Below are 72,089 nucleotides of genomic sequence, written 5' to 3'. Positions count from 1 at the left end.
CTTTTTTTTCCCCAAAGCCTCCGTAGATAGTTGTATGTCATAGTTGCACATCCGTCTAGTTGCTGTATGTGGGACGCAGCCTCAGCATGGCCAGACAAGTGGTGCGTCGGTGCGCACCGGGGATCCGAACCCGGGCCACCAGTAGCGGAGCGAGGGCACTTAACCGCTAAGCCACGGTGCTGGCCCCATGACCCTTTCTTTTCTTGGATTTTTTGACCTGCTTGGGCAGATTTCATGCCTCAACTTCATAGCTCCCCTCTCTAGAGACATCTCTGGTTAAAGTAGGCAGTACCCAATTGAAAACCTCTTCATTTTTATATATTTGTTTATTTATTTAACTATGAATCAGATTTATTAAATTTGAGATCTTTAAAGCCATCTTGATCCACAAGGACAGATTTAGTACCATGATATTGAGAGACTTTTTCAGCATGTATCTTATTTGTGAGCACTGATTCCCATTTATTTTGAGAAAAATCAACAACAACCAATCAGACAAGCTGTGAAAGAAGCAAAGAGTAATTATCGCAACCTCAGTTAAAATACATTAGCGAGTGTAGTAGTTACGGTAAAGACTCAGCTTCTTAAGAAATAGGAGATAAGGAATACTGTGGGTCAAATAAGCAATTTCTCTCTCAAATAACTAGGTTAACAGGAAGCATAAGAAAAAGGCATGCATGAAGTGAAGCAGCTAGGCACAGGCAGGGAGCAGGTAAAGGGAAACTTGTCAGAAGCCAAGGTTGAGGCTGTCATTAAAAGGGAATCTCTGTTCCATGACTTCATCTAAGGACTTATGTTGCCTTTGTCTTGTTGCTCTGCCTTCATTAGAGTGTTGCTCTTACCTGCATAGGCAATGCTGGCTTTCATTCCGGCCCCACATTTCTCCAGATGAAAAACGCAGAGTAAGCAGTTTTCTGGTATAAAAGTGACTCAGAAGTGTTATACATCATTTCTGCCCATATCCCATTGGCAAAATCTTAGTCACATGGTCGCTCCTAACCGTAAGAGAGGCTGGGAAATGTAATCCTACAGGATGGCTATGTGGTATACTTTTATCAAAAGTTCTATTACTATAAGAAGAAGTGGAGAATGGATATAGGGGACATACGCAGTCTCTCCTACAGACATATGTCATGGTCTAATATTTCTAAAGATTCCTCCAGCAATAGGCAAAACATTTTTCAATAATTCCATATGAGCAATTCAGTCGTCACAAAATCTTAGTGATAATGATAGTTTCAAACACAAGTTTTTTACTTTCAGTTAATGAAAAGGCCAGCTAGGGACAAATACTTACCTTGAGATGTTTCTTACCAACATGAAACACTACAAACTAAAAAGAGGTTTGCTTTTGGGACAGTGTCTCTAATCTTCTCACTGTTGCCAAATCTCTAATTCTTCTTGAACGCATTTCCAAGCTCAGACATAAATATTAGTATATTTGTGAATTGAGATTATACACTACACCCTAACTAGGCAGACGTTAGACATATCTTAAAGATTAGAGACTTATTGGTCCTTAGAACCGGAAAGAATCTAGCCCTAGAGATAAATTACTCTCATAGCCTTTCTTTCTCATAGAATCCGTGTTCCTCTCTGTGCACCTGCTCCATTCCCCTTTGTTCTCTGAGCAATCTTTACATTCTATAATCCAAGTTGTAGAAGGAGCTAGTCAAGTTTATACAAAGAGTTAACATTCAGCAGAGCTCTTTCCTGATGGCCATATCATGGTAACCAGCCAAGTTACACAGTGACTGGCTCTGGGTCAGGTGTAACTTCCAGAATAAGTCAGAGCCACTTCTGTACAAATAACAGCCAATAACAGAATCCCTGAACAGGTGGCAGTTTTTCTAGAAAGGGAAGTTGAACATTGCAAGTACTGTGGTGAATAAAACTGATACCACATTTTATCCAATATACCATTGATTTTAAGACACATAATTATTTATGTATTTTTAAGATAGAAAACAAATGCTGCTGTTTAAGACAACTCAATTTGACAGAACATGCAATTGGAAAAAGGAGTGCATCATATGATTGATAAGACTCAGTAAACACATTATTGATAATAATAGCGATGGTAACTAGCAGTTGTTAAGCACTTACTATGTGCCAGAGATTATTTTATATGATTTGCATGAACTAAATACTTTAATTATTGTTAACAGTCATATGAAGAACACAAGATATTTAGTATAACAAATTCAGAAATCTCACTTATTGCATCTCTGGTAGACTATTATTCATAATTTACAAAAAAAGTAGGGAAGTATACTACCTCACAGAGTAGACCATTCATTATTTTTAACACTGAATCCATTTCCTTATTCTTTTTTTCCAATTTTATTGAGATATAATTGACATAAAACATTGTATTAGTTTAAGATGTACAACATAATGTTGTGATATATGTGTATATTTGCAAATGATTACCACAATAACTTAACATCTATCACCTCACAGTTACAATTTTTTGTGTGTGTGATGAGAACTTTCAAGATTTACTCTCTTAGCAACTTTCAAATATACAACACAGTTTGTTAATTATAGTTATAGGGTGCACATTACATCCCCAGAACTTATCTTATAAATGGGCATTTAGATCTTTTGACCACCTTCAACCATTTCCCCCAACCTCCAACCCCCTGGTTCTGGGAACCACCAATCAGTTCTCTGTCTCTATGAGTTTTTTTTTAAGATTCCACATAAAAGTGAGATCATATGGTACTTGTCTTTCTCTGTCTGACTTATTTAACTTACCATAATGCCCTCAGGGTCCATTCATGTTGCAAATGGGAGAATTTCCTTCTTTTTATGGCTGAATAATATTCCATTGTGTGTATGTGTATGTAGTCACACGTTTTTTTAATCCACTCATGAGTTGATGGACACTTAGGTTGTTTCTATGTCTTGGCTATTGTAAACAATGCTGCAGTGAACCTGGCGGTATGGATACTTTTTCAAGAAAGTGATTTTATTTCCTTTGGATATATACCCAGAAGTGGGATTATTGGATGACATGGTAGTACTATTTTTAATTTTTTGAGGAACTTCTATACTGTTTTCCATAGTAGTTGTCCCAATTTACATTCCCACCAACAGTGCACAATGGTCCCTTTTCTCCACATCATTTCCAATACTTGTTATCTTTTGTCTCTTTTTTTTTTTTGTGAGGAAGATCAGCCCTGAGCTAACATCCCTGCTAATCCTCCTCTTTTTGCTGAGGAAGACCGGCTCTGAGCTAACATCTATTGCCAGTCCTCCTCCTTTTCTCCCCCAAAGCCCCAGTAGATAGTTGTATGTCATAGTTGCACATCCTTCTAGTTGCTGTATGTGGGACGTCGCCTCAGCATGGCCAGAGAAGCGGTGGGTGGGTGCACACCCGGGATCCAAACGCGGGCCGCCAGTAGCGGAGCGCACGCACTTAACCGCTAAGCCAGGGGCTGGCCCCTCTTTTGTCTCTTTGATGATAGCCATTCTGACAGGTGTGAGATGCTATTGTGGTTTTGATTTGCATTTTTCTGATGATTAGTGATGTAGAGTATCTTTTCATGTACCTCTTGGCTATTTGGATGTGTTCTTTGGAAAAATGTCTATTCAGTTCCTCTGTCCATATTTAAACTGAATTTTTTTTTTTTTTTTGCTACTGAGTTTTGTGAGTTCTTTGTATATTTTTGATATTAACTGCTTATCAGAGATATTATTTGCAAATACTTTCTCCCATTCAGTAGGTTGCATTTTTATTTTATTCTTGGTTTCCTTTCCTATGCAGAGGCTTTTTAGTTTGATCTAGTCCCACTCATTTATTTCTGCTTTTGTTGTCTTTGCTTTTGGTGTCAAATCCAAAAAATCATTGCCAAGACCCATGTCAAGGAGCTTACCCTCTATGTTTTCTTCTAAGACCATTCATTTTTGAAGCTTTTATTTCTTGGACAGTTTTCCCTCAAGCAGAATAATGATCCTCACCAATACTCTTTCAGTAGTCCCAATTTTATTTCCCTTTCTTATAAGTGAAGTCTCTCTGGCAAGATATTTAAAATCTGCCATCATGCCACTCTTCAAACCCTCTCTATGATAATCCTCCTTAGGCCCTGCAAACATTTCTCAAACAACCTGGCAACCTGACTGATTGATTGTGATTCTTCTTACCCTCCTCTAGTCAGAAGCCATTACAGCCTCCAGCTGGTTTCTGAGGCTAGGTTTATGAGCCTTGTTACAAGGCTAGCTGACTACCTGGCAGACTAGTCGTATCTCAGGAGTTCTCCTACAGCTCTACTACTCAACTGTGTGCCACAAGGTCACAAGCTGGATCCCTCATGCCTCCTGAGAATTTATCTTTCAGTAACTCAAGTTGCTTGAGTTGTAGAGGTTACAACAGTATCTACATTACATCAACCATCCTGATAAATATATAAATATATTTCTAACTTCCATAAATTAGAGGAGATAAAAACAGGAAAGTGGCTATTACCTGTGGTCCTCCATCTACAGGGCAATAAAAGGCAAAAAACTGCAACATAATTTTGAAACTAGGCAATTATAAGGCAAGATGACTTTTGAATTAATTAGAACAAACTTATATATGAAGATCCAAAGGTACCAGGATGCTTGGAAATGTTCTCCTTAAATCATTCTTACATGAGGTATCTCATGAAAAAAGGGAAGATAATCTACCCATGTTTCAGAGGATTTGAAATTGAGAAAATAAAAAACCCAGAGTTAGAATATATGTTTCATTTGCCCTACTAAATACCATTCAAAATATTACATATTTTTCTTAGCCTCAACTTCATAAAAGAATGATCAGCAAAATAACTCTACTCTGTGCCTAACAATTCCACAGCTAGTTAATGACTCATTAAGATTTTATCATTTTGGTGACAAGTTATTGAACCTGGTCTCCTCAGGAGGCTGGTTCAGTGATTACAGGAGTAACTGGCAAATGCTTAATCACCCAATTATTATCTTCCTATTAATAATAAATATCAGAAGGTAGATATATATATATAATCGCATTGCTAGTTTAAGAGTGGCATGAGAACTTAAAGTCTGCAGTATTGGAATACTAATTTAGTCTGAACAGCATCACATTGGTATCTGGGACAACAGGTGTGTAAAAGCATAAGAGACTATAAATCCCTGTATTTCAAACCAGGAAAACTCATTGATAAATTTCCTAAATGAATCAAAGCTCCTCTTCACATAATCAGGAATCCTTCTAAATAGTAGTATTTCCTTAAATAAATTGTTGTACAATACTGTCTCTCAGATAATTCACGACCTTCAGTATTTGAGAAGTTCTTATTAAGATGGCTGGCTCATTTATGTCAGACATATAGGGGCTCCAAACAAAGATTATCCCTCTAAAAATATCAATTTGCCTGCATAGTTATCTCAGTTTTCTGATTATTAAGTGTAGACAGTGATGAGACTGAATTTTGAGTAAATATTCATGGTTCTTTCTACTGTCTCTGACAAAACAAGGCATTATCATGTTTAATTTTCTTCTAATAAAATGTGTTACCACTAATAATCTGTTTAAGCATGAAGGATTTCTGTAATCGAGTCCCATCCTACCTATTGGTCAAGTATCCTTTTGGTCACACAGCAAGTATTTTCTTGAGTACCTACTACGTGTCAGGCACTAGTCTTTGGTACAGAGATTCTCAGCTATTTATACTGCTATGGCATACATAAGAGATGATATTCACCTATCAGACATGCCTCCAATATGCAATATCATGAAATACCAGCTGTTGCTCCATTTTTTTGACATTTATGAAAGAATATTTAAATGTAACTGAGTATTGGTATTGTTACTATACAAATAATATCGAATATTGACCTTACTCTAATTTATATGACACTAATGTTGGATACTTAAAATCATATTAGTGACAAATCACATGTAATACACCAAGACTTACCAGCATGACAAACACTGCTGCTCAGAGCCAAACTTTTCTAAGTCCTATAAGTCCAAATGAACTCCTCTTGGTCTCTCTATGTGTACCATTTTCATTCCTGCTTCTGTGACTTTGATCAGTGTCACTCTTCCATCCTAAATCTCCTTCCTCTTTGTGCCAAGAATTTAGTATCTACCTATCCTTCAAATCCAAGTTCAAATCTTCTATTTTCCTTAAACCTACCCCAATTATTTCTGCAAGTAATAATCTGCTCATTCATTGAATTCCTATTTTAAGAATTTATTGTACCTTTACAATGTATACAGCATGCTGTAACTGCCCATTTGATTTGTATCAGGCAGCACCATTTAAATGGGCTTAATAGGATTTTCTTTATTCTTCTATTGAAAAGCTAATCTCACTTTTTAATTACTATGATGGGAAGGATACACACGTCTTACATTTCTTTCTTTCATAGTAGATAGTATAACTTAAAAATATATAGTGCTCAAATTGGTGTGGATAGATTAACTTATGGTGACGATAGTATTCTCTATCTATCCATTCTCTATCTATCCATGCTGATATGTCTAAAAGGTAAATTAAAAGTGAGAATCCCAGGGGCCAGCCCAGTGGCATAGCGGTTAAGTGTGTACGCTCTGCTGCGGCGTCCCGGGGTTCGGATCCCGGGTGTGCACCGATGCACGGCTTGTCAAGCCATGCTGTGGTGGCATCCCATATAAAGTGGAGGAAGATGGGCATGGATGTTAGCACAGGGCCAATCTTCCTCAGCAAAAAGAGGAGGATTGGCGACAGATGTTAGCTCAGAGTTAGTCTTCCTCACAAAAAAAAGAAAAGAAAAAAAAACTGGGAATCCTAGCATCACCTGAGAACTTGTTAGAAATCTTGAATTTTGTAAATCATCTCGGACCTACTGCATAAGTTTTTACATTTTTAAAAGACCCCCAGGTGATTCTTATGTACATTAAGTTTATGGAACACTGACAAAAACAAAGCATGCAATTTTTAAATTATACGGTATTCAAAATAAACAGAATATTTAGTATTTAGGATACAGAATATTTACAATATTTGGTTAATGGTATTATTCAAAAACAACTCTGTCTAGAAACAGAAGTCAAAAGGGAAAAGGAGTATTTCATATGATTAATTTCATATTTTAAACATTAATAAGCAGTTCATATCAGCATAATACCTACACTGTATAACATATACAATCCAACATATTCTTTTACTAGCGTGGAAATTAATGTCTAAAAATGGTCAGTGACTTGTCAAAGGGCATAAAGCCTGTGATTTACATGTTGGATTTGAGCAAGTTATTCTGTTTCATTTTATTTAGTACACTTGGGAAACTAGTTAGATAAATATTACTACTAAATCCATTTTAGTGATGAAGAAACTAAAGCTTAAAAGTGATAAGAAACTTCCTTTAAATCATAGAACAAATAAATAAATCAGAGATTCACACATACTTCTCTGTTCTTTGATACCATGCTCTCAATTGTGCTGTTTTGTGATCACAACCACCATGGCATAGATTTCCAGAAATGTGAAATAGAGAGGAAACATGGCAGATTCAAGAAAGTCAAAGAAGGTTAATTTGGAAAAAGAAAGCAAAATGGAATGTAGTATATGTTGATGCTGAAAAGGAGACAGGCTTCATTTCACAGACCAAGTTATAGATTTTTACTTTTCTCAAAATATACAGAATCATTTTAAACAAGAATGTGATATAGATCATTTTGCATTTGAACAGACTCCTCTAAAAGCATTATGGAGAAAGTATTGGAAAGGAAAGTAGAATGGAGACAAGAAGACGTATTTTATTGCTGAACTCTAGCAAAGATTAATGGCAGCTTGGACTAGGGCATTTGGCATTAAGAAGACAGAGACAAGCAATTGAATTTGAAGACTAGAATTAAATCAATAGGAATTGGAGATAGATTTGAATATATTGAGTAAAGGTAAAAAGAAGTCTCAAAGAGGAGTTTTAGGTCTCCAGTTTGCTATTTAAATGAATGAAGTTTTCGTTCACTGACTGAGATAAGAAGCCCTAAAAGAATCGTAGGTGATAAACCCTGAAATGACAATATTGATTTTGAGGTACTTTTGAACCTTTAAAGTTCAGAAAAGACTTGAAAATATGGGTCAAGGACTCAGAGGAGGCTTTGAGCTAAAGACATTAGATAGTGAATTATCAAGCTATCAATTAGATAGCTACTTTTCAATGGAAAAGTAGCTCTTTTAAAAGACCTGTGTAAAGTAAGCACTGAAATATGTCCTTCAGATTAAACAATATGGAGGTCTTTGGAAATTGTGATGAGAGCTGTTTTGGTGGAACACTGGGAGCAAAAGCCAGAATCAAATGGGTTTAAAAGTTAATAAGTGGGCCGGCCCCGTGGCTTAGCGGTTAAGTGCACGCGCTCCGCTGCTCACGGCCTGGGTTCGGATCCCAGCCGCGCACCGACGCACCGCTTCTCCGGCCATGCTGAGGTCGTGTCCCACATACAGCAACTAGAAGGATGTGCAGCTATGACGTACAACTATCTACTGGGGCTTTGGGGGGAAAAATAAATAAATAAAATTAAAAAAAAAAGTTAATAAGTGAGTAGACTGAGATATTAAATACAGAAAATTCCTCCCAGAAGTTTGTTTGATGAAAAAGATAAAAGGTATAGAAGTTAGTAGAAGACTTGAAATAAAAATGAGACTGGTTCGTTTGATTGTATATGTAAGATGGGAGACATTTGGGAGTTTCTAAATGTCTATAACGAAGGATTCAGTTAAAAAAAGAATATTGGAATATATATAAGATAGAAAAAATTGATTTTGAATGATTCCTGAAAAATAGGGAAGGAAGGGGAAAATAGGCGTAGGTTTTTTGGATTCTTCATTCTACCTGAGATGCTACATGCTGCCACAGCAATGGTTGCTTGATATTGCTTGTAAAATAATTTGGTTGATCCTTAATTGCCTCTGTAGCTGTTGGTGTGTCTGATTTATGAATAGTAGCTATTCAGTACAACTTTTAAATGTGCTAGGCTACACACACACATACACACATACATAAACACACACACACCCCACATACAACTTTTTAGATTTTTAGAATAAGTCCAAATTTAGTACAGAGAATTCCCATATACAATTCTTCCAGCTTCTTGTAATGTTAACATATTACATACTGATGTTGTATTTAGAAAAACTAAGAAATTTGCAAATATGTTACCACTTACAACTCAAAAAACATTGTGTGACATTTTAGAGGTGAAAATATTGATCCAGAGTTATACAATTGAAAGTTTGTTTAACTAAAAGGCTTGAAATTCCAACCCCTATATCAGTGTTTCCCCAATGTCAGCGTATAGACTGGAGTTAGTTTTTGGTGATGTTTCCATAAAACTAAATTTATTCTATTAAAGTATTGATCTTTACTCTGAAAGTTATTTTTATTCCCTCTTTTTGGTACACACATACATACATACCCATACACACATAAACACACACTCAAATGAAATAGTACTGAAAATAGATGGTAGTTTTTCTTCACGTTATTTAATTGATAAAATAAATCACTGGCAATAATATGCTGGACATATTCACATTTTTTTTTACAGCTTTGAAAATTCCCATAATTTGGATGCCATTTGCTACAATTTATCTTCTGATTCAGCATAATTTCAGAGTACATGATGACTCTAAAATGTAGCTCTAGGGTGTTATTGTGTGTTTTTGTGCATGTGTTTGTGAATAGAAAACATATTATATAAAAACATATTTGAATGATATTCCAGAGGACTTTTAAGTATGATGTCAACTTATTGACTCTCCTAAAACTATAGGCTATAAAAATCAGAATTGTGCCTGTACACAGTAAAAACTCAGCAAATATTTATTTAATAGATGAATAAATAAAAGCATAATTTTCAGATTTTTTATGTACTGGAAGGGAGAATGGCACATGGTGATTAAACAAGTCTTTGTTTTTAATGGATCAGGAAAGTTTGTCCAAATTACCTCTCTGGAAATGTCACTTACAATACTCTCCAGGAGGAAATAGGGAATGAGGACCATTCGTCTATTAACATATTGTACAATACATTTTAATTTTTTGCATATGGAATCCTACTGAAGGTAACATGAATATAGTAAGCTTCAAAAAGAAAAGGGTGAGTTTCCCAGTAATGATGCATTCTGCAGGGCGAACAGATACACACGCTGGTGAGTTTCCCTTCGTCCATCAAATGAAGCAGTATTACAAAGTTAGCTTTTTGGAGTTTAAGAGAGGAAAGCTAAAATACTCTTGCTTATGTACAATTTTTTGCACATTTCTTGGAAGTTATCAGCAATATATCATTCTTTCTATCCTATCAAAATTATACTGCTTTACTTACTTCTGAAGCACTGCCAATAGCCTGAAAAGATGGTGGTTTACTATAGTGAGAACTGATTGTTCATTTTATTACATCTAGGGCCTTTGGGAAGCTAAATTATCAATTTCCTCTTCTTTTTATATCATATGATCATTAGACTGCCTTTCATAGTGTGCTTTCATTTTCCATTAAACTTTCTTGTAATTGATGATTACCAGATAATTTGTGTCTGGACAAGGAGCCATTTGTTCCACAATCATCTTTTCCCTCCAGCCTGATTTAGTTAGTGTCTGTAATATCACAGTTTATCACCATGGCAATAACTATAATGTGACAGATATTGGAACAAATCAAATGGGAAAAGTGTGGTTAGAAAGCAGAAGTTATTTTATTTTTTGAGTGAACAGCCTCACAGTAATCAACAGTATGTACATATTTTTAAAATATATTTATATCTATATTTACTTCAATAAATATTTCTTACTCTTTCAACTCTTTCTCACTAACAGAGATTTTTGATCATATGGCATTAGTATGTACCCAAGTATACATTCCTCTTTAGAATCTCTTTTATATTTTATTTTTTTCAAATAGTGGCACAACTCTACTTGTTTAGTAAAGATAATCTTTTCTTAAAGATCTTCCTTTATAATTCTAAACAGAAAGTTGACATGTAAGAGTATATTTGGATTTACTTCTTACCTTGCCAAGGCAATGTGATATATTGAAAAGAGAATATAAGAGAAGAGAGAAGACTTGGGTTTCAGTGTTGGTTCCACCATTTGCTAGTTTTGTAACTTTCAGAAAATCTTCTTGTATATGAAAATGAGATTCAGTTACCCGATTTTATTTATATATATACATATATATCTCACAGAGACTATAATTCTCATAAATACTGCATCCTGTATGTTGTACTTCTGGAATGAGAGAGTAAAAAGATTGCAATTACGGTCCAATTATGGTCTCTCTCTGTTACCTGCCACAGAGATGGTAAATGCCTATCAGCGTGAGTCATTGAGTGACCATGTGGATCATACCACCACTGGACAAATAGGGTGAGTACTTGTCAAACCAACACTGGACGTATAGGGTGAGTAAGAAACAAACCTTATTATATTGTTGTTGAGATTTTGGATTAAATTTGTTATTTTTTATTACATTATTAGTAGCTACTACCTATGGTATTACATATTCCACAGAATATGCTTGGTAAAAAATAAATATCAATATAAAAATTACACACAGGAGCCAGCCTGGTGGCGTAGCGGTTGAGTGCACGCTCTCTGCTTGCATGGCCTGGGGTTCGCAGGTTCAGATCCCGGGCGCGGACCTATGCACTGCTTGTCAAGCCATGCTGTGGCGGCGTCCCGTATAAAGTAGAGGAAGGTGGGCAGGGATGTTAGCCCAGGTCCAATCCTCCTCAGCAAAACAGAGGAGGATGGGCATCAGATGTTAGCTCAGGGCTGATATTTCTCACACACACAAAAAAAATCAAAAATACAAAAAGTACATTAAATATATAATTAATTATATATTTATGCATGTTCTTGGCTCACCTCATTTCTTATCTCTTAAGAGCTTTTCCTTTTTCCACGTCAGTCTATGCTATGCATTCTTATGAGGGAGGCTTCCACTTACTACAGGAAAATGCAACAAACATTATTAGTCTTTCACTTGTCGCATATAGCTATAAAATAAAGCTTTGTTATATTTGCCTTTGTCTAGTTACCAGTCATTAAAATTTATTTGACTTGCATCTATTTATTAAAAAAGAGAAATAGTTTAGTCATATATTTTACATCATCCTATTAATCCAAATGCATCATCAAATTATACTCCTTCAACATAAAATTTTCACTTGATAAATTGGCTCATACTGTGGAAAATATTACTGGTAAAACTGAAGTCTTTACTATGAAATACTATAAGCATTAATTCTCATATCTAAAGGTTTGACAAAATAAACTTTTTTCATAATTATCCTTTAAATAATATTAGTAAGTTAATCTTTAGGTCAATGGATTAGCAATACCAGATAAAGGCAAATGTTATCAATAAAGTTTAATATCCCTAAGCATTTTATTTTATTTATTTATTTTTTTTTTTAATTTTTTGTTTATTGCAGTAACATTGGTTTATAACATTGTAAAAATTTCAGGTGTACATCATTGTACTTCTATTTCTGCATAGATTACATCATGTTCACCACCAAAATACTAATTACAACCCCCTAAGCATTTTAATATACCTCCATATATTTGTTTTTGTTTAATGATGTGTCTAATATGGCATAAGTAAGCATTAACTAAAATAACATGTACTGGAATCACTCTATACTGTAAACAATGAATGTTATTGGTATTATTAATAGAGTTTAAACATTAAAGAGTTCATTTAAATATTTGGGAGTGAAGAAGGCAGCCATGGTTTAAGCCCAATGCAATCTATAATAAAGAAATTCCCTTTGTTTTTGCAACAATGTTTGCAATAATAAGACTGTTACACTTATCAAGAATCATAGACAACTTGGTCTTTGCTGTCCAGGAATATCTAGTCAGAAAAAAAGAAAAAGTTCAGAAAACAGGTCTCCTCAAATATCTAGTCTTAGTGACTGTTTAACAAACTTCTGTTTTGGTTCTCTCTTATGGAACAGAATTAATACTTTTGTTTACTTCTGCTTAATAAATCTTAATAAATCTTAATAAATAATTTGTAAACACTCTCTGTCTCCCACTAAGTTTCTTTATTTACTCTTAATTCTTGAAAATATTTCAAGTGGATTTGGTTGCACATAATTTGCGCAGAGGAACATAGTACTTGAGGAAGGGAGCAAGAACTGTTCCTTTATTTCATTCTCATGGTCACATGGCTGTAAACAGTATGTGCTATCAGTGACAGGAGGACTGTGAGAATGTATGTCCAGTTCACCCAGAATAGTCTTCATGTATACCTGCTGTCACAAGGTCCTTCCGGTGTAGCATTTGTCCTAGATTTTTCATTTATTTAAGACACAATTATATTCAAGATTTTGTACAATGCAACAGGAAACCAAGATAAATAAGAATGATTTGTAAATTCAATGAGTCTATTCTTGCAAAAAAGGTTTTATGTATATGTGATAATGTCTGAATTTATCCTTATCCCCGACTCAAAGAAACTAGGTGGACTTGAATGGAGAAACTGGCAAAACAGTTTCGATTCTAAAGAACAAAAAAATCCAGAATATTCTATCTGGGATATTGGTGGGATTGACTTTTGCCATGTCTTTTAAAAGAACTTGAGTGTTCTCTATGCCAAATCTAGAAGGAAAGGAGGAAGGTGATAAACATCAAGTGGATTCAGACTATGTATGGAACGCAGTAAGCAGGACTATCGTTCTGCATAACTATGGAGCATCAGTGTCTGAAATTTATGGCTTAGGATCTATAGTCTGGCTTAAAGGGCAAGAGACAGAAAAGTAGTATGTGGAAGGAGTGCGATGGGTACAGAATCACAGAGTGTTTAAATCTTGGGTTCTAGAATTAGATGGAACTGTTTAGATAAGGGAAGTGGTTATCAGCTACATGATTTAGGATAAGTTATTTAATGTCTCTCAGACTTAGTTTCCTCATGTGAAAAATGAGTATAATAATAATCCTTATGTGAGGTTCAAGTTAGATAAAATACTTATAACATGCTAGGCACTGTGTCTGGCACTACCAATTAATGTTAGTATTATTATAGAGGAAAGAATAACATGAAATGGGACAATATATAAAACCAGTCATTTTCATGAAAGATTGGCCTATCTATGACCTGATAAGTTCTCAACAAACTCATCTTTATAAGAGTAATAACTTTGAACAAAGAAATATTTGAAAGATGAGGCACAGTGATTCTGGTAATTAATAGAATAAATTCAAACAGAATTTAGCAGTAATTGTATTTGGTATTTAAATGTAGATCATCTTTCAATTACTTTTCCTTCTCACTAGTTGCCCTCTGGTATGTGTAAAGTATTGTAAATCTCAAGAGTTCCAATGACTCGTATTATAGAAAGAAACTTAGGATTTAATTTGGTTTTAAACGGTTTCTGAAATATGTATCTGAGCAGAGGCATAAGTCAAACTTCTGTTTATCTAGACTGGTCAGGGAATATAATGATCTAATTGATTGAATATTTAGGTTAATAATTCATTAGAATACATACATTCTATGAACTAATTTCTTATTTCAACAGTTCACACTAAAACTAAAGTGAAAAAATTAATTTTTTGAATATTTACAGGCCACTTGAAGATCTTACTGTCTTATGTTCTTCCAGGAACGTCATTTATTCCTTACCTTACTTAGATCTTTTCCAAACTGAGCTAACATAAGCTCAATTGATTTCTTTTTTTTTTTGGTTTATTGTGGTAACATTGGTTTATAACACTGTATAAATTTCAGGTGTACATCATTATACTTCTATCTCTGCATGGATTACATCATGTTCTCATGTTCACCACCCAAATACTGATTACAATCCATCACCACACACATGTGCCCCATTATCCCTTTCACCCTCCTCCCTACCTCCTCCCCCTCTGGTAACCACCAATCCAATCTCTGTCTCTATGTGTTTGTTTGTTGTTGTTGTTAGCTACTACTTAATGAGTGTGGTCATACGGTATTTGACCTTCTCCCTCTGACTTATTTCACTTTGCATAATACCCTCAATGTCCATCCATGTTGTCACAAATGACTTCTTACCTCTAACTTCAGACTCTGCTTGTTGAGAAATTCTCTCACCACCACCACTGCAGCATCAATGTAACAAAGCATATCCTCTGTGCTAAACAGTGGTTGCTCAGGGCTCTTGCAGAAAGAAACTATCAGAAAGAATACCTTTCAGGATACATTTATGGTATCTAATCATTAATGTACCCTCAATATTGCTGGTTATTTTTATTTTAATAATAATTATTATTTTATTATTAATAAATGAATAAATAATAGTGATAATAAGTATTATTATTTTACAAGGGACAGTTTCTTCTCCATTCTTCTCAACAGTTATTCCCAATGTTCACCATTTCCTCAAGTCCTCTGCAGCTCCCTCTATTAATCTCTCTCAAATGGTCAAATGGCATTGCTTCATCTTTGTATAGAGGAAGCAGAGGTGATGTGACATGAACACATATCATCTCCTAAACCCACCTGCACATTTACCTGCATCTGCCCCAGTTCTTAAGGCCTTCACAGCTGTCTTACAGGGAGGGCTAACCTTCCTATTTATGCACATAAATCATTTTCAGGCAGTATAATGCTCCATACTTGTCTGTATGGACAAGTCAACCAGGCAAGTCAGCAACGTACAGGTTCAGTACCAAAATATCTCAGGCATTGTTGACTAGATTTTGTTCTAATAGATGCACACTCAATCTTTTATATTATTCTAGGTTTCCAACCTCATTTTCCTATTCTCCATTATATTTAGTAAAAGATAAAAAAATATTTTTTTAATCATTCTCCTAGTATATGTAAAGTTTTATATTGACTTAATCCAATAATGTTTATTGTGAATGTATAAATTATCATTGCACTCACACTAGTTAATTAGTATGAACTTTTTGAGCTATGTATTTTTGTATCCTGTATGTATTTGTAAAAATGTATTAACATACGCTTGTATTTGTAAGAGGAGTTATTTTCTGTCCTTCAAAGAGGATCAGTTATGTAAAGTGTGTTCATAAAAGAAAAAAGAAAGAAAGAAAGGGAGGGAAGGAGGGAGGAGGGAAGGAAGAAAGGAAACAAAAAACGTTCTCTTAGTTACCTTATTTGTTGTTACATGTCTGTCTTCCCTGTCCTTTCCTCATTAACAAATTAAGAATAATCTCTAATCTACAGATTTATTAATCTTTTGTTAAAAGTGAATTTTCTTAAAAGATGCACACCTTTCTAAATAATTTAGTCTTTTCATCATTCAGAACATCTATCTTATATAAAACTAAACAGTACTTTCTTCACATAAATATTTCTCACATAAAAATTAAACACTAGGATATACATGAAAGATATAGAAATACATATCAAACAGCAGCAACTATTCTTTTTTAATTAAATACTAATTTAAGCCTAACCATAAGTATATGGCAAAATATAAAATATTACTGGATTTGGGGAGATAAACTCTTGTTATTTCCAAAGAGTTATTCATCTCAATAAAATTAGTAAATCTGATTTTCATATTTTGGTTATCAAAAAATACTTGTAGGCTTCTTAATGGAATATGACTCATGATTTGTGAAAACGCTGATGTAAGAAATGAGTTCTGATTCAGAGATACATAACTGTTAAAATTATAGCAAAAAGATTAATTATGCTAATGGTTTGAAAAGTTTATTCAGAGTTCTTATTTCCATGACTAATCTGACCTATTTATGTAGGAGAAATATATTGGCCACTAGGAGCTAGGAATTCCATTTCTCCTTATAGTTAATACATACCAACTGCTTCATTTTAAATTATGAGGTTCTATTTGGATTTCCATGAAGCAGCTTCTGGTTTTTTTCATTTTATTCAGAAGATCAGATGTACTGTAAGATCCCTATTTCTTATATCCTTGAGTACCACCAAGACAGATTGATATCTGGGACCTCCATTTTCTTTATCTTTTCAGACTAATGAAGTGAAGATCTTTTGAGTTTTAAAAGGGAAATGTTATTTTAAAACCTGATCAGTTTGAAGTCCCAAAACCCTACTTACAAATAAATATGAGAGACATAGGCTTACGAAAACAGATTCCTAAATTAATTTCATTTTGATTGCTTATTTTGTAGTGGGTGTTGAGGTGAGCCACTTGAATATGACTTCAAGACTGAGGAACTCAGTTTTTCTGCTACCAAGAGTGTTGGCTGCTGATGCAGCACTTCTGAGTCCCTCACTGGGAAAGCCATCCTCATCCATTAACTGATTGATGGGGCAATACAAAGGCCCAGGCCCTTGCTTAACAGGGGACAGTTCCATAGGGCCATCCCTGCTCCAGAGCTCCCCAGAGGATTGATTGAGATCACTGTTACAAATGCACGTGGTTCAACTTTCCCTTTGCAAAATCCTGCTTTCCTCACTCCCCCACATGGTTATTCCAGAGATAACTCCCCAGTAACTCCCCAAGAAACCTACTGCATGCAAATCTCAGAATCTCAAAGTCTGTTTCCCTGGGAACTCAACCATTTGGTGCCCAAAGTGGTTGTAGGAGGCAGACCCTACAATGACATTTTGAAGCTGGATGGTAATTAGGAAAAGGACTTATTAAAGCATTTAAAGATGGTGAACTTGAATGGAACAATGATGAAAGAAAATGCACCTGCATGTGTAATATCTTAGGCGATTGAGAAATACTGAAAAGTAGTAATTATAAGGACCATGGAATCATATAGCTGTTGCTGGGGCAATTGATACATTAGAGAAAGGCAACAAAAGGTTGAGAGTAATTAGTCATTAACTTAAAACTCTTGGTCTTCCTTGGCAGGAGAGCTTCCTTGGCAACAAATAAAGATATTTTTATCTCGGTTAGCTAAAGGACAAAAAAGCTTCAGATCAGGCCCAGGAGTTTTTCATAGCAGTACAAAAGTGACAGGAGAAGTTGAATTCTTAACCTCCAAAAATTAGATACAGCTAAGGTCAGAGACTTGATTGGGAAGTAATCAAGGAACTCTGAGACTTTGGGTCGGGATATCTGGATGAATACACTAAAAAATAGTAAGTCCCCAGATTCTCTTGAACTCTCTGAGACTGTCAAAATCTCTCACTTCTTGTTGCTTAAGGATGATTAATCCCAGTGATATTCTGGTAAATGTTTAACAACCATCTGAGAAGAAAGTCAAACAAAAAAATGAGCAAAGCCCTGATTGGTAGCATTTGCTGATTTGCATGATGTAAATACTCCCGCTATGATCGATTTCAAGCTACCCGCAATTTAACAATTGGCTCACAAAATTCTTGGAATGTTTAACAACTATATTTCATGAGCTGGAGCAAGCCAGCTCCAGTACATCACAGGGTCACATTATGCAACCCACCCATGATCTCTTCTCCTGGCCACCAGAAAAAAACTAGACCACAACACCAAGTTAAATCATAATATAACCTGGCTGGGGAACTGCTTGGCTAAGAGAGGAAAGGGACTTTATCCTGAAGGAGCTACTTGATTTTGGCGATATGTGAAGTCAAGCACAGAGACTGACCCTAGATGGGATTGACTGAATATGCACTGACTAAGGGACTAGATTTAGGTGTCAGAACACAGGGAGATGGACCAGAACATAAAGTTGGGTAATGGAGAGTGTACTGATACGGGAGCACTCTCCAGTGATACATAGTTGAATGTTCTGGAAAGGACCTCAAAAGATGATGCTCACACATTACTGGCATGGTCTCAGAAGTTTGGAGAAAGCAAAGACCCATACAAAGTGAAAAAGAAACTCCAGAGCTGCCATGGCAGACAGGGGAAGAAATGATCAAAAGAATCAGAGAGATGGGCATACTGTACATATCATACTACATGTAGCAAATGATTATGGTCTATGGGAAGATCCAGAAGACAATCTATTTACAAAAGTGATAAGAATGCACTGGTGAGAGGGGCATGAGGAACTGATTGGTGACTCTTCTCTGGAGGCCAGGGCTAATGGCAGGAGACTCTGTTACAAGAGTAGGCTCTCTGATAGCAATAAGGATCAAATAGGATTTCAAAATAATAGAAGCCAGGTGGTGGTGCTTAACTGACAGAAGCACAGTTAATACAATTATTGAAATAAATGGCAAGGACAGCTTGGTAGCCAGGATGTCATACCCACAGAAAACTGTGGAAATGCATTACAGAGAGTATGGTAAGTGCAACAGAGGCCTTCATAAGACATGCAATCTGGGGCTGGGGGCTGGGGTAGTGTTGACAAATACTAAGACGATTCAGAGGCCTGACATGTTTCAGAGGTCCAGTGTTTCAGAGGTCCAGTGATCTGGGACTTTATAGAAAATCATTTTCAAAATAAAGCACAACACCTAGTAGACCTCTTCACCTTCAGGAGACACCATATTCTACCCTTTGGAATCTTGCCCAAACCAATTTACTAAGATTGAAAGACTGCCTGGCTTGAGTGTGAATAGGGCTGTGAAGCATATCCAGAGTGTGACACAGTCTGCCTCATGGGCCATATGACTTGGCCTCCCATATAGTATTAAATATATTCGTTATGGGGAAAAACATCTTGTAGAATTTATGGCAAGTACCAATAGAAGAATCACCACGTAAACTTGTAGGATTCTGGAGCAGAACAATGCAATCTGCAATAGATCATTTTACACCACACAGAAAATAGCTTGTAGCATTGACTGGGCCCTGATAGAGATGGAGTGCCTGGCCATTAGACATCTAGAAGCCATGCAGCCAGACTGCCCATAAGGAGATGGATTCTGTCATACCCACTAAATTGTGAGTTTGAGCAAGCCCACAAATATCCTTCATAAGATGGAAGTGTACCTATGGGATGAACGTCAAACATAGACAGAGAACACAAACAAATTGCATAACTAGGTACTTGAACTCCCATGTTTTCCACCACAGTTGCATCTGTGCCTTTCCTGCAATTCACACATATGGCCTGTTGGGAGGAATAGAAGAGGAAAAAAAACTAGATGTGGCTCATGGAGAATCAGCTCAATATACAAGTGGAAGCTGAAAAAAGATTGTGGCTGCACTTCAGCCTTATTCACGGATGGCTTTGAAAGACAGGGATTAGGGAATATCTTCCTGATACGCAAATCAGCAAACCTGATCATCAAAATTGTGTGGAAAAAGAAACTCTAAGGTAAGAATATATGAAAACTCATGGACAGTGTGCAATGTCTTGACTAGTTACTGAAGGGCTTAGAAGGAGAAAAAGTAGGAGGTTGAAGACAAAAAGGTTTGGAGAAGATGCATATTGACTGGACTATGGGAGTGGGCACGAAGCATGAGAGCATCTACCATGGAAAAGGCATTAAATAGCCACATAATCTAAATGTCTCAACCAGTTGACATTAGCCAACCTCTGACATCTGCCACTCTAGTGCTGGCGCACTAGGCTTGTGAACAGAGTAGCCACCATGTCAAGAAAGGAGGTTATACATAGGCCCACTAGGATGTGCTTCCACTGACCTAGATTTCTCTTGCTACTCTGCTGCTGAACATCCAAACTTTCAATAAAAAGTAAGAACACTAAACCCTTGAAATGGCCCCATTCATTAAGGAAACCAACTAGCTATGCTGTGGGAAGTTGGTTAAATTAGATCATTTCACCCTGAAGTGTCAACAGTTTATCTTGACTATATGCAGCGCAGGTTTGTGTCTGCCTTTCCAGCCCTCCAAACTTCAGTCAGCACCACTCTCAGACAACTTAAAAATGTTTAATTCACAAGCATATGATACCAAGTAACCTCATATCAGACCAAAGGAGCCACGTTACAGCAAAAGAGATGTGGCAGTGGGTACATGACCAGGTATCCACTGGTTCTATCTGCACATACTCCACCACCCAAAAGCTGCCAACCTGATAGAGCAATAGGATGATCATTGACAGGTACACGTGAGGTGCTGTCTTGGAGATGGTGCCTGAGAGGATGGGAAGCCATCTCCCGGGGTGTACAATACATCCTAAATCAACAATTATTGGATGGTGCTATATCCCCAATATGTAGAATCTATGTTCAGGGAATAAACAGATAGGGGTAGGAATAGTCCTGCTTGTCACCGCTCCCAGTGACTCACTTGGGAAATCTATGCTTCACTCCTCCACAATTCTAGGCTCCATGCCCAGGATAAAAATAATTTGGGGACAAAACAAGAGTCTCGTTAAACTATAATCTATGGAACTCACACAGTCACTTCAGGTTCTTTATGCAAAGAGACCTATAGGGAAGGAAATGATAGGAGTTACCATTCTGGCGCTGGAAAATAACTCTATCATAAGGAGATAGAACTGGTATTATGAATGGATGTTGTAGTCTGTCACTGTATCAGATAGTGTTCAACCAAAGAAATAGGATCATTAGGAGAAATATATTAAGAGATTTGTTGCAAGGAATTGCCTTCCATGATTGTAGGGGCTGGCTAGGAAAGAGCCAAATCTGTAGGGCAGGCAGTCAGGAAGGACAGGCTGAAAATCTTGGACATGGGTTGAAGCTGCTGTCCACAGGCGGAATTTCTTCTTCTTCAAGGAAGCCTCTGCTCTGTTTTTAAGACCTTTTAAGTGATTGAATCAGATCCACCCAGAATATTAAGGATAGTCTTCCTTACTTAAAGTCAACTGATTGTGAACTATAATCACATCTGCAAAATACCCTCATGGCAACATCTATAGTGATATTTGAATAAATAGCTGAGGACTTTAGCCAAGTCCACACATCAAAAAGGCCATCACAGCCACCCTTATTCTATTCAGACTTGAAGAAAGGATTTTGGCTATGAGGGTTCAAAGCTGTGGCCAGGAATTGCCCTTAGCCAAAGGAAGCTGCTTTGTCTAAGGCTGTGTTTCTTTTCTGGGGCTAAATTTCATCCAATGATTAGTCCTTGTGGGGACACACAGTTTTGAAAATCACTGTGTGCAAAAATTTTGAGGAAATCCTCTGAGGAACAATATCACTGAGAGACAAAGGAAGGAGGATTAGGAAGAGGGAGAGGTTGAACTGCCCTGCGGTGGCAACAGTGACCTTAGTCCTTGAGTCAGGCTAAGTAGCAGAGCATACGGAATGTGCTGATTATAAGGAGTTATTGGGAAAAAAAAATCATTCAGCAAATGCTCTTATTTTGATGAAAATTGCAAGCCTATCCACAAAGAAATCCTCATGGGTTTATAAATTTGCTCACCGTTCTTAGAATCTGGGACAGTAGATTCTTATAAATAAATAACTGGCTGAACGTTAGGTAAGGACCGTGATGTTTTAAATGAAATCAGATAATATTCACTTTCTAAAAACTATTTTAAGACTTTCATAATTCCCATTTTGAACTTGAGAGCAAGCCATAGGGTTACTATTCATGGAATACATACCAAGTGAGGCAAACAGGCCATAGAGGAAGAGTCCCAAGTGAATGGTTTCCTCAGCAACAATCTTAACTATATAAGCAATGTTTCCCCTCCCCTCCTGGTTTTCTTTGACAAAAAATAAGAGTCAGCTTGCATATTTATACATGGAAGTTAACAGAAACTAATCTGGGCTTGATTCATTATGACGGACAGTGGGTGATATAAATGTCAGGAAAGATTCTGTATTCATGCAAACTGACAAATCCTTAACTTTGCCTCTGAACTCAGATGTCTCTCAGCTGGCTGGCACAACCCTGCACTGGGATTTGAATCATATGTGTCCCTCTCCAGTAAGTTCAGAAGAAAAGCTGTCCTATCCTTCATGAATAAAGATAAGAACTTCCATACAATTTCCTTTCTCTAATGCAATTCGTTAGTCCATCCTAAACAGAGTAGCCACCTGTTGTGTTCTTAGAAAACTATTGACCCATTCCATGAATTATATATGCATTCTTTCTGCATATGGCCGTGTCTTTTAGGTTCCACAATGCAGTGCCATATTTCTCTAACTCAAATCATGAAAAGGAACAGAGAGGAAATCTTAATTTAAAAACCATTACTAGGAACCATTTAATTCATTTTGAATGGTTTGCATGGCATAGGATTTTTCTCTTGCTGAGTTCTAAATCTTAGCCATCTTCAAAGTCATCAGTGTCTTCAGGCTACAGTTGTAACATTTTGAGGTCACCATTCCATAACAGTAGGATAAGTAAGTAAGTGCTTTCCTGGCAAAATACATGAAGAAGAAATGATTCACTATTGTCAAGAAGAGCTATAGAATATCAAGAAACAAGGTGCTCTTCTATTTATTTTGAATAGTGCTTAGGTGATTTTCAGGAAACCAATATTAACTTTCATAAAATACCCATAAGACTTGTCAGAGAAACAATACTATTAAAATTGCTTTAACTGTGAAGAGCTCTTAGGAAAGAAAAAGAAAATTATAGGCCAATAATTAATATTACATGGGGAAGTTTCAGGGAACTATAAAGTAGATTTTATAGAGCTTGGGGAATAGCTTCCACCATGACAACTGCCATCAAGAATTTTATGACAATATGGAACCAAGTTATATACTCCTCAAGAGCAGAGACCTTGAAAAGTCTCCTAAGTGCTTCTCAAACTGCACACGCTGAGCTGGGTATCCCATTGTTCTCACATCAGTCACCATAAAGCTATGTTTGGTCATTCCCAGGTGATATATCTCCCTACGGTTTTGGTTACGTTCAATGTGAGCAAGATTTGACCAAAGACTAGCATTCCTTCACCTTTAAGCAATTGCCCTATAAAGAGAGACTCTTCTCAGGAAACTTTAGCCACCTCCTTTTTAACCTCAGCTCAAGGGTATAACTCTCCTCTGACATTCACAAATCATAGTTCACAAAAATCTCCTTTTACATATAAACCAAAACTAATGTGCAGACCCTTTCCCTGTAATGCACAACACATGAGACAATTCTATCCACCTCCTCCAGTGTAGCCTGGGATTCATGTGCAGCCCCTGCGTAAAATAGCATTTTGTTTTGTTTAATGCCGTCTTGATTCAGTTTTGAAGCCCTGGTTAGAGGCTGATCAGTCCTCTTCTTGAGGACCTAATTAAGCCCATACTCCAACACCTCTCTGCTCATACTCCAGATCACTATATACCAATCCTAATCTTCCCAAGACACCAGACAACTAGGAGAGCCCCTATGCCCAGGAGCCAGAGAAATTAGTCAAATTAGCCAGTCTGCAAGGGAAAAACCTACCTAACCCCACTCCACTTGCCATAAATAAGCTGCCCCTACAATTTCAGCTTGCTGTTATCCTGTCCCTGGGTGGAACCTATTGTGTGTGTGGTCCTGGTTGGTAGCCTTCTCTCCTTTGGTGTTGTAAGTAAGTAGCCATCAAAGGAATCTTTAAATCTTATAAAACAGCTTGCCATCAGCATCATAACCCAAGATTCAAAGGCAGCCCTTCCCCTGCCCATAATCCACAGACGTCCTCGCCCAGTCCTCTACTTCTAACTTGAAATGCCATTGTGGTGAAGTAAATATGTTTACATTATTTATAACATATTTTCTTCTATGTAATTGCTTACTTTCAATATATCGCTGATATCTATTGGTCCTATTGATATAGTCATCATCTTCCTGTGGAAACAATATAGTTTTATACATAACTAAAGACAGCCTTCTAGGTAAATACTACAAGGTTCTTAACTTTGGTCTCTTTCTGCAAGACTTAACACTTTGTCCTACCTCTCTTTTCCAAAAATTATGACATGGCACTGCTTTATCCTAATTCTCTTTCTCTAATTTGTGTTCCTTCATTATATTTTTCTGTTATTTCTTCTTACTTCTAATAGGTAGATATCTGAGAAGTTTTCCATAAATTGTTTATTGAGTATCATTCTCATTCAACAAATATTTACTCAATATTTACTATGTGTCAGACACTTTACTGGGCAGAAGATAGGGCATTGAAAAAGAGAGCCATAGTTTCTGCTGCTGAACCGTTTGCAGTCTGATGAGGAAATTAGGGATTTGCTATCAATACCTATTGCATTAGCAATACCATCTCTCTCACCTCTTAACTTCCTTCCTTATAATTCCTAAACACCCCCATTTTATTCTCTCCTAAATTACATTGTACACATTCATTCGTTCATTCATGCATTTACTCATTCATTCCTTCTCTTCATTAAAGGTTTTTATAATCATTTTTTTCATGCTCACAAATAAAGCAGCACTGTTTTTTTGTCTTTTTTTTTTTTAGCCTCTGTGAACTTACTGTCTTGCCTATATCTCCTGTGATTTCCTTTTTGTATATCTTTATTCATTCTTCATTTGTTTTTTTCCATCTGAAATTACCTTCCCTCCGTCTTCTGTCTCCCCATGTCCAAATTCTACAAAACCTCAAAGGTTTAGTATAAAATGCCTTTCCTTGTAACTCATTTGGCCAAATGCTGGACACACATTGGGACTTTTCTTTTCCTCTTCTGGAAACCAATATTACGGTCTAGGTCATACACAGTATACTGGTTACTTCATTTTTAATTAAGTAGAGTTTTCATTTGTGTGAATGTAGGTCTGTGGATGTGTACACATCTTTCTTGCATATCTAGCTCTAAAAGCAAGATTTATCTGATTCTTTATTTCCCCTCTGTGAGAGATGTGCTCAGTGACAGATAGTTGAACATTTTATTTTAAATTTAGTTGGTACTCAGTACATATTTGTTGAGCAAACAGATATATGGCTCTCATTATTTTTTCACTTTACTCTGAATCAGATTGAATTTGCAAATAAGAATTGGCTCCCATCAATCTTTATAGCTATGTTTCATACAAAGATAATTTGTCACGTGACCAATATTGGTCTCCTATGTATGTTGCACTTATTTTGTTGTACATCTTATGTTACAGAAATCGGATAAAGTAAATTAATATTTTAACTTGTTTTGCAACTTTTATGCTCCTCTTCCCATTTCCCCAAAAACATTTCCAAAGATGCCAATCTCCATCTGAAATTGTAAAATTAAATTGTAAAATTATGGTGTATCTATCCAGTGGAATATTTTGTATCTATTAAAAGTGATGGTTAGTGCTGGCCTCATGGCCTAGTGGTTAAGTTCAGCGCACTCTGCTTCGACAGCCAGGGTTTGGTTCCTGGGCACAGACTTACACCACATGCCTGTGATGATGCTTTGGCTGCGACCCACGTGCAGAATGAAGGAAGACTGGCAACAGATGTTAGCTCACGGTGAATCTTTCTCAGCAAAAAAAGAGAAAGTGATCATTAGTAAGCTTGTGTATCGTAAACCCATGACACATGTTTATGGTATCATAATCAAGATGTATGTACAAATTTCATAGTGTGCTGTATTACAACTATGTAAAGAAAATGTCTGAGAAAATGGTGGATTTATGTGTAGTTTTTTATATCCTTTCTTATGTTACAATATTTATGATGGGATATTACTTTTATATGTAGGAAAATAAATGTTAAAGTAATAGCGATGCCTTCTCACTGTGAAAATAGGCCAATTTTACTTTTCAAAACCCCATACCTTTTCCCAGAGTGGTAAACTCATGTTTCAAAAAAAGAATAAAGCAGTAAGTAAAGTATTGGGACAGAGATTTATTATTAGAACCTTGAAAATGAGTGGGGATTTAAAATTTTCAAAGTTCCCCTATTTTGACCCTCACAACAACATTCCCAGGTAAACAAGTGTTTATAAAAGTTCTTAGTATACAAATGAGAGAGCAGAGTACTCTGGACAGACCTCTCAGTTACAGTTAGGAGATTCAGATACTTGCCTTGATTCTGCCGCAAACAAGTTATTTGAGTTTTTGACACCAAACTAATTTTTTTACTTCTTTTGGAGTCTCATTTTTTCTCTTTTGTAAAACATAGGACAATGGTTCTTAAAATATGGTGTACGGACCCTTCGGGATACCTAAGACCCCTTTAAGGGGTATGTGAGGTCAAAAGTATTTTTACAATGGTACTGAAATATTATTTTCCTTTTTCACTGTTTTCACATTTGCGCTGATGATACAAAACAATGGTGAGCAAATCTGCTGGTGCCGTAGCAGAAGTCAAGGCAGTGGCGCCCAACTAGACTAGTACTATTGTATTTATCACGATGCTCTTGATGAAGCAATAAAAATTAATAAAGTTTAAGTTTCTTTCCTTAAGTACATAACTTTTTAATTATTCTGTGTGATGAAATGGTAAGTACACATAAAACACTTTCGTTACATACCAAAGTTTGAAGACTGTTCAGAGGAAAAGCCACCAGGCAACCGTATGATGTGCAAGCTGAAGTAACTGTTTTATTCACAGCACAACGTTTTGGCTTGAAAGAACTGACTTACAAACTATGGTTATTCAAACTTAGGCTTTTGGCGGATATTGCCTTGAAAATCAACAAAGCGAGACTGCCGCTTCAAGGAAAACCATGGACAGTACTTGTTGTCAGTGATAAAATTAAGATTCCAAGCAAAAATTAGAATATTGGAAAAGCTATATCTGCTACTGTGAGCTTGGCGCCTTCTCAATAGTTAGAAACTTTTCTGATGAGATAAGTGGTGATATCAATAAATGTGACTTTTAAAATATTGTGTCATAGAATGTGTCAATATTTGGAAGCTCTGCATTATGACACCAAACAATATTTTCTAAATGACCAATATGTGATGTTACAAAATAATTTAACATAAAAGAAAAACCAATGGTTTTAAGGTAAAAAAAAAAAAATATCATGCGCATATTGATGTGGTATCAGACTCCACATTGCAATTATTCTTTAAAAACAACCAATGCTTGAGTTTTGGTGTAGTAGCAAAGGAGAATATCCACAATTATCTGGAAACTCTGTTAAAATACTCTTCACATTTCCAACTAGATACTGGAATAAGGCTGACTATTCTTCATATAGTTCAACCAAAACAACATTGCAATAAAATTAATGAAGAAGCAGATGTGAGAATCTGGCTCTCATATTAAACCAGACATTAGAGATTAACAAAAATAAGAAACAATGCCTCTTTTTACTGGAAAATATTTGTCATAAAAAATATGCCATTTATAGTAACAGGTTTAGCAGGTTAACAGGTTTATGTTAATGGCTATATCAGGAGTTGGCAAACTAAAGCTCATAGACCAAATCCAGCCTGAGGGCCATGTCTAGCCTTTGTTATTTTTGTAAATAAAGTTTTCTTTAGAATAGAGTCACACACTTCTGTTTACATATTGTCTATGGCCTTCTCCTGTGCTACAACAGCAGGATTGAGTAGTTGCAAGAGAGACTTTATGGTCCACAAAGCCAAAAGTTTTTACTATCTGGTCCTTCACAGAAAAAGTGTGCTGATTCCTGAGTGTATTATTGTTATCTTTAAATAAATTAATACACATTCTTTAAAATTTCTGTTTTAATTTCTAAAATGGTAAATATCGAGAGATTTAACCTCACATAAATTAAAGTTCTTTAAAGTTATCAATAATTTTTAAGAGCATTAAAAATTGGGTCCCCCAAAACTTAAGAACCACTACCCTAAGCCAGAATAAATCTTATCTTTTGAAAATACCATAAGTACTCCATAACCTGCTGTTTCCTTTCCAAAACTATCTCATAGTCCTTAGACCGACTGTAGCCAGCCCTGGTGGTCTAATGGTTAAGATTTGGTGGTCTCACCACTGTGGCCTGGGTTCATTCCCAAGTCAGGGAACCACATCACCCGTCTGTCCGTTGTCACACTGTGGCAGCTGCGTGTTGCTGTGATGCTTTTTAAAGCTATGCCACTGGGAATTAAAATACCAGCAGGATCACCCATGGTGGACACGTTTCAGCAGAGCTTCCAGACTAGACAGTCTAGGAAGACGGACCTGGCCACCCACTTCTGAAAAAATTGGCTGTGAAAACCCTATGGATAGCAGCAAAGCATTGTCAAAAAGACCAGACAGGGTTCTGCTCTGCTGTCGCTAGGAACAGAACCTCCTGTATGGCACTAACTGACTGTCCCGTGACAGGGCCCCTGCTCCTCTCTAAGTAACATAACTCTTCTTCCTGGTTCCAGAGACCCTCTCCTCTTCTTTTCTCTATTAGGATGGTGACAGCCCTGCTATTATTTGCTCTGAGTTCCTGTACTATCCTTGTGGTTCCTCCAAACTCCACCCACATCTTTGTTATTAACCCCTTTGATAATAATCTCTTCTTCAATTATCCTAATTTGAATGTACCATATATATTTCCTTTGGGACCCCAACTAACTAAACATATATATACATATATATGTATATACACACTCCATATCTTATTTAATACAACCGTGAAATACCTATCTTTTAGTTGTCCTTTTACAGAAATGGAAAATAAGACACAAAAAGATTAAATAATTACCTCTAGGACATTGAGTTAGCATGTGAAGCCAGGATTATAATGCAGGCAGGCAATCTCACTACAGAGTTTAGGCCATCAACCTCCAAATAACTCTCATTCTATTAAACAGAAATTTTACTTATTTTTATGTCATCCTTATTATTACCCTTAGAAACAAATAATTGGATTTTTTGTGACCACAGTATTAGCATTAGCAACTCATAACTGTATTTTTCAGTACACTGGATGCTCAGTGTTATGGCTTTGCATTTTCCCTGGTAGTATAACACAGCAAGAAAAAAAGAGCTACTAAACAAGTTACTTCAGCATGAACTATGGCATCTGCAATAACAAAATATTTGTCTTTGCAGTCTGATATGATACTTATGGTTTAATACTAGGCCTGAATGTAAAATTTTCAACTTCCCATATTATTTCCACTTCTACCTACAGTATTTGCATGCTACATCAAAGCATATTTCATCCCATCAGTGTTTTGTTTTCATAAGTCTATCTAGCATTACTCTATAGGGTGCAGGGAAAGATGAACAGCTTATTGATTTGTAAAACACAAGGGATTGTGTCCCTTACTACATGGGCAAATGAAAACTCTTGAGCTGATTAAATGCCTCACCGTAAACCAAAAGGCCCATTTATCACTTCAACCAGTAAGTACTGCACTCTACCAGAAATATGTCTGCTTCTGGCAGCTAAGGTGTAAGCAGTGTATTCCCAGGGAAATCTCTGTGTTTTCTCTTGACAGTCATGACTTTCTTCTTTTCCATTACATTTTTAGTCACAATCATTTTAAAGTATAAATTCCAAGCAAACACCTGAATTCCTACAAAAAATGTGATATTCGTATAATCATTCTTCACATCCTCAATTTAACTCAGAATGGTCTTAAACATAGGGCTAGAAGGTTGCTTTTCCTCTGCTGCGATTTCAAGAGTCCTAAAATAGCTCCATGTTAATTCTTCCCACATTCCTCACCTGCCAGTTTTCTGAATATTTCATTCTCTAACCATAAAGCAAAGCCTTTCCTCCCACATCCTGAACTGAAGCTAAAAATGCAAACTCCTCAGGAGAGGAAACACTATAAATTAAATTCAGACTCAGGTGTCAATGACTGATATGAAACTACTTCTCAAGGAGTAGGTTTTGACATGAGGAGACTCCTAAGGTAATACTCCAAAAAGGGATGAAAAGTAGGGGGCCACTGACTAAATAAAAGGCTCATAGAAAGGGATGTCTGGGGCCACCTCCACATTATGACATGACACAGTATTTCTAAAACATGACTGGTGATACAAAGACTTAGTATAAATTTTGTTAAAATCTTAGGGTCCTGACCTCACTCTAGAAATATCAAATCAGAATTTACAAAGGAAAGGGCTGAGAATTTTATTTTTAAGTTGTGTCCAAGAGGATTTATTCAATCAGGCAATTTTTGGAAACATTATTCTAGTAAGAAGGATGGAAATTGTGACTGTTCGCACCTAGACATGTGGTTTTGATTGTGTTGCTTAACCTCTCTCTGCCTAAATTATATTACTAAAAATTATTGATAATGATACTTAATTCACATAGTCGTTATAAGAATTAAATAAAGTAATACACACGACAGTGCCTGAAATCCAGTAAGCACCCAATAAGAATTAATCCTTTTCCTTTACCTGTGTCATAGTTTTGTCACAAATTAGCAAGATTGCCAAGACTGGGCCTGCTTCTCCAAATTCCGTGGAAGGTTAGGCACTCACAAGAGGCTCTCCAAGGCCTTAAAATACCAAAAATGCTCATTATTAACTTGTTATTTGAGATGAATAGAGTATCTAAAGTGTCATTATCTGCATGGTGATAACATATCCCACTGGCTTCAATTGGTCATTTTTCTACTTTTTCCATCTTATTGTAGAACATGAAGAAGCACAAAGTAACGGCATCTGAAATTCAATTTACTCACAGTTGATTGACTCTTTCAAGGTAGATTTAATCTATCACTTCCTTTTGTATTTCTTTTGAAAAATTAAATGAGCGCTTCAGAGAACAACACAAAAGATAAATCTAAATAGATACAGGTAACAGTTCTGCCTTGTGTGACTTAAGAAAAGTCCAGTACAGCCAAAAAGAAGCTGTTTAGCTTAGGTTCAGAAATTGTCGTAATCCTGGCCCTGATGATCAAAGAGGCAATGTCCTTGAACAACTACTTGCTCAAAGCAGGTATTTGGTAAATTCTATTGATAGGTTGAACAGACAGGTATACTAATTCGTCACACAGTTTGTCACAGTGGCCTGTTTTCCTGAGAATCCCATTTGATGGTGTAATATATTTAGTTATATGCGATTCTTCTGTTCCTTAGGAGATTTTAAGGTCCTTGAAGGTAAAAATGTTGAATTCATCTTTGTATCATGTATTGTAGCATCTTATCCATAGTAGATGCTCAATGAACCTTGCTGAATTGGTTCAAAGTAGCCTACATAAATTTATTTTTTGTTTCCCTTACTGATTTTTATGAACTGTGCATTGCATCATTTTTATTTAACAAATTCAGTTTGATTTAACAAATACCGTTATCTTACCATAACTTTTTTTGTTTCCAGACTACAAACAGAAGCTGTCAGGATGCTCTGTTTATAATACAACTTTCCAAATGAAAAGCACATTATGCCAGATATGGCTCCTGTTGGAATCTGATGAAGTGGTGACACCTCCAGTCTTCTGATATTTATTCCAGTGTGATATTAATTTCATAATGATATGAAGCATTGAGATAGAAAATTCTCTGGAGCTTTTGTGGATGCTGCCTCTTTAGACGGAAAATGGAGGAAATAAACAAATATGTATGCCTACCACATTCCATACTCTTTAATAGATATTTACACATACATTATAATGTTACATCTTTACTTCAATTCTAAGACATAAAAATTATTATCCTCATTTTGCATTAGAGAAAATAGAGGCTCAGAAAAGTAACTTGAATCCAATTACATAGTTAACACTACAGTTGAGATTGGACACTAGCTCTGCCCTATTCCAAAAACAAATCTCTTTACCCTCAGAACACAACCTTTAAGTACAGATTAGAATCACAATGGAGGCAATACACAATCTTCAGTTACTCCTCCAAGGCTTGCTATCTCCAATTCTCATTATTATCATAAGCAACCCATGTCTACTCATCTAATAGGTTAGCACTTCTCCTTTTATAGCATCCTTGTCATCTGTTCTTTGCCTTTTGAAAAGCACCGTTGCCACGCCATTAAAATATACCTTTTCCTTTCTTGTCTCTTGGCTCCTATTTCTCTAGCCTTTTGATGCCCAGTTAGAGAATGTAATTCACTGAGTGGGCACCTGAGTATTATCTATTTTCAAATATTTTAAATCCAATGTGCTTAATTTGCTTTAGGCAACATAACATTGTTGAGAAACATGTCTACATCAACTGTAAATGAAAAGATATTATGTAGAATTGCTTTGGGTTCATTTTTTCCTATTTCAGTTTAGTATATTTATCTTTGAGGACAGCTTTGCTACTTCATGATATCATCAGTTCTCTGAAATTGAATCTACTTGTGATCCAAATGTGAATTGCTTGACTAATAGCCCATTTGGCCAATGATATAGTCAATTTTGGCAATGAAATAGATTTCAAATGTCAAAAATATGTATTTCCACAGTTGGAGAAATAAATAGCATGGCATACTTTCCTGCTAGTAATAACATTCAAGATATATTCACAGAACCACCTGAATATAAAGCAGGGAGAAAGTACCTACATTTGACAGTTAACACAGGGTAAATTAGAAGTATTTTCGTGTATAAATAAAGTAGACTTGCAATGTACAACACAATGAAAATTCCATTAGTGGTGTGTTTGTGGTGATAGTGGGTGGAGTGGTGTTGAAACAAGAGTGGCTGCTGTCCAGATTGTGATCACTGTAAGAAAAAAATCTTGATTCTAATGATTGGTTAGATTTGGCTCTTTATAAGTAGTTTCTGTAACTATATCTGTATGGCTTTTTTCCCCCAACGTTTTATAAAGATAAGAAAGATGAATTGAGACTGATAAGAAAATAATTCTGTATACCATAGTATTTTTATATGCCATCTACCATGGTCATTTTATGCAATAAAATAAAGCATATTCACTCAGCTTCAATGTTTTCAGTTCTTCTTTGGTAATGACACTTGAATCAGGGTGCTGAAGAGAAGAGGCTCTATGAAGACTTCAAAAGGGTCCTCTCCTGGGGGGGGGGGCAATGTTGCTTTATCCCATATAATTTTCCCTGCATCCAAATCGTTTTTCTGAACAGCCATAGGTGTTCATCTCTGCTTATATGCTACAGCTTTCTGCCTTCTTATCAAAGGGTTCCGTTGCTATCATTCACCAATCAGCTACATTCTTTCTTTGAATCTGTATTTTTATGTGCCCAATACCTGTTAGACTCAATTTCTTTGTTGGAATCATCATTTTTAGGGCTATGAAAAGAGTTTTTGAACTTTTTTTGGTGGGGGGAAGCAAGCTACCGATTTGAACCAGATTTGAAAATAGATCTTCCATTTTATTAACACCATAATACTTCCCCTGTAGCACTGTTAAGCATCACTTGGAAATACAATATGTTGGAATTCCTTGTTTATCACTTAACATGTAAATTGACTTAGGTTTATCTGTGAATATGACACTGTAAGGAGAGAGTGACTTCACCCAACTGGATCTTCTGGTTTCAGGAATACGATTTTTAAAATATGGTGTTGTATTTCACATGGCAAAAACATTTTCATAGATTTATTTTTGAACTCTGTGCTCAGAAAAAAAGACCATGAAGAATGTGTCATTAGGACCTTTTTTGTCTAAATCTATTTAGAAACGTTTCCTCCAAAATATACCCCAATATTCCACGCTATTAAACTTTGATAAAAATACTGATGACAAATGAAACAGGAGAAAGTTAACTAACAGCAAGGTCTTTAATTTTGATTTAAGCACATGAGCAGATGTAGCAGAGAGCAGTCTAGACTGGAATAAGTTCCAGATGGGGTGCCTATGTCAATAAAACCCTTTGAAGAATTAGTGCTATGTGAAATCCCAGCGCTTGAAGACTGAATACTTTTAATTGCTCTACTAATAAAACATAATTGACAAGCTCCAAGATTTGACCACCTTTGGTTGTTACTATTTGTAACACAATTTGAGCAATAAGAACAAGTAAGAAATTCAAAATTAGCCAGAAAGCAAAAGAATGCAAAATTATTAGATATAATGAATTTAAAAAATTATCCAGTGAAGTGAAATAGTTTTTAAAAATAACTACAGAAATATAGAAAATACGTGACTTCACTATATCAAACTCTTAGTATGGGGGCAGGCCTAGAAATTACTGCCAGTTCAACGGTGAGGATTAGATGTTCTAGATTCATTTTAGATAGATAATATACACATATAGTTAAGTTTAACCCTAAAATAACCTTTTCCTCTTTGATTTACTTATTGTATCTATACTGTAACTATTTCAGGATGAAATAATATAACAGATACACTAATTCATCACCAGTCTTATTTACTTTGTCTTTTTTTATTATTGAGCTTTATTTTGAGCATTTTGACTGTTTCATGTATTGTGGAGCTCAGTAGGATTAATTTGTCCAAGAAAAATAAAACTTTAATATTTATTAACTAATTTTTCCTTGAATAGAAAATTACATATATAATATGGGCATTTCCTTTTTATGACATTGATAATTTCAGTTTTTACTTTATAATACTATTTGTTCTGTCATATCAAAAACTCAAATTAGTTTAAAAATGATTTGGGGGAATCCTTTTTCAATTTTGACTATTCCTATTACATGGGGGTGAAAACTATCATGGTTTTCTGTTGAGGACTGAGACTTGTGATATTTTGCTTGCTCAGGGGAATGTTTTAGCTGGGCTGGGCAGTCTGAGGTGAGCCCTACTGGAAGAAGCGATAGGCTACTTAAGTACAAAGAATGCCTGGAAAGGAGGGGCCACAGCAATTACTCTGAAAGAAGATGGCAAAATGTTAGGCAGGTGGATGGAGCTCTAACAGAGGCAAGCCCCTATTTCACAATTTTGCCACAGGTTGATTATGGCAGATTCTGTTTAGTGCCTTGACTGTTGAACCTCATCTGACCCTCAAACTTCTGCCTGAAGTTTTCCCACATCTACAAATACAAAACCTGATAGATTCTATCTCTTAAAATCTTCCACACCGTCTATATTTTTTCTATACCTATTGCCAAATCCTAGTCCTGAATATCGTCAACTCTCAACAGGATTATGCCAACACAGTCCTGAATGGTCTTCTTGCTTCTGATTAATCAAATCTGATCTATTTTCTACACCATTGTCCCCTTAAATAAATTTGTGCCCTCAAGACTAACTCCCAAGATGATCCATGAGTATATGAGAAGAAAATATTAGAAAGTCACTTGACTTAATTCTTTAAAAACATATAAGAAAAATACTACATTTATTGCTATTTGATGTCCACACTGACACTGGTTCTATCACTTAGTTTCTCAGGCTGTCACATGTCACATACTTTAAGAAGGAAACATTGGCCTTAAACGACACACTAGAACAGATGGACCTAGTAGATATATACAGAGCATTCCATCCAAAAACCGAAGAATACACGTTCTTTTCAAATGCACATGGAACATTCTCCAGGATTAATCACATATTAGGCCACAAAACAAGTCTCCATAAATTTAAGAAGATTGAAATAATACCAAGCATCTTTTCTGACCACAACGGTATGAAACTAGAAATCAACTATAGGAAGAAAATCAGAAAAGCCACAAATACATGGAGATTAAACAAAATGCTACTGAACAACGACTGGGTTAATGAAGAAATCAAAGAAGAAATCAAAAAATACCTGGAGACAAATGAAAATGAAAATACGACATGCCAGAATTTATGGGATACAGCAAAAGCGGTTCTAAGAGGGAAGTTTATAGCGATACAGGCCTATCTCAACAAACAAGAAAAATCTCAAATAAACAATCTAACAATGCACCTAAAGGAACTGGAAAAAGAAGAACAAACCAAGCCCAAAATCAGTAGAAGAAGGGAAATAATAAAAATCAGAGCAGAAATAAATGAAATAGAGGCCAAAAAAACAATAGAAAAAATTAATAAAACCAAGAGCTTGTTCTTTGAAAAGATCAACAAAATTGACAAACCTTTAGCTAGACTCACCAAGAAAAAAAGAGAGAAGGCACAAATAAGTAAAATCAGAAATGAAAGAGGAGAGGTTACAACAGACACCTCAGAAATACAAAAGATTATAAGAGAATACTATGAAAAACTATATGCCAACCAATTCGACAATCTGGAAGAAATGGATAAATTCTTAGAATCACACAACCTTCCAAAACTGGATCAAGAAGAAGTAGAGAATTTGAATAGACCAATCACCAGTAAGGAGATCGAAACAGTAATCACAAACCTCCCCAAAAATAAAAGTCCAGGACCAGACGGCTTCCCTGCTGAATTCTACCAAACATTCAAAGAAGACGTCATACCTATCCTTCTCAAACTCTTCCAAAAAATTGAGGAGGGGGGGAAGCTCCCTAACTCATTCTACGAAGCCGACATTACCCTCATACCAAAACCAGACAAGGACAACACAAAAAAAGAAAATTACAGGCCAATATCACTGATGAACATCGATGCGAAAATCCTCAACAAAATAATAGCAAATCGCATACAACAACACGTTAAAAAGATTATACACCATGATCAAGTGAGATTTATTCCAGGTATGCAGGGATGGTTTAACATTCGCAAATCAATCAACATAATACACCACATTAATAAAATGAAGAACAAAAATCACATGATCATCTCAATAGATGCAGAGAAAGCATTTGACAAGATACAGCATCCATTTATGATAAAAACTCTGAATAAAATGGGTATAGAAGGAAAGTACCTCAACATAATAAAGACCATACATGAGAAACCCACAGCTAATATCATCCTCAATGGTGAAAAACTGAAAGCTATCCCTCTAAGAACAGGAACCAGACAAGGATGCCCACTGTCACCACTCCTATTTAACATAGTATTGGAAGTCCTAGCCAGAGCAATCAGGCAAGAGAAAGAAATAAAACAGATCCAAATTGGAAAGGAAGAAGTGAAACTGTCACTATTTGCAGATGACATGATTTTACATATAGAAAACCCTAAAGAATCCACCAGAAAACTTTTAGAAGTAATAAACGAATATGGTAAAGTTGCAGGATACAAAATCAACATACAAAAATCAGTTGCATTTCTGTACACTAACAACGAAGTAGCAGAAAGAGAAATTAAGAATACCTTCCCATTTACAATTGCAAAAAACAGAATAAAATACCTAGGAATAAACTTAACCAAAGAGGTGAAAGATCTGTACACCGAAAACTATAAAACATTTCTGAAAGAAATTGAAGAAGACACAAAGAAATGGAAAGATATTCCGTGCTCTTGGATTGGAAGAATTAACATAGTTAAGATGTCCATACTTCCTAAAGCCATCTATAGATTCAATGCAATCCCTATCAAAGTTCCAACAACATTTTTCACAGAAATAGAACAAAGAATCCTAAAATTTATATGGAACAACAAAAGACCCCAAATAGCTAAAGGAATCCTGAGAAAAAAGAACAAAGCTGGAGGGATCACACTCCCTGATTTCAAAATATACTACAAAGCTATAGTAACCAAAACAGCATGGTACTGGCACAAAAACAGACACACAGATCAATGGAATAGAATCAAAAGCCCAGAAATAAACCCACACATCTATGGACAGCTAATCTTTGACAAAGGAGCCAAGAACATGCAATGGGGAAAAGAAAGTCTCTTCAACAAATGGTGTTGGGGAAACTGGATAGCCATATGCAAAAAAATGAAAGTAGACCCTTACCTTACACCATACACAAAAATTAACTCCAAATGGATTAAAGACTTGAATGTAAGACCTGAAACTATGAAACATCTAGAAGAAAACATAGGCAGTTCGCTCTTCCACATCAGTCTCAGCAACATCTTTTCAAACACCACATCTGACCGGGCAAGAGAAACAATAGAAAAAATAAACAAATGGGACTACATCAAACTAAAAAGCTTCTGCATAGCAAAGGAAACCATCAACAAAACGAAAAGACAACCTAACAATTGGGAGAAGATATTTGCAAACCATACATCTGATAAGGGCTTAATCTCCAAAATATACAAAGAACTCATGCATCTCAACAACAAAAAAACTACCAACCCAATTAAAAAATGGGCAAAAGACCTGAACAGACATTTCTCCAAAGAAGATATACAGATGGCCAACAGACACATGAAAAGATGTTCAAAATCACTAACTATCAGGGAAATGCAAATCAAAACTACAATGAGGTATCACCTGACGCCCGTCAGAATGGCTATAATTAACAAGACAGGAAACAATATGTGTTGGATAGGATGTGGAGAAAAGGGAACTCTCATACACTGCTGGTGGGAGTGCAAACTAGTGCAGCCACTATGGAAAACAGTATGGAGATTCCTCAAAAAATCAAGGATAGAACTATCATGTGATCCAGCTATTCCACTGCTGGGTATTTATCCCAAGAACTTGAAAACACCAATTTGCAAAGGTACATGCACCCCTGTGTTCATTGCAGCATTATTCACAATAGCCAAGACTTGGAAGCAACCTAAGTGCCCATCAAGGGACGAATGGATAAAGAAGCTGTGGTATATATACACAATGGAATACTACTCAGCCATAAGAAAGGATGAAATCCAGCCATTTGTGACAACATGGATGGACATTGAGGGTATAATGCAAAGTGAAATAAGTCAGAGGGAGAAGGTCAAATACCGTATGATTTCCTTCATTAAGTAGTAGATAATAACAACAATAAACAAACACATAGGGACAGAGAGTGGATTGGTGGTTACCAGAGGGGAAGGGGGGAGGGAGGAGGGTGAAAGGGATAATTCGGCACATGTGTGTGGTGATGGGTTGTAATTAGTATTTTGGTGGTGAACATGATGTAGTCCATGCAGAAATAGAAGTACAATGATGTACACCTGAAATTTTTACAATGTTATAAACCAATGTTACTGCAATAAACAAAAAATTAAAAAAAAAAAAAAAAAAAGAAGGTATTCTGCAGAGAGGATAGACATCAGTAACATTGAGGGGTCCCTGGAAACATGGTGCCTTCATTCTTTTTTTTCTTTTGTGAGGAAGATCAGCTCTGTGCTAACATCTGCCAATCTTCCTCTTTTTTTTGCTGAGGAAGATTGGCCCTGGGCTAACATCCGTGCCCATCTTCCTCCACTTTATATGGGATGGCACCATAGCATGGCTTCCCAAGCGGTGTGTTGGTGCACACCCGGGATCCGGACTGGCGTACTCTGGGCCACAGCGGCAAAGCACGTGCACTTAACCGCTTGCACCACCGGGCTGGCCCAGTGCCTTCATTTTTATTTCCCTTTCATTGTATTGTCATTAACACAGTATATATGTGTTCCATTAAATGGTTACAGGGATTATGTTGCCCAGTTTTACGTAAAAATGTCACACAACATGAACAGATGGTTTAAAGGATCTGTCCCCAGAGCAAATGCTGTATCAATGAAGTAAGCAGGGGCACTTCTTACTCCTGGTGAGCTCTTCGTCAGCTATATTACAAGATGGTCTAAAACAATAATAATTTAATCATCTCTGAAAAAAGTCGGTCCCAAAAACCAACACTAAAAGACTGTTTTAAATATGAATTAATTTTCACGTTCATTAACAAGGAACCTCACCACCAGTGTATAATTTGCCTTGAAATCCTGGCTACTAAAAAGAAGAGAACAAAAGGACCAGCAAGACATTAAAAATTATTTAGTTGAACTTTATTTCATTCGTTGTTAATGCATTCTTTAAATGTTTTATAATGTATATATTTGTAAAATTTGTAAAATAATGTATATATTTGTATATACACATACCATTTTACCACATACACACACACACACACGCAAACTATTGAGAGAGAATGGTCTCTATTGAGGTACATGATCAAAAATATTTAAATAGCACAAAGCCAGAGTGATGTTTCTAAAACACCATTACGATCATACCATTTTTTGCTTAAAATCTTTACATGCTTATCCGATTTCTTAGGATGAAATCCCAGCTCCTCACCACAGCATTCAAATCACATTTCGTGGCGTGGTCCCTGCTTCCTTCTCCGCCTCTGTCTTTCCCTTCACACACTAAATACTGCATATTGTCTTATCCTTGTACATCATCTCACAGTGCCAAGCACACAGTTTCTACATTTTGGAGGAACCAAATTACACTAGAAACTTAGGTACTTGATGCTTGTGAAATATGTATTTGTTTATCTAATTAAGTCTGTGGAAGCAAACAGCCTTGGCATAGTAAAGAATAGTTGCTTGCTCTGAGATTTCAGCATAAAATTGGCAGAATATTAGCAATAATATTAAGCGACGGGAGGCTAAAGGATTTTCTACTGAACTTTCAGTTCCCTTCACACGCTAAGTTCTCTTGATCCAATGATACTATTCCCTTCCCTTCTTTTCAACAAGTTAAGGCCTATCTCATTTTCAGACCTCAACTTGCATGTCACTTTTTCCCGGAAGACTTCCCTGATTTCCCCAAGACCTCTCCTATGTGTTCCTCTGGTGCCTTCTTCTTACTCTCATCATGGCACTTATCTGCCAATGATGCTGTGAGCCCCTGCCAGACAGTTTACGTGTCTTATTCACAATTGTATCTCTAGAACTTAGCACAGTGCCTTGAACATAGTAGAGGATTAATTAACATTTATTTAATGAATGAACGAATACAAATTTCGTTTCAAGATTAAATGGGTATAATGAAAATCCAAAAATGTTAATTTTTCCTTCCAGGCCCCTCTCCTTCAAAAGCCTTTCCCATTTCTAAGCACCCCTTTTTTCTGCCTTACAACTTCCTTCCCCACAGACAAATATTCAAATCTACCTTCAATTCAGAGGCCAGTCAATCACCTGAAGTTATTTACTGATCACAGAAGGAGTACTTCTTCCAGATGCAATTTGATGAAAATAATTTATGCAGCATTTTCTATTAGCATAGTATTTCATGTTTATTAAATGTCAAGAGGAAAGTGTACCCATGATGGTGGAATGGCAGGTTGTAGGACTGATGCTTGTGGACATGTGGCCCTCCCTGAGACTCGTGCAGGAAGAGGTTCACAGTGATTACTCACTAGCCCATCCCTTGTGAGTAATCTGTGCTTTCTGAGAATGGGTTTTGTCTGAAGTAGGGCAATAAAACTAAAAAAACCTCTCACATTTGTAAAGCATTTTACACTAGTTTTTCTTAGCAAATGTCTCATTGAATACTAATTACAACTCCTTCAAATAGGCTGGGAAGATTCTTTCTCCCTTTTTCTCTTCCTCCTCAACCCTCCTCCCCACCCCACATGCACATTTTAAAGTTGAGGGAAATGAGGGTTAGAATGAGGGTTAAGTCACTTGACTGTGTCCACAAAAACAGTAAGAATTAACACCGTAGTCTTCCTGATTCCTAGTTCAGGGTTCATTTCCATGCATCAGACAAGCAAATCATGACCCTTTCAGCTTCTGATCCAGGCGGGTTATGTGACTGGTACCTCTTCTCATCCCATCTACCACATGGGTGCAAGAAAATTAGGATGGTGCACAGAACAGTCGATGTGAATCACTGCTCTATAATTGCAGAGAAAACGTTGTGCTGATTAGATTAGAGGCAGCAACTTTTCCACACTGCTCTGTCCACACTTAGAGGTTCTCCCACGTTGAAAGTGAAAGCCTTGATCTAGAGAAGAATAATTGCCCAATTTCCAATTTGTGACAGTCCAAAGAAGAACAAGCTGTGGCGTGCTCATCCATTAGAAACTCCTCTTACATCTTAATTAGGCCAGGAAACTGCACAGAAGTTGTGAAGACATTAGTATACTTACCCAATTGTAATTTCAGAGAGAAAGAAAACAGAGCAGCAAAATCTACAATTTAGCAGCTTCCACAAAAGGAAAATATCTTCAGTTTTCTTCCATCAACTGATTCATATTAGCTCTATTGACTAAAACTCACTGCTATATTAATTATGTTTTAAAATAAAACATCGTATGCAAATATATCAGCCCAGGCACTCCCCTATTCATTTTGCATAATAATTTGATTAATTCTCTAAGTAACTCTGTGCGTGTCCATTACACAGTTGAGAAAATTGAGGCATAGGCAGGTTGTCTATTGATACGTAGCTAGGAAGTGGTGAAGGTTCAAACCCAAATCCCTCTGAAATCCATGTCCACGCTCTTAAGTGCATTTATTTATTATGTTTTACATCAATTAGGATCATGGACTTGATTGTAACAGTGAAAATTATTTGGCCCAATTGAAAATTGTACTTAATGGATTTATTCACTCTCATCTAAAGATAATTTAGGAGGCATCACTTTCCTCAAAATTAAGTATTCTAACCTGTAAGCAGACTTCATGATATAAAGTATGTACTATGAGGGTCAACGACAGTCGGATTTTCTACAGTGACACTGGTCCTGCCTAACTGAGGCTCTTCTCCCTGCCAATGCCCTCAGATACCCCAGTCCTTTGTCCTGAAATATTCATCTTTCAGGTTTTATTCATCCCTTAGCTACAGTGAGTAGAAGTGGCACACAACTTTGAAGCACCCACTCCAACTTTCCAGAGCAAAACAGATTTTCTCTTTCTAATTCTTTTTGCCCCCATCATCCTGAACACCTTAGCACCTAAGGCTTTCTGGTCTATTCTCTGATGGTACTTTTTTCATTCTAGTTGAAGACTTTTGTGTTAACAGTTCTATATAACCCCTGGCCCTTTGCAATTTTGATCACTAACTAATATATCTAATGTAATTCCTAAATTTTCTTTTCCCCTTACTTTCCCCTACTTTGCTTCTGCATTCTTCCTGATGAATCAAAGTCAACAGAAAAAGCAGAGAAATGAGAAAGACATTTTGAACGCATAATAGTCCAAAGAAAATAATGTACTGAAAGTTGCTCAATATTAGCAAAAGGAAGTTTTGTGTTTGTTATGTTTGCTTGTTTTTCTCTGATAGATGTTTTACCCTAAAGGTGCTAATGGAACTGAAATGCCTTCTAAGAAAAATCTGCATCTGTTTATAGCATAGATATAGGAATGAGACACGGAACCCTGAAGTCTTGTGTTGTTCCACTAGGCAGGAAGCAGGATTCGAGGAGATGGTAGAAGTAATGAAAGAAAGAAAGGATTATGAAAAATAGGGGAAAAGAGAGACAAAAGAAAAGAATTCATGGATTTCCTTCTGAGATGATTCAATGGAAACAGCAAAAAGGTGTTTTGTGCCATCACATAGACTCTGTGTCTGTAATTGCAAAATAGTACAATTATTATTTTTCAGGTAGAGATCTAGTCACATTAAATATACTCGAGATATGTAGGCCTGAATCATCATGCGTATATTATACACTCTTTATCACATTTTGGAAATTAGGAAACTCAGTCTTAGAGAATTAAAACAAAACAAAACAAAACAAAACACCCAACTCATAACAGACTAAGAGAAGTGGCAGACCAAGATTTGACCATACCAATGCTTATCTCTGAATCATTATTCTATGCAGCCACAATTAATTTCCACCGTCTGTTTTTTTAATACAACAGAGATATCCTTTTTTTAAATATTATCCTTATATACCACTTTCCCCAGGTCTCTTCAACTTAGAAATGATTGGTAAATATCATCATGTTGTGTGTTTTATGTGTGTATGTGTGTGGAAGAGAGGAACGTGGGAAAGGGACAGCACACATGCCTATGTTAATGGAAAATCTTCGGACTTATCAATAAAGTGAAAGTCATATCCAGGAATCTGGGTCACTGTTGAGAGAAATGGGAGCCATAGCAAATTAATCCAATGCCTTAGACAGGCTTACTCTGTAGTGGTGACTGATGGATATTAGGAAGTTGTGAGAGCATTTGCAAAGGTTTTCAGTGTCACATTTTTATTTCCTAGCTCCCTATAGAAAGGGAAAAGCCCAGAGTTGAAGTGCCATCCCTGTATCAAAAAATGACCCACTTATATTTTCTTCAGAATGGGGTGAACTTTGCTGTATGCCTCCCAGAGGAAAGAAAGCACTAGCAAAAAAATTACACCTACTCTCCTATTAGGCATTGTTCTCCTACTAAAAATTGGAGGGGACAATTTCTCTGTTCAAACCTATGTATTATTGCTGATTTTGTTTCTTTTATAAAAGGCCTGAAGTCAATAACAAATCCAGGTAAAATTAAACACATATTATATTCTATATTTTCTCTCTATTTCTTTTTACTTTAATAATCATATTTTCGGGGCTGGCCCCCTGGCATAGCAGTTAACTATGTTAACTGCTCGCGCTCGCAGAGTGCTCGCGCTCTGCTGCTGGTGGCCTGGGTTCGGATCCCAGGCGTGCACCAATGTACCGCTTGTCAGGCCATGCTGTGGTGGCATCCCATATAAAGTGGAGGAAGATGGGCACAGATGTTAGCCCAGGGCCAGTCTTCCTCAGCAAAAAGAGGAGGATTGGCATGGATGTTAGCTCAGGGCCGATCTTCCTCACACACAAAAAAAATAATAATAATAATCATATTTTCTTCTGAGAGAGAGTGAAACAACTGTCCTTTCTTAACCTCCTTCATTTCAATTTCACCTTTTAGGTTAATAATTCAAAAGTGTTTCTGTGCTGACTATAGTTTTACTAAGTGTGTGATAAGATAGGAAACATCATAAACATAAGACCAACTTGAGTCATTCGGTTTATTTCCAGAAATAGCAATGCATGACTATCTTACTATTGGGATCATCTCTGGGTTCAGGTTGGAGTTTTACTGACTCACCTTGGCAATGCATTCCATTTTTGGCTAAAATGTCAGATATCATCCTAATATCTAATTTCAGTGTTTTAACTTCAAAAGATAAGATACGTTTTATTTCCAGCTTTTAAAACACCTTATCTACTCTAATTAATCCAAGTCCCTTTGTTTTATCACTTTTTTGGAAAGTAGACACTTGGTACTAGATACCAAAATAAGAGATATATTTAATGTCCAAAAAACTAATTTTTATCAGAAATATGCCTCTTTTGGCTTATTAATCAATCACTACATCGTTATCTAATATATTGTTTATTTTACTTAATCATTTTGCAAATTATCTGACAATAAACTCAATGACATTAGGCAACTTTTGTATGAGTTGTCTACCCTTGAGTCCCTAGAGAAAAGAATAGTGCTGGGCACCTATTAAAGTAGCCACTCAATTAGTATTGTTTTGATAGAAGAATTGATAATATTTATTGAGTCCTAACATGTTATGCTAGTTGATAAGGCACAAGCAATGCTCTAGATCACTTATATTCATGAAGAGAAAGCACTTAATGAAGATTACTTATAATCAATATCTACTGAGCTTCCTGGCACTATACTTGTATTTCATAAATTGAAAATTAATTCTAGAAACAATAAAATGCTATTTTTACTTAATAATGTCAAGTAGCCTTTATAATTATGACTGAGTCTGGCCTGCTGTGCCATATGGTCACACTCAGATGCTAGAGAAACTAGGAAATGTAATTTGTTGTTGTTGTGGCTGTGGTTGAAACATAGCTCATGACTGCCCTCCACAAAATTCCACAAAAGTGGAATTGGGTTAGTGAGGAAGAAGGGGAGGATGGATACCCAATTGCTCAAGCCCTGCCTTCTCTAGAAGTGTTCCCTCATTACTTTAGCCTGTGGTGTACATTCCATCCCTTAACCTCAATCCTGCCCCTGTGTGGATCATACAGATTACTACTTGATTTCACACTGTCTTGTAGACACTATTAGTACTGTAATAGCTTATTTCCTGAAATAGACACTATTTGAAGCTTTTGCAGAAGGTATGGTACTTGAGTTCAGCCTTAGCTGCAAGGAAGTATTCTCATGAAACGGACAGTGTAACGGCGTGCTTATCTTGTTATGTCAGAATTTCTACGAAAGGCCCAAAGATGACAACATCAGTCTATAATTATTCTCCCAAAGGCACTGAAAGATAGGTCCCCACAGACTCACAGAGAAGCAGCTGACTGCTCCTTTGACCCTTACTCTGTCCCATCCTGTGATCAAAACAAATAGGCTAGAAATTTGAGTTAATGAGCTGTTAGTCTAGGAAAGCTGCTTTATACAGTTTCCTTTCCTTTCCTTCCATAAGAAGGGAAAGAAAGACTCCTTGAAGCAAGTGAGAGGACTCCAAGAGAACTCTTCAGAGGTCCTAAGTACTTGACAGAAAAAAAGTTGGGCAATGTACTCCCCTTCTGGATGCTTGTTTAATTACTCCAACTTGGACAGTACTCCTCATTCTGTCACCAGAGCAGAACACCACAATTTCCTAAATGAGCTTAACTCATGTCTGCTGGAGTTTGAGGGGCATATATGAGCATAAAAGCTGGTACCTACTTCCTTCCTGAAGGATTTGGAAGCAAGAATTTGGCCTGACAAAGACATGAATTTTCACTGACTGAGTGGGTCTATAAAAGTTGCTAGGCTTGTACCTGCATAAAATACAACCTGCACAAAAGTGTAGCTTATGGGGACACTGGGAATAAAACCATTAGATGTGAGTTACCAGGGGCAGGTGGTAAGTGGAGGTTGCAACAGGTCATCAGACAGCCAATCACGTGTCAGGAAAATATCTATGTAAATAATGAAGACATCCATATGGAGCCTCCAAAGAACACATGAATGTGACTCACTGAAGAGCCAATACTTAGACTATGCTCAAGTTCAGTCATTATTACCTAAGAAAGAACATCAACTACCAATGATGCAAGACTTCTTGCCCTCCCCGTACTGCAACCTTACAACAGTCAGAAAATGAAGAAGGGGAAAAGGTGGGAAAAGAATGAAAGAATACACCGCTTCCACTTTCCCCAATGTAGGATTGCTAACAATGGATCAGATCCGATCACAAGTGAAAGTATAAGCTTTGAACCGGACATAAAGTTGAAGTTTTGTTTTGAGTTTAAATTTTGTAATACCTATCAATGGGTCTTAATAAGGGAAACAAGAATGTCGCTATAACTAAATGTTATCAGAAAGCAATGGAAACTGTCTGAGATATACCAATGGATGTGGAAAGGTTACTCAACAAAATGTATAAGGTTAACTGTGGGGAAAAAATGAAGGAGTTCTCTGTTTCTACCTCATTGAGTTCTACATTTTCAAAAAATGACTACATGTATATATGAATAAATCAGTGCTATTTGGTCATCATAAAAATAGATTTTCCCCGTATGCCCAAGAATATGCTTTCCTTTCATGCTTCCTGCTTCACTTGAGGGGCTGTCTCCAATTTCGTCACCTCCTGTTTATTTACCTTATAAGGTTCATCTCAAACATGACTTTATTCCTGAAGGAGTCCTTGATTTCTACTACTCTTCACCTCCAAGCTCTTACGTATGGTATCCATCATTTCCTTCACAAACATTTACCAAGCCCTTACTTTCATAATCTCCATGACATGTAACATAGAAATAAAGAAGTAACCTCTATCATTAAGGAGCTTACAGTCTAATGAAGAAACACTCACATAAACAGTTTCAATGCAGTGTGAAAGTGCATGCACACAAGGTAAAGCAATGACCTAAAGAAGTTACTCTTCTTTATTGGGGGCTGGAGGAGTGTGGTCTCACAGGAGGCAAGGAGTCAACACTGAAGAAAGGTTCAGATAAGAAGACGCAGGAAGTGGATTCTTTTTTTTGGAATTTTTAGTTTTTTTGTGGTCACGTTGGTTTATAACATTGTATAAATTTCAGGTGTACATCATTATACGGGAAGTGGATTCTGACGGATGTCTTGAACTAATTAGCTACTCTCTCTGGCTCTAACTTAGATACCGTCTTTTAAATAAAGAAGAATCTTTTCTCCATCTGAAACTATTGAAACAGAATATAGAAGCAGAATATAATCACATGAAAAGTCCTTAATAATCCAAAGCCAAGTAATGCAAATTTTTAGCAGTGTAGAATCTGTGAAGGAAGAAAAGGAAGTTAGTTGGTAGCATGACAGATGAAAATTAGACATGAGAGGTAAAGTTGATCTATGTGAATAACAGAGCACTGGAGTTAAGTTCTAGAACTTACTTTTTCTAAGGACCCTAGAGTGGTCTTGAATGCAGAATCTCACTTTAGCTCCTGTCTCTACACAGCCTGGCATTTTTCCCTCACCTACCCTTGAGTATATTTGAGATGTCTCTAAGGTCTTCAGAATCTGTCCCTCTTCTTTAGCTGTGTTAGGTGGGTATCTGTTTCTTGTGAATAGAATATAGTAACAGAAATGTAAAAAGCTAAATTAAATTAAAAGTTGCATATGGAAAATACTATTAATAGAGATCTGAACTATATTTTAATAGAAAAGAGAAAGCTGATATATTTTAAGTATTGTGAGGATCAGTAGTGTCTTTTTCATCTTTATTTTTATGACCTATATATATAGAAAAGTATCTTACAGATTATAGTTTACCTAGCCATGTTTATAAGAGTTTAAGTAAAACTATTGGTTAACATCTTTGTGACCAGGTACTATAGAGGAGGTGAGGATATAATAACAAATAAGATAGAATCATTGTTTTTCTGAACTTACTATCTGTCAGGAAAGGAAAACACCAAATAGGTCATTTCAATGTAGAGCAAGTGCAGAGATAGTAGAAAAATCTAAGTAATTTAACTTCTGAGAAAAATAAATGTTTGCTATAGAAAGGTAAAAATTAGTTATAAAAAGCTAGGCTTCGTTTATTTGTTTAATGCTGATTTCTGTTACTTGAGAATTTTTCTCAATATCCTCCTTACTCACACTTTTTAAGGAAAAGTGTTTATTTCCTCAAAGAGTAAGTCATGAAGCCTTAACTAGTGGCTGCATGATCTTATGAACAATAAATTAGCAAGAGGATTTGAATTTCCTTAAGAGATATATCAATATCAAATTGGGTCAATTACTTTCTGTCTGTGATCAATCTAGCCTTCTCCATGTGGAGGAAATACATCAGACTTCTGTTCTTCCCTTGGACTTGCTCTCATGATCCTGTAGTGTGGGAGTCAAACCAAAAATGTTCATCAATTTCATAATGACCATGAAATCATCTACAGAATTGTATGAATATTAAGATTAGACATAGAGCAAAAACTGACCTCAATCGGTGTCTTATTATGGGGACATGATACAAGTACTAATATTGCTCTGTTTTGCTTTCAAGAATTCAGAATAGCATAACTGCTTTAAATATAAAAATAGCTTTATGGGCTGTGGTAGTACATCTTGTAATTTGAGGGCTTGACTAAGTGATTTTTAAGTCCCATTCTAGCATTAAATAAACCTTCAAATCTTAGTTATTATTTCTCAAACTAGATTTTTGGGAATCCCCAGAGGCTACTGGCTATTTTTACAGAAGATGCCAAGGAATGCCCTTTCTTTCTTAAGGGCCCAAAACAAGTTGATAATAACCTTTCTTGAATTTCTGCTGTTTATAATGGTGGATGTTTCTGTATAAATTTAAAGTTGCCAGATTAACCCAAAGATTTTATTCATAAATCCGAACACAAAGGATTATTCAAGGATAAAATCTTCTTTGAAGTCAGCTGAAAAACAGGGTTACCTTTGTTTTTTAATGGCTTTTTGAGGTATAACTGGTATACAAAGAACTTCACATATTTAACTTCTCCAATTTAATGAGTTTGGACATATGCAAATACCCGTGATACTATGACCATAGTTAAAGTAATAGAGAAATCCAACACCTCTTAAAGTTTTCTTGTGTCCCTTTGTTTTCTGTTTTGTTTCATTTGTGGTAGGAACAGTTAACATGAGAATTACCCTCTTAACTTTTGAAGAGCACAATACCATATTGTTAACTATAGGCACCATGCTGTATAGCAGATCTCTAGAATTTGTTCCTCTAGCACAACTGACTTTACATCTATTAAACAACTAAGAATACACAATGGAGAAAGGATTGTTTCTTCAACAAGTGGTGCTGGAAAAACTGGTTATCCACATGTTAAAAAAAAAAAGAAAGAAATTGGACTCCTACCTTACACCATATACAAAATTCAACTCAAAATGGATTAATGACTTAAACATAAGACCTGAAATTGTAAAACTCCTGAAGGTTACCTTTGTGTCTAACTTTATTGCAAACTTTTAATTTATCAACAGAACTTCAACACAGAGAAAAATATCTATCAGCAAGTTAAGGCTACCATTCCTTACATTATTTCCCTTTGTCTAACAGTGAACAGAAACAATGTTTTCCTTCTTTGTAAAATGTAATTTTAAAATTGTGTTTACCACAAATCTAGTTATCTATGTGGATAGATCCCCAAATGTTGAAAGATATATCAGCCCGGGGAGATGAAAGGAAAATGAGGCATATAGAACATTAATTAAAGTTTGGATATTTTGAAGGCTCTTTTTAACCCTGCATTTTTTTTTTTTTTTTTTTGGTGAGGAAGAATGGCCCTCAGCTAATATCTGTTGCCAATATTCCTCTTTTTGCTAAGGAAAATTAGCCTTGAGCTAACATCTGTGCCCATCTTCTTCTGTGTTGTATATGGGATGCCACCACAGCATGGCTTGATGAACAGTGTGTAGGTCCGTGCCCGGGATCTGAACCTGTGAATCCCAGGCCGCCAAAGCAGAGCGTGTGAACTTAACCACTATACCACTGGGCCGGCCCTCACCCTCAATTTTTATTAAGCTTCCATTCCTCCATGCTTTTATATATTTTGGGGGGTAATGATTATTTTTTACACAAGTCAATGAAGCTCCGTTTAATGCTCATTACAATCAAAATCAGATGATAAAAGACCATTGGGGCATTTATAATTATGATACTATATTAAGCCATTACCAGCAAGATCAATGGTTAGAGTATCTCTCTAATTCTAAAATATTTCAGACCTAAATTAATTATCTTTCTCTTTTTTAACTGTCTTATATCCATGTCTCTACATCTGATTGAAGTATTCTAAAGCAAAAGTATGTCATTGCTTTGACGTGCTCCATGAATTTCTCAATAAAATGTAAACTCTTTAAAACCTACCATGTGACCTATATAAACTAAAATATTTTCAAATTTGGAGAATTCAGAGAATGTATTCTTTGAGACAAAAAAATAGTTCTATTCCCTTTGATGACTCACAGAAACTCTGTTTCCTCATCAGAGAACAGTTTTACATTTAACACATACAAGATATTTACGGAGTTTTCTTTTCTGAAAACCTTTCAATAAAAGATAGTTGGTCTTCTCTCCAGGGTCACAAAGCTCAGCTTTTCTAAGTTTCACAACATAATTATGTCTGCTGAATTGCAATTGGAGACTGGAAGCATTGGAATTATTCTTTACAGTTGTTATAATGCCATTCTCTGTCTCTTCTAAGTATATCACAGTATGTAATTTCAAAATATATATCCAATGGATATTAAATAAGATATTACAGCTGGAATAAAAAAAGAGTTTCTGGTCAAATAATGTTAAGGCAAAAACTATGGTTCATCATTATAACATTTCTCAGAGTCTATGTTATCATAACTTGATATAGTATGTGTCCTAGAGTAGGAATAAGGTGGAGAATAAAATAATGCTATGCTATCTTAAACTCTATTAACCTGGGACAAATACTGATGTTTGTCTAAAAATATTCCTCCGGATTTAAGAGCTAAAAAACAAACTCTAATTATCATACATACTCTGATACCCTCTACAACACTGCCACTGAAACCCCAAGAAAAAGATATTTTTAAAAATACATTTAGAAACATTTCAATACATTGCTCTATAGGCAAAAAAGTATGACATCCACAGACACCCAAAATGAAGGGAAAGCAGGAATCTTGAGGTGTAAGCCATCCACTGAAGGTAGCTTTCAACACGGAGAACTTGAGAACTCCAAGTACCTGGAGTTTCATTATTAATGTCAATACAAGACATTGATGAAAGAAGGATAAGCCTGAAATGTAGAGTTTAATAGAAGATCCCCACAAAATGCTGTCAAAAGAGGCAGTAAGATACTGGATAGCATCAACCTTGATGCTGGATACAATGGTAAGAAGTAAGTTCTCATAGGCGGTAATAATGTCAAGCTGGTCCTTATTTGAGTTTTTACCTGAAATTTAGAGTACTTGTAAGGGGGGAGGATAAAAAGATAAATTATTTAAAAGTGGTTGCCACAGTACCCAGGCAGGAAGAAAGCAAGGAAGCAAGGAAGGAAGGAAGGAAGGAAAAGAAAAGTCATCAAAAATGATACAGATAATTACATCAAAGTAATTTGAGCTCACAATCAAAAGCCACCAAACTAATGAAAAAAAAAAAAAAGGCACCACAAATGAAAAACAGCAGAAAAAACAAACACAAAATATAAGCCACAAATATTTTAGATACTGAAATTATCAGGCACAGCATAAAAAATGGAAATGTTTATTATGTCTAGATAAATCAAAGGTTATTGAAAATATGAACATGATATAAGAAACTACTAAAATGACTAGATATATTTGAAATAATTTCCAAGAGAATTTACCAAAATAAAAAATATGAAATCAAAATTTAAAATTACGTAGACAATTTAAAAACAAATAGATTTCATTGAAGAGAAATATTTATTTAGAAATATAGCTTTAAAGTTAAATGAAATATGTCATAGAAAGAAGAAGTACTTTAAAAATTTGGAAAAGGCAAATAAGAGACATGACATAGAGAGTACAGAAGCCCAATATGTATAACCACAAAAGGCAGAAAAAGAGTGGGACACAAATATAGGAACAAAGAACAAGGACAACAAATAGAAAACTAATGAATATGATAGATATTAGTTCAATTATATCAATAATCACTTTGAATGTCGATGGTCTAAATGCACCAATTAAAAGACAGACCTTGTCTAAGTGGATGAAAATACAAAACCCAACTCTATGTTGTCTACAAGAAACCCACTAAATATAAAGACACATATAGATTAAAAGCAAATGAATGGAGAAACATATACTATGGTATCACTAATCTAAAGGAAGAAGTAGTAGCTATATTAATTTCAGATAGAGCAGATTTCAAAGTAAGGAAAGTTACCAAGGATAAACTTACATAATGATATGTAATGTAATGGCATTACATAATGATAAAGGGGTCAACTTTCCAAGAAGACATAAAGATCCTTAACACGCATGTGCCAAAAACAGAGTGTCAAGCTATGTGAAGCAAAAACTAATAGAACTGCTAAGAGAAATAGATGAATCCACTATCATAGTTGGAAATGTCAGCAACGTTCTATTAGAAATGGATGGTCTAGCAGGCAGAAAATCAGTAAGGACATAGCTGAACTCAACAACACCATGGATGAGTTGGATATAATAGACATCTATAGACTACTTCATACAACTACAGCAGAATATACATTGTTCTTAAGCTTACATGGAACATTCACCAAGATAAACCATATTCTGGGCCATAAAACGTATCTCAACAGTTTAAAAGAATAGCAATCTTGCAGTGTCTGCTCTCAGACTATAATAGAATTAAACTAAAAATAACAACAGAAAGATAACCGGAAAATCTCCATATATTGTGAAGATTAAACCACGCACTTCTAAATAATACGTGGGTCAAAGAAGAAATCTTATGAGGAATTAAAAAATATTTTGAACTAAATAAAAATGGAAACAATTTATCAACAATTATTGGATGAAGCAAAAGCAGCAGTTAGAGGGAAATTACTAACATCAAAAGCATATATTAGATAAGAAAAAAGATCTAAAATAAATAACCTAAGTTTAAACTATAAGAAACCAGAAACTGAAGAGCGAATTAAATCCAAAGTAAACAGAAGAAAAGGAATAATAAGAACTAGAGCAGAAGTCAATGAAATTGAAAACAGGAAATTGATAGAGAAAATCAATTACCAAAAGCTGGTTCTATGAAAAGATCAATAAAATCAATAAGCCTCTAGCCAGCCTAACAAAAAAAAGAGAGAAGACACAAATTACTAATATCAAAAATGAGAGAGGAGACACCACTACAGATCCCACAGACATTAAAAGGATAATAAAGGAATACTATGAACAATCATATGCTCACAAATTTTATAACTTAGATGAAATCAACCAATTCCTTGAAAGAAATAATTTGCCAAAACTCACAGAAGAAAAAATAATCTATCTTAAGAATTTATATCTATTAAAGAAATTGAAACAGTAACCCTCCAAAACAAAAAGCACCAGGCCCGGATGGATTCATTGGTGAATTCTCCCAAAATTTAAGGACAAAATTGTACCAATACTATATAGTCTCTTTCAGAGGATAGAAACAGTGGAAATACATTCTAACTAATTTTGTGAGGTCAGCATTACCCTAATATCAAAACCAGACAAAGACATTACAAGAAAAAACTACAGGCCAATATCTCTCATGAACATAGATGCAAAAATTCCATGATCATATCATTAGATGCAGAAAAAGCATTTTGAAAAACTCTATCACCTAGTCATGATAAAAACTCTTGACAAACCAGGAACAAAGGAGAATTTTCTCAACTTGATGAAGACTATCAACAAAAAATCTACAGCTAATACTGTAATTAATTTTGAGAAACTCAAAGTTTTCCCATTAAGATCTTGTACAAGCCAAGGATATCCACTCTCACCACTTCTTTTCAACATCGTACTAGAAGTCCTATCTAATGCAACAAAACAAGAAACGGGAATCAAAAGGGTACAGATTAGGAAGGAAGCCATAAAACTGTCTTTCTTCACAGATGACATGATCATCTATGTAGAAAATCTGAACAAATGGACAAAACACTCCTGTAACTAATTAGTGGTTATAGCAAGTTTGCCAGATACAAGGTTAATACACAAAATTCAATTGCTTTCTTTCTTTCTTTTTTTTTTTTGTGAGAAGGGCTAGCCTTGAGCTAACATCTGACGCCAGTCCTCCCCTTTTTTCCTTGAGGAAGATTGGCCCTGGGCTAACATCCATGACCATCTTCCTCTACTTTATATGGGACACCGCCACTGCATGGCTTAACAAGCAGTGCATCGGTGCCTGCCCGGGATCTGAACCTGCAAACCCCAGGCCACCTCAGTGGAGTGCGTGCACTTAACCGCTGTGCCACTGGGCCAGCCCCCATCAATTGCTTTCTTTATATCAGCAATGAATAAGAAAAATTTAAAAGTAAAAACACAATATTTACACCAGCACCCCCAACAATTAAATATTTAAGTGTAAATCTAACAAACTATGTACAAGATCTACATGAGGAAAACTACAAAACTCAGATAAACAATTTGAAAAAGAATTAAATAAATGGAGAGATATCGCATGTCAATGGATAGGAAGACTCAAAATTGTCAAGATGTCAGTTATCCCAACTTGATCTATAGATTCAATGCAATCCCAATCAAAATCCCAGCAAGTTATTTTGTGGATATTGACTCTAAAATTTATATGGAGAGGCAAAAGACTGTGAATAGACAATGCAACATTGAAAGAGAAGATCAAAGTTTGAAGACTGACACCACCTGACTTCAAGAATTACTATATAGCTATAGTACTCAAGACATTGGTGAAATACTCAAGATATTGGTGAGATAATAAACAAATAGATCAATGGAACAGAATAGAAAGCCCAGAAATAGACTTATGTAAATATAGTCACTGATTTTTGACAAGTGGCAAAGGCAATAAAATGGAGCAAAGGTAGTCTTTTCAACAAATGGTACTAGAACAACTAGACATCAGCATACAAAAAAATTAATCTAGACACGGACCTTACACCCTTTACAAAAATTAACTCAAAATGGATGACAGACTTAAATGTAAAATGCAAAACTATTAAACTCCTAAAGATAACATAGGAAACAACCTAGATTACATTGAGTATGGTGATGATGATATACAACAACAAAGGCACAATCCATGAAATAAATAATTGATAAGCTGGACTGCATTAACATTAAAATTTTCTGCTCTGCAAAAGACAATGTCAAGAGAATAAGAAGACAAGCCACAGATGGAAGAAAATCTTTGTCAAAGTGACATTTGATAAAGAACTTATATGAAGAAATCCTAAAGTTCAATAATAAGGAAACAACCTGATTTAAAAAATGGGCCAAAGAAATTAACAGACACCTCACCAAATAAGATATATAGATGGCAAGTCAGCATATGAAAAGATGCTCCACATCATGTACCATCAGGGAAATGAAAATTAAAATAACAATGAGATACTACTACACACCTATTAAAATGATCAGAATCCAGAACACTGACAACACTATGTGCTGACAAGGATGTGGAGCAACAAGAACTCTCCTTCACTGCTGGCGGGAATGCAAAATGGCACAGCCTTTTTGGGAGACAGTTTGGCAGTTTCTTACACAACTAAACATACTCATACCATACAACTGAGTAATTGTTCTCCTTGGTATTTACCCAAAGGAGTTGAAAACTTATGTCCACACAAAAACCTGCACACAGATGTTTATAGCAGCTCTATTCATAATTGCCAAAACTTGGAGGCAACCAAGATGTCCTTCAGTAGGTGAATGGATAAATAAACTGTGGTACATCCAGACAATGGAATATTATTCTGTGCTAAAAAGAAGTACGCTATCAAGTCACAAAAAGACATGGAGGAAACGTAAATGCATATTAGTAAGTAAAAGAAGCCAATCTGAGAAGTCTGCATACTGTATGACTCCAACTATATGACATTCTGGAAAAGACGAAACTATGGAGACAGTAAAAAGATCAGTGGTTGTGGGGGTGGGGGGCAGTTGCAATGGTAGGAGAATAGGTGGAGCACAGAAGATATTTAGGGCAGTGAAAATGCTCTGTATGATATAATGATGGATACACAATTATACATTTGTCCAAACCCATATAGGTACATCAACAGTCAACCTAATGTAAATTATAGTCTTTGGGTGATTATGATGTGTGAATATACGGTTCATCAATTGTAACAAATGTACTACTCTGGTGGAAGATGTTGATAATGGGAGAGGCTATGGACGTATGTGAGCAGGGGGTATATGAGCAATCTCTGTACCTTCCCCTCAAATTTTCTGTGAACCTAAAACTGCTCCAAAAAAACTAAAGTCTTAAAATATTAACTCTGAAAGAACAAGGATAAAGGATGATAATTTGCTAGAAAACATAAAACATCAATCAAGAAAATCAAGAAGCCCAAAGAATTCTAAGCATATAATTAATAAGAAATATGGGTGTGTATTAATCAAACTGCAGCATAACAAAGACAACAGTAAGAATTTAAAATCAGTTAAGACAAAAGATAAATTAATAAGCTGACTTCTCAAAGGCAACAACAGAGGCTAAAAAGAGGGAAAAAATGTGCTTGTGGTGCTAAAAGAAAGTGTCACCCTAACATTGTATCACAAGCAAAGCTAGCATTCAAGAAGGTGGGTAAAATAAAGACATTTTCAAATCAGTAAAAGCTGAGTTTATTATCAATCAATTTTCACTAATGAAATGTCTAATAGATGTATTCAACCAAAGGAATGAGGATCAAAGATGGATGCTCTGAGAAGCTAAAAGTATGTTGAACAAAAAATTGGTACATGAGTGAGTAAATGTAAACAAATAATGCCTTTATTAACGCTTTATTTTTGAGATTGAAATTAATGAGAAAGCTGAAATACTGGATAATGTTTGGTAATGTAGAAAGCAGAGTGATAGTGCCCTTATTTCCTTGGAATACTTTATAGAAGAGTAAAGAAATTTGAATAACACTGGAATTTTTTAGGTATATAAAATGAAACACCTAGAATAACTAACAAATAAGTAGAAAGAGACTGTAATGTCAGACTACCAAAGGGAAAAGTATGGAATAAGACTGCCTACTCCCAAATAAAAAGAAAACAGGGTGGGGGGAAACATCTTCATCAAGCAAAAGAAGGCAAAATGAGAGAAAACAGAAGTGAGAAAAGAGGTAAATAGAAAGCACAAACCAAGATGGTAAAAATAAATTCAAATACATCAGTAGTAAAAAGTGAAAATTGGACTAACCAGTCTAGTTAAAAGACAACAATTGTCAAACTATGTAGCAGGTTTGGGTTCACCAAGAAGAGACTGTGACATGGAGTTTATTACAAAAGATATCTATTATGGAAAGCCCTTGGGGACAAGAGCTCTAGAAAGAAGGAAGCAGCGTTGGGCACGGCAAAAGTCAACTTCAGTGCAGGCCCAGTGACAGCCCTGGCTAATCCCACAGGGAGCACCGGAGCTAGGATGGTCCTTCTGAGTTTTCCTCAGTTGGGTAGCGATACCCAGCGCTGTATGATCAGTCACTGGAAGCAGGCTATCCCAGAAAGCTGTGTCACCTTATGTTCTCTGCAACCTAAAGGGCTGACAAAACGAATGTTTAATTTTAGAGTATTATTAATTCCAAGGTATGGTTTTTACCTAGAACCTAGAAAAAAAAGAGGAAAAAAAAGCAAAAAGGGTAAAAGCAGAACTCAATGGAAGTTAAAACAAACAAAAAATACAGCAAATCATAACAGAAAATCAATGAAACAGCTGGTTCTTTGAAAAGATCAATAAAATTGATAAACCTCCACCAAGACTGAGAAAGAAAAGAGAGAAAACACAAACCACCAATATCAGGAATGAAACTGGGATATCACCACAGACTCTGCAACATTAAAAGAATAGTTAAGAGAATACCATGAACAACTCCACATACATAAATTTGACCAATTAAGACTCTGTGTGATTGGTGGAGGGATAGACACACAAATCAACGCAAGAGAATAGAGAACCCAGAAAGAGAGTCACATAAATACGCTCAACTGATTTTTGATAAGGGTGCAAAAGCAAGTCAATGAAGAAGGGATAGCGTTTTCAACACTGTGCTAAAGCAATTAGATATACATAGGGGGAAAAAAGAACGTTAACCTAAACTTCATACCTTATACAAAAATTAATTCCAAATGAATCACTAATTTAAATACAAAATATAAAGCTGTAAAACTTCTAGAAAACATCATAGGAGAAAATTTTCAGGATCTAGGACCAGGCAAAGAGTGATAGATGATATTAAAAGCATGATCCATACAAGAAAAAAATTGATACGCTGGACTTCATCAAAATCAAAAAAGAAAAACTTGGGCTCTGAAAAAAACCTTGTTAAGATGATGAAAAGACAAGCTACAGACTGGGAGAACATATTTGCCAACCGTAAGTCTGACAGAGGACTAATATCTAGAATATATGGAGACGGAGAAAACTAGGTAAAATGAGACAGTTTCTCACACTGGTGGCATTCTCTTCTTGAATCGATGACATTGTGGATGTGCCTAATCACAAGCAGGGCACACTGATGGTTTTGAGTCTCTTGCCCTCCTGGGATCCATACATTTCAATATTTGCAGCAAACTTCACCTACATCAGTATTAATATTTCACCCAAGTTGGCAAGAGGTTTGATTATTGTTTAAAATCATCAGCAGCTGTGAGCAAGAAAATAGGTCTGCATGACAGGATAAGAAGATGAACTATAATTATACATGTCTTTGAGGCAGAGGGAGAGGTGGCAAACTGATTGGACTTTATATTATATAATCAGTTATTCAGAAAACTTACATAACTTTATGGTCTGCTGATAATACATAAATATCCTAAGATAACCCTTTGCGTTGAGATAGAAAAATAAAGAGACCGGTGTGGATGGGCTCCAGAAATGATGGGTAAGGGTGCGGCATACAGGTGCATCAGGGAAGTTTAAATTGGCGGCAAGACATGCAGAGCTATGTAATCAACTATTTGTGCTGTTTCTTGGGCCTTGCTGGCTTAGACGTAACTTCTCTTCCTTTAGTCTGTAAAGGATACAGAAAATAATGTAATAAACGCATTGAACAATAACTGGTAAGCTTGTATTTAAGATGGGAATCCTTCTGCCTTCTCAGGCTGGCCTGTAACTCTGAAAATCACTACAAGTGGAAAGCTAAGTTAAAGTTATCATAGCAAAGTTACCCCTGCTCTACAACTTTCAGAGTAACATTGGCCCCTGGGGAAGATTATTTACAACAAAATACCTGCAAAAAAATTTACAATAAAATATCTGAAAAATTCCGTACCACAACCTTCTGTATGGTGACCATGAAAGTCTGAGGGGTTAGAAAAATTGGCTGCACTCATGATTTTTGTGTATTTGCTTCCAGTGTACTTTGCTGATATTTTCCTGATGAAGAATAAGAGCCATACAAATATAGCATATAATTTTTCTTGATCTTTGTTATATTCAAGCAGAAAGCTTATTCTTATAAAGCTTATTCTTATGAAGCTTACAAAACTTATTCTTATAAAGACTAGTATAACCATAATTCTAGCACTAGCCTATAAATACAGCTGAAATGTTTTTCAATACTGTCATCTTCATTCGTTTATTCATCTAACAAATATTTAGGACATGCCAGGCACTGTTAAAGGCACTGGGAGTTATTCAGTGAGCAAAACAAAGTACTCCCATGGACTTACATTCTAATGGGGAAATGTGTTTACAAAGAAATATACACTATGTTAGTTGATAGTAAGTGCTACAAATAATAGTAATGATAATAGCAAGAAAAATAATAGTAGTACAGAGCTGGTCCCATGGCATAGTGGTTGAGTTCAGTGTGCTCCACTTTGGTGGCCCAGGTTTGCAGGTTCGGATCCGTGGCGCAGACCTACACTTATCAGCCCTGTTGAGGCAGCGACCCACATACAAAATGCAGGAAGATTGGCACAGATGTTAGCTCAGGGTTAATCTTCCTCAAGCAATAAAAGATGAAGACTGGAACAGATGTTAGCTCAGGGTGAATCTTCCTCACCAAAAGAAAAAAAAGTAGTAGTAGTAAACACTCATGTAACACTATATGCCAGATATTGTTAATGATCTTTAAAAATATTATTTTTTTTAATCTATCTATGAGAAAGATATTATTAGTATTTTCACTTTATAGAGGAGGAAAATGAGATACAGAGTAACTTGGCCAAGCTGATAGTTATTAAACGGCAGAGCTAGAAATCCAAGGAGATTGGTTCCAGATTTTGTGATAATTAAGAATAAAGTAGATTAAGGGGGATTTAAAAAGGTAGAGTATGTGCTTCTTTATATAATGTGATCTGAGAAGATTTCCCTAGTGGCAAGATATTTGATCAGAATTATGAAGGCAATATGAGAGTAAGCCACACAGAAATGGCTGGCACACAGAAGTAAGAGAGAAAAATGGCAGGAGTTGAAGTCAAAGAGGTAGTGAGTGGAGGCCGGAAGAATCCCATCATGTGCACCTTAGAGGCCATGGCAAAGTATCTTGAATGAGAGAGGAGTCATTAGAGTTCTGAAAAGTGACATTATCCAACTTAAGCTTTAAAAAGACTGCCTTTGGTGATTATATGGTCAATAAACAAATATAAAAGTAGTGAGACCGCCAAGAAGACTAGTATAACCATAATTCAGGTAAGGCATGATGTCATTTGGACTACGGTGATAGCAGTGAAGATGGTAGGTGGGAAGTGTTCACCTTCTAGATAAATTTTAAAGCCCATATGAATAGGATGTGTTGATAGAATGGATTTGGTAAGTGAGAGAAAGAGAGCAGTCCAGAAACTCTAAAAGTTTTGGCTTGAACAATTGGAAAAAAATGGAAGTGCCATTTATTGAGCTGTAGAATAATAGGTGAAGAAAGAAGTTCTGAAGTCTGTTTTGGACACACTGAGATTGATGGGATTATTGCATATGCAAGTGGAGATGTTGAGTGGGCTGTTGAATTTTCACATCTGGAGTTCAGAAGAGAGAATGAGGCTAGAGTTATAAATTTGGAAGCTATCAGCATATACATTCTATTTAAATCCATGGGATAGGATGATATCACCTAAGAAGTAAATGTAGATAGAGAAAATTTAAAGTTTTGCTGTGGTTGATGTTGGGTTTACATAGAAAGAACCATACCAGATCATAATTTAGGGACCAGGCCAGCTGGCAGCAGATTGCCCATGTCTGAGCATAAAAAGAGAAAAAAAAGCATTCTTCCTCTTGCTTCAAAGTTGCTGAGCTACCATAGCACCTCTAGTGAGGGCATGGCAGTGGTAATATCAACAGAGGAGAATCTTCTACTCCACCCAAAAAGAGAGAGTGGTGGTGGTGACTGTCACACAAAATAGATCTTTGCTGGCAAGTCAGACCTAAAGGAGCAGGTTTGTGTTTCTATTCCAATACAATAACACAGATCAATTCAAAGATGTAGTCAAGAAAATCTGAGATTCTCAAAAAGATGTGAGGAGATAAAAGTTGTTCTTGGGAGAAAAGACCACTTTCTAAGAAATTGTCAAATGAATGGCTAAAGCCATCATAATTTAGAATATAATGTTAACGTAAATTCAGTAATACTCACAGCCTATGTAATCTATAACATTGTTTGCAGTTAACACAAACTTGTTAGAATCTTTAATTTCTACAATTCAAAATTCTCATTTATAGTAATTTACATTTCTTGCCTAACTTTTTGTATATAGTTTTTCTAACTCATTGTAGACAGACAAGGTAGAAAGATATAAAGACATCATCTAATTTTTTTTAAGATTTCCTACACTGGTATGTATGATGCATTGATATTGCTGTCCTCTAAATGTTCTCTTTGATCTTCCATTCATTGGTTCATTCTTCGAATAAAATGGAGACCCAGTAGCAGAATAATTTTATGTATTTTTTGAGTTTTTTCTGTCTCAGGATGATAGCATATGACAGCAGAATGATTTTGTCTGACAGGCATTGCGTGAACACAAACAGGGAAAGGGTCAGTTGCCGGCCCTGACTTCCCTCTGCCTGCATTGTTGCAACGTTGTGCGTTGTAAAGAAGCTTTGGCTTCACATTTTTATTTTTAACATTTGCAAAGAAAGAGAAAGAGCTGCAAGTCTCTGGGCGTGTGGAGTTAAGTGTGATGACTGTCTATTAAGTGGTCCAATTACCTATAGCCACCCAAGGAAAGCCTGTGTTAAACAAAACCCCTCATTCTAACAGATCTTCAAGTTGTTGAATGTCTTTCTGCAGCATTCTCTTTATAGAGCCCAGGCAATGTTACCTATGAAGGTATTTTCTAGCAGTGATAAATTAGGGTAATAAGAAGAAAATAAAAGGTGAAAAAAGAGGAAGAATTTAAAAGAAAAGAAAAGGAAGAAACTAATACGTATAGAGGCAGAGAGTACTAGAACTCAAGAAAACTGGTTTTCTAGCACCTGTTCTGCTGTTAATTGTGTGACAATGGGCAGGTCAGGAAAGCCCATTAATTTAGCATAATCTGCCTAATGAGGTAAATACAGGAAGTTTGAGAGACTTTATAAAATTTTTTAATAATATAAAAATGCTGAATAAGTTTACTCAGGCATAGCATAGTAACATAAGTAAATTACTTTCTTAATAATAAAAGCTGAATATTTTAAACCAGCATATTATCTACTTCGTTTAAAATTGTTAAATAAATATTTAGAAATAGGCTTGCTCAGTTAATTAGTTCATTAACTAATCAATTAGTTAAGAAAAGTCATTTGTATTTTAATTTAACGTATGTTAACTTGTATCTTGTTAAATGAAGGGCTCCCACAGGACTTTTACCATAGATAAACATCTCTCGGAGGCATAGCCCCGTCTCCAGGCTGTTATATCCACTAGGACGGCGTTGTTCACTTTGTAGGTGGCCAATTAGGATTTCTTTAATTAATGAATAAGTCAGTAATCTATAAAGCATTAACAATAGAAGAGTCTCTTTACTGACAATATTTTAGAAACATTGCAGAGCCACTGCAAACTGTTCAGAATCCCCACTTTCAGCTCTATTTATTCTATACATTTCTTCATTTTTAACCACATAATAAGCTAATCAAAAGCAAATGAATAGTAAAAACAAATTCCAAATATTATTGACCAAAAATTACACTTTATGAAACTTAGATTATGAAAAATATAGACAAATATAGATGATGACAAAATATAAATGACTATGAGAAAATAGAAACTCTTCCTTAGGTAAACACGTATTTATTTAAAAGTCTGTAATATTAACTTTTAAAGTATATTTATCACTTAATAAGAACTAAAAACTTTATGTTTCCTTTAGAAAATCCATCAAGTTTTAGAACTTAACATCAAATTATATGTCTGTCTGTGTTCAGAGTAAGCCAAATAAAGCTGATTGAGGCAAATATATATATATATATATTTAGTCTACTTGTATTATTAATAAAAGCAGAAGTGCACATGGAAACTATTGTCTTATTTGTTAAAAAATGATGAAAGAAGACAATTTAGGTGATACCAACAAACTTTATTTAACACTTCATTAAGTGGACAATCTCCTTTCAGAGAACTGCAACGTGAGGCGGAAGGCAGGAAGCTTTTATAGGATAAAGAATAAAGAACAAGGAAGAGAAAAATAGAAAATATCTGATTGGCTGGGGCCACATAGTCAACCTCGTTTGGAGTGAGAAGGCCAAGAGTTGGCTTGGCATTTGGGGATGGGCTGACTGGATGTACGGTGTTTCTAGTCAAGTGGACCATTATCAGGAACACAGAAGTTATCTAAGTTTCAGTTTGCTGACATCGCACCCTAGGCAGGAGTGGCTCCATGTTGGGCCTAGAAATTTATTTCAATATATATATATGCATTGATATTGTTTTCCTCTTTAAATATTCTCTTTGATCTTCCATTCCTTATATCCTCTCTATATATGTATTTTTATATATATGTATTTATGTATATGTATTTATATATATATATAATATATTTATGGCACCTAGGTAACTTTTAAAAATTGGGACATGTGGAAAATATTCCAGATGAGGATCAATTTAGAATTGCATTAAGTCTCCTGGTGGACAGAAGGGACATGATAAAATTCTTAATCATTGCATAAACACAGAAACTTCATTCTTTGTTTTTGATATTCATTAGAACTGGTGCTTTATTTTTCTGTCAACTACAATACCGTTCCGCCAGTTTCTGCCCTAACCTCTTTTATTTCCTTTTAGACTACACATCCCTTACTGCCCCTTTTAACGTTGTAACCACAAGGGTGGAGAGGTCGTGGAGGTTTTGCTGGGGAAAGGGAGGTTCTCTTCTGGAAACTAGCTTAAGCTGGGGAGAAGACCCTCTTGCTCGCTTCAGTAGTCATACATTCTCATTTGAAATTGAGGATTTCTGTTAGCAACAACAGACCACAGTATAGTGATACAAAAAGTATTATGGGTTATTTAGGCTTATGCAGGCCAGCTGGTCACCTAACCAATTTTATAGAATTGATTTCATGGGTAAAATATTCCGGGATTTAAGCCTGTTATTTTCAAATGAGTTCTTGTAATACTACACATTTTCCTGATGGCGTCTGCTGTATTGGCATTACACTGGCACTCCCTTCTATGATAAGGAGCATGTTAAATTATGAGTTCTTACCAAGGGTAGAAAAATATATATGTGGAAGCTAATTATGTTTCCTAAACATTAATTTTCTTATCAGAAATTTCATTGGTCTCCTGATAGGAAGCAAATATCTGATGGAGTGGAAAAAAGGACAGCTGATATTTGAAGAATCAAGGAGAAAGGGATATAGAAAAGAAAGCAATAAATTTTGTAGGAGATTGTTTTTAAGAGCATGGAGTTAATGTGGCAAAGTTGTAGCAGAAGTCATGGGCCAATGATGAAGAGAGGATAAAGGAGAAGAAACGAATGAAGCCTAGGGTAGAATACTTTCCTCTGCTTAAAAATGTTGTCTAGACATAGTTTGCTACTTTATGTCTAGTCTATGAAGCCTGGTATTAAACAAACATGAAGCCCGGTATTAAACAGCCAGTATATTCTTCCTATGACTCTACTATGCCACAGAAATCTCTCTTATCATTGTCAAAGCATTTTCTGTCTTCAGTTATCTTCCTTGATTTCTGAACTTAAACATCCCAAATTAATTTCTAGACTGATGATTTCTATGTTGACTCTTCAGATTACCGAAGTGCTGTATACATTTTTAAAAACAAATTTCTAAATTAAATGTTCAAAATTTTCTTACTTCTTTGCACCAGATGATGAATCTGGTAAAACTATGGGAGCAATTAAATTCTATTAGACTATTTAATAGTGTCTCAGTGAAAGTGCTTCTGGCTTCATCATTTTAGTCATTTTAAACTAGATTGGACAGGTCACCAGGGAATACACTGCGAAGAGCTGCCTCCTGGCTGTGGACTAAATGGGCAACTACACCAGGACTTTCCTCTCCATAACTATGTTACAAGTGACAGCTATGTTCCTAGTGCAAAAATAAGAACTTAAAGCCCCCACAGAGTTTTCTCCCAAAATAACCTATTTCCAGGAGATCTGAATCTGAGCTATAAGGTTTTTTTGTTATTTTTTGTTTTTTAAACGACCACTAGAAATCAATGTACTTTGACATACCAGTGTTTGGAGATACTTTAAAACACACATTTCTACAGGCTGCAGGATGGAGGGAGTCAAATCCTCAGGATTTCTTGTAGCATAATATGCCCTGTTAGTGGTTGTCACCTAAATCCCCTGGCAATCCTCAACTCAGATGACCAAGGGAAGGTGGATCAAAATCTGTGCATGTGTCTGTGTGAGGAGAGGTGGTGATGTGGGTGGTCTCTCCTCTGCCAGCCCCACTGCAGTTTAATAATCACTGCTGTAGATTACATAACTGTCAACCAGGACTTGCTGTGGTGACTTTCCCTTAATATTATTTGTTTCCAACTCTTTCTTCTGAACATAATAGAATATATGATTGCTTGCAATGAATATAGTTATTAGAAAGAGAAGTAGAATTTTTTTAACTGACATTAAACCTTGAAACACACAATAGTTTTAAAAATCTAACATAGAGCATCTCAATGCAATTTACAAATGAATGACTCAATGCCAGCTCTTCTGTTATTTTTCTGAACAAATTGAGCAGCTGATGTAAGCATTCAGTAATACTTCATATACGGCCTTGGTAAGTCCAATCTGTCTTCCTCTAATAATAGGAAATTTGGAGGTTGGTATAAATCCACAGAATACCTTCTTACAGACTGGCTGGTACCAGATAAAACACGTCTTTAAATGGATATCTCTTTATGGTGGAGTTGTTGGTATACTCTTATGATTAGCTCCAATATTTTGTTGCTTTATTTCAATATTTCCATATTTCATTGCTCTGCTAATCTGGTTTCAAATCTCTCTTCATCCATCTGCTATTTCCTGATACACCTTGCTTACATTACTCTAGCTCCCTTAACCCCATTCCAAACTATCCAGTTTGTTTCTTGACTATCATGGCATGGAGTAAGATACTTAATCTCTATAAAATGGGGATGTGATTAGCACTTGCATCATTGGGATGTTGTTAGATGAAAGATAATGTTGCATGTTAGGTGCTGTTAAAATTAAATACAAAATGGAGACTAGACTTGAAAATTCCCTGAGCAGACAAAACCATTTAAGCCACATAAGTGAAACTTAATTCAGTTTATTCTGCGAAACAAGCACAACTCAACTTGGGCTGCTGCTTGTAAATGCCTCTGATAATCATAAAATAAACGTAAGTCATCTTACTAGAAATGAAATAAGGTAATCACTTTTAACCAATCCCTTGCCATTGGGAAAGACCCAATGTAATAAGCAATCATTGTAAAGGTTAAACAACTTTCTCATTTTCACTTTATACGCCAACCTGTAACGTCATGCCCCTGAGCTTCATAGTAGTCTTTGAATTCGAAGACTCTCAGTTCGTGAACTGATTTTTGTGTACATAATAAGCTTTACTAATTACTATTTTGGTGATTTAGTGGTTTTACTTCTGCTATTTCTAAAATGTTGACAGTAGTTGGCACAGGACCTTGCCACTATAATTTCCACAAACAAAAGTTTGCTATTATTATTATTTTTGTCATAGAAATAGTATTTTCTCTGCATCTCCATCCTGACCTTTGCAGCGTTCACCCTGGCGTCTTCTCCACTTACACTCTTCATGGTGTCTCTGCTGAGCAGATCTCACCAAGCTTCCCACCATCACCCCCTTGAGTTTCTAATCATCTAGCTGCCTCCTCCTATCTGAATCTGTCTTCGACTTGGCAGAATTCTAGTCATAGCTGCTCTGTTAAATCTCACTTATTTGAGAGCGAAATAGCAAGCAATATCTACCTTTTTGAGTATATGACAGGCAAGGAAATGATATAGATTTTAGCTATCATTTAATTACTAATGGTCACCATTAGCTGAAGTACTTCTCTGTTTTTGAGTTCATATTCTTGTCAGGAAAGCATTTATTCAATCAGAAAATATATTTTGAACGTCTTCTTGGAGCTTCAGACGTTATCAGTATGTAATGTCTCAAATATAAAGAATAAACTGCTTGTTTAATTGAAATTCTGCTTAAAAGAGGTTTGATGAGTCTAGAGCTGTGCTGTCCAATATGGCAGCCACCTATGGCTATTTGAATTTAAATTTAAATCAAGTAAAATTAGATAAAAACAAAAATTTATTTCCTGAGTCACACTAGCTACATTCAAGTGTTGAATCACCATATGTGGGTAGTGACTACTATAGGGGAGCAGAATTTGCTACCCCAAAATGTATCTATTTGGCTTGATTATTTTTAAGAACAAAAGACCCAAAAAGAAACTTTGACCTCGCTGCAAAAGCCTAAAAGAATTTAAGACAGAAAGCCTGTTCCAGGAAGGAGCTATCACCATAGATAACTATAATATAATATGAATTAGGTGTGGTGGACAGAGAGAAAACTAGTGAGGCCCATTTGATCAAATTCCTTTCCACATCTCATTGTCTTTGCATGGCAAATATTTGTTTACCAAACATTTGCTTTTCCATCTCCATGTGAATTGCCTTCCTCCCCTTTGAATTCCAAAACCACTACTCCCAACATCCTCCTTTGTCTTTAGCTGAAGATAGTATTTAAGGTGGTGGCTTTGGCCATTTTGGTGAGTTACTTAGTTTTGCTGGGTTTCTCCCATGTATACCTGTTATTAAATGTGTTTGATTTTCTCCTGTTATTCTGTCTCATGCCAATTTAATTCCTAGACCAGGAGAAGAACCTAGAAGGCTAGAGGAATATTTCTTCCTCCCATACACTACCATATTAAATAGCACAGATATAGAACATTTCCATCATCACAGGAAGTTCTATTGGACAATTCTGGTCTAGAGAAAAGTAGCCAATATTCTATTCTAATCTATCTAAGGTAGAGACCTCAAAGCTCACGGTATGAAACAGACATAGGGCCAATTGTAAAAGAAACTGGCCTTAAAGGCGCCTGTGACCTACCAGCCAGAAAAGACACCAAGTACCTATGCCTCTAAATGCTTGGGTATGTTTTTTCCTGGGGAAATAAATTCAGTTCAAGCCATTGAAGCGTTCCCTGTCAAACATGCTTCTTGATTATGAAGACCCCCACTTATCTGTGTCAGCAAGTCTGTTTACAGCACAAATTAGAGACCTTGAAAAGGCATCAGCTATATCTGGAGATTTGTGGTCTGGATCAAAAGAGTTCCTCCTTGGTGGCATTTCATTGCTCAAAATACTGACTGAATTGTAAGCTGTTAAGAAAAGGTGATAGCTTAATCCAAAAAATCCATCAATAAATTGGAAAAATATGGTCCCCTCAACCTAATTATTTAATATAAATTTGTATGGAGTGAAATGTCTAGTGATCATCTCAGTCAACCCAGACAGCTTTGTTGATGCATCCCAGAATCACGGTGGTTATTCAACACTTAAAGAATTATGGCATACATCTGCTCTGACTGGTCAGTGTTCTTGCCATACTGGTCTTAAATATCATCATTTGAATATGACCCTTGTTCAAGAGTCAGTTTGTAGAACCCTAAGTTAACTCCTACCTTTACCAGATACGTGGATGTTAGAATGTTGATTGGCCTGTTTTGTTTCAGAACTCTAGAAATCAAAGTTGATACTTAGAAAAATTGAAGACCTTCAATAAGGTTTAAAAATGTCAAACTTTTCCAAAATATGGTAGGGAATGAATGCCCTTTCTTGGTAATATATAGAAAAATAATGCTATTACAATTTAGTGGAATTGGAAAAGAGCATCACGCATAGCTTGAAAAGTCTAAGACCATGTAGTTGATTAGTCCTCCTTTGAAAACTCCTTTTTATTTACATCTTTTGCTTAAACACTTCTAGTTAAAATAACTCAAAAGGAAGTGTACTCTGTAAAACTATATGTTCCTAAGTAAGAAAATAGTACACATTTATTGAATAAATTTCAGAAAATACAGAAACATATGTGGCAGGATCATATATTAAGATGTTAATTTGTGTTTTGTTCTTAAAATATTTGTCCTCCCCTTATTTCAAGACAGCAGTTAGAACTCTGTGCTCCTCCTTACTCAGAAAAATTTCTTTTACCAAACTGAAAGCAGAAGTTGTTTGCAGATAATTTTCTTTCCTGGATTGAGTTTTTGGAAAGTCCGAGTTCCTGGGGCAAGAAGTTACTCTTGGAAAACAAGATGGATGGGTGCTTTTAAGAAGAAAGAAGTGGCCGGAGTGGGCCCAAGACTACGAAAGGTGTTAAAAAAAAATGCAAGATCTTGGAATTGAAAGGGATTGGGACACATGACTCAATTATTTGCAATACCTTAATAAAATGTGGCAGGTCTAGGGTGTTGAGGGATGTAAGTGAGATGTTACCTTGGTTTAAAAATAATCTGAAATCACAGAAAAAAAATAAAGCTCTCAGATTTCAAAAGACTATGGAGACTTATGCAATGGACATCTTGCCAAAACCTGAGACCAGAAGGGATTCTCAAACGTTGTATGCCAAATCTTTTACTCCTACTTTGTATACCAAATTCCACAGGATCTTCACATGACCTGTGGTAGAGGAATGGTGGTAATAATTGAGATAGAATTTCTCATTAGCCAGGAATGGGGCTTGGAGATAGATTCCATTTAATTAAAATAAATAATATAATATTTTTTGTATATTTGCATTTGTGGAGTAAAATTTATATACTCATTATATGTATGGAACAAAAATATAAATCTTAAGATTGTTGGGTCTAGTTCTATTCTAGGAATAAAATATAATGAAAAGAATTGAACAAGATAACAAATTGTATTGTAAAGATGATGTAAAGATTAAGTACAGAGTTCCCTTCATAGAAATGTTTCTCTTTTAGTTGTGTAATGAGGGCCAAAAATGTATGGTAGGACTAACACATTTTTAACTAAGAATCTCTGTTCTTTATACACATCCATTATTGGCTGTTAATAAATAAAAGCAAGTTTGAATTTCAACGTGTGCTCTCAGAACCCAGCTTATATTTCCATATTTTTATATGCATAACAAGGAGCTACTTAAATAAAATTTTACCTAAGCAGTTAAGTTCATTTTTGTGGAATTATTATTACTTGAATAATTCATAATTTGGTTCAACTTAATGTATTTAGAGAAAAAAGCATATAATTCATGTGTTATTCTTCTTCATTTTCTGGAAGAAATAACAGTTCTAAAATTCTGGCAAACTCTCAATCCTTCCAATTGCTGCTCCAATTCTGGAAATATTAAAAAGTTCAGTACTTGGTTCAGACATCATATAAAAAATTATCCATCATGGGATAAATGTATATGTTAGGAGGCTGAGGATGGTTCAAGCTGAGTAAACAGGAGATGTCTCTCATATACAT

This window comes from Ceratotherium simum, chromosome 7, assembly GCF_057802395.1.
Source record: "Ceratotherium simum simum isolate JZ-2026a chromosome 7, ASM5780239v1, whole genome shotgun sequence".
Lineage (NCBI taxonomy): Eukaryota > Metazoa > Chordata > Mammalia > Perissodactyla > Rhinocerotidae > Ceratotherium > Ceratotherium simum.
The sequence above is the reverse complement of the archived record's forward strand: the minus strand, read 5'-3'. Positions refer to the sequence as shown.